Genomic DNA, 52,294 nt, shown 5'->3' on the forward strand with positions numbered 1-52,294 from the left:
GGTCTTTAGGGCTGGGGTTTTGAAGGTGAAGAAGTCTTTCTTCAAGTCCCAACACAAGCTGAGGCTGCATTGGATGAAGGGGGCATCGCTGCTGAAATCGAGGTCTTGCAGTCCCTTGGCGTGGTCCTTGGGACTAAAGGCCTTTAGTATTTGTTCACTATTGGATGCTATCTTATGTAGCTTGAGGTTGGCCATTACTAGCATTTGCTGTGTATTCTTCAAGAGGCTATGGCCTCCGCTGGGGTGGCTATGGATTTCAAGCCGTTGTCCATGTAGAAGTCGTGTTCTACAAAGTGTTTAGCTTCTGCTCTGTATTTGTCTTCTCCCTCTCAAGCAGTACGTTGGAGACCGTAGTTCGCAATAGCAGGGGAAGAGCCATTGCCAAATACATGCACCCTCACTCAGTATTTGGAATTCTGTTGGTCGTGCTGATCATCACTAAACCATAGGAAATGGAGGTAGTTGCAGTGATCTTCCTGTACGAGGAAGGAATAGAACATCTGCTGTATGTCGGCCATAACTGCTATGACTTCTTTTCTAAAGTGGATAAGCACCCCAAGGAAACTGTTTGTGAGGCCAGGTCTTGTCAAAAGGGCCTTGTTTAGAGAATGGCCTTGGAACTGTGCACTGGCGTCGAAGACTACGCATATTTGGTCTGGTTTCTGTGGATGGTACACTCCAAAGAATGGCAGGTACCAACATTCTTTGTCAGGTTCCAGGGGTGGGGCTGGCTCAACGTGTCCGTTCCTTAGCATTTTGTCCAAGAATGCCACCATATGAGCTTTCATCTCTGGCTTCCGGGTCATGATCCGTCTGAGACTGAAGAGGCGGGAGAGCGCATATTTCTGGTTGTTTGGCAGGCGTTGTCTGGGAGTGCGAAAGGGTAGTGGCACAACCCAACTACCGGTTGCATCTTGTTGAAATTCCTTATCCATGAGCTGAAGAAATCTGTTGTCTTCAACTGACAAAGCTAAGTCATTATCTTCTCTGGTAGTCTGGAATAGTGCCTCTCCCAAGACAGGTCTAACTGTTGAAAGCATGAAGTGGTCTTGGCATGGCATTAGGTGAGATGGTCTGCCATTCTTGAGAATGGAGGTAGCTAAAGCAGTGGCCTGGGTTGGGGCCTGTAGGTGATTGATACAGACTACGCCTATGATCCCCCAACCTAGTGGAGATTTGATGGCCACTGGACCGTCTACAGGGCCGCCGACTGACTCGGAGAAGAGAAAGTCATGAGTAGGATCTCAGCCTCCGGATCTAGAGCAGGGAAGTGATGAGCCAGGTGCTGTAGGTGAGGCATGCTACTTATGACCTCAGGTGTTGCGATCTGAGTGCGGTCATTTGGGACCCCATCACATTCAAATACAGGTGGTAGTGGAAACCGGGAACTTCCATCCAATGACTCTATGCAGAGTCCAGTAGCTCTCCTCCCCACCGTGCTTCTTGGTCCATGGCACGTTGATACAGTGAAGTGAAGTTCATCTTGTTGCACCGCAAAGAGTTCGAAGGATGTGGGTCTGGACAGGGTGCAGGTGATTTGAGTGTCTATCAGCACGTACATTTTCACGGCATCTTCGGGGCATCTTCAGGGTACACTTTGGCTAAGCAGATGGGAAGACACAAACGAGGGTGTGGTGAGTCAGCGCACAGTACTGTGCAGGTGACACTCATCCTTGGTTTTGGTTGCGGTTTGGCAGTCTGCTGAGGAGCCCTGTATGCTTCTGTGTTACATTGAGGCTCCTCGTCCGAAGGAGGGTTACGAGATATCTGCAGTGGTGGCCCGGAGTTCGGATGCAGCGCGGTCGGGTGCTGGTCACTATTGTATAAGTAGCATTGCATCTTGGCTGTGCAGTACTTTACACTCTGGCAGAGTCCTTCCACCTCCTTTCAAAAACTGTGGCATGGGAAATTTGGTTTTCAGTGGTGTCATTGTTTAGGTGCAGTCTGCAGCAGCTTCCTTCTCAATTCTCTCTTCTGACTATGGGAGTGCTGTTCCCACTTCAGGCTCCTTCTACGAAGCATTTGCCAATTATAGAAAAAGGACTGGCATGTTCTTTACTGTTACTAAGAAACTCAAGCAGGAGTCGCAATAGTTGGGTTTGTTTAGGGCAGGGGTGTCCAACCTTGGCAACTTTAAGACTTGTGGACTTCAACTCCCAGAATTCCTCAGCCAGCTTTGCTGGCTGAGGAATTCTGGGAGTTGAAGTCCACAAGTCTTAAAGTTGCCAAGGTTGGACACCCCTGGTTTAGGGATTGGAATGCCAGGCGGGCGGATGGATGGATGGATGGATGGATGGGTACTTCTTTTTCACATTCTCCTTGCTGACAAAAAGTTCCTTTTTACCCTGAGTGCAAGCAGACACAGGGCCCATTTGGGGGATGAAAGCAAAGTCTCCAAAGCAATTTCATGTTTCCTCTCAGGGTTTGGAATTTGGGGTGTGTGAAAATCAGGGCCCTTCCAGATTCAACTCTCGGCAGCACAACCAGCATGGCGGGTTGTGAGAGATGAACTATACTTCCTCTGCCTCAGGAGCATAAGTTTCCTCATCCTTTTGTAAATTATTGTATTTAAAATAATCACACAGTCTTTCCAAGCGAGCATTCTTCAAAGCACGACAGTGAAATTAATACAAACTAAACCTGTACACAGTAAAACAATGTTTAAACCATCCATGTTCAGTAAAAAGGGAGTTGGAGGACTTGACGAGAAATCGAAATCGAACTATCCATCTAACGTTTTCCTGGGGAAGGTTAGAAAATGTAATGATTCACCAGCTCTATAACAGCAAATGTGATTTGTTTCGTATCCTGATCCAAAATTGCTGCTTTAGCCATGGTTTAATGTGCGCACACAATCAGGTAGCCATATCCTCTACAATTAAGGGCGGGCCACAGAGAGCACTTGAAGAAATTAAATATGAAATTATCAGTGTGTTGATCATGCTGGGTCTCAAGAAAGACATTAAGTTTATGTAAATGTGGAATAGGGATGTCAAACTTGATTTCATTGAGGGCTGCATCAGGGTTGTGTTTGACCTTGGAGGGCTGGGGTGTGTGTGGCCATGACGGGCATAGCCAGGGGTGGGCATGTCCATAGTGGACATGACATGGGACTCATGTCAGGGGCAACTGTGGTGGCCAAGTGCTAAGGCAGGACTTCCCTGAGACCCTCACACACTCTTATTATAATCTCCTTCTTTCCTTCCTTTTCTTCTTTTTCGTTCCCTTTTCAATCTCCTTCTGTTAAGTTCGAAGGGTCGGGTTCATAAAGACGAGAGACTCCGGTTCAGTAACAACAGCTCTTTATTTATCTGCTAAAACCAGCTCAAAAGAATAGCAGCCGCGGCGGCTCTTTTATAGAGCTTGCCGGGGTTTTAGCGGCCAATGACATTGCTTCGAGTCTCCCGCGCTTGGTTTGGACCAATTGTGGCAGGCTCTTAGCGAGCCAATCACAACCGCCCTGGTTGTCCAATCAGGTCGCGGTTAAAATGGACCAATAGGAACGCAGGGTTTCAAGTCTGTCAATATGGAACACCTTCCCTTATTTTTCCTTCCTTGCTCTCTTCCAATCTTCCCTTCTTTTTATTTTTCTTTCCTCTTTTCCTTTCTCCTTTCCTGCCCCTTCTTGCATGCTCAAATACATGTTTTTAGTTTGTTTTGATAGCCCTCTGCCAGCAAAACTGGAGCCCGGGGGTGGTGGTGTGTGTGCACTCCGTTTTCGCTAGCAGAGGCACTGCGATCCGGTCCTTTGCTGTTTCCGGGCCAGTCCCGTGGGCCAGATCTAAGCACCCTGTAGGCTGGATCTGGCCCACAGGCCTTGAGTTTGACACCCCTCATGTAGAGAAACTTATTCTCGTGAAGTTCAGGAATGGATTTCAGATCAGTGGTGGGATTCAATTTTTTTAAACTATCGGTTCTGTGGGCGTGGCTTGGTGGGCGTGGCAGGGGAGGATACTGTAAAATCTCTAGTCAGAGGTGGTATTTGCCGGTTCTCCAAACTACTCAAAATTTCCACTACTGGTTCTCCAGAACTGGTCAGAACCTGCTGAAGACCACCTCTGATCCAGATACCTGTTCGTTGTCAATTTTTGAAATGGCAGCATGTTCTAAAAATGTGACGATGTAGCAATGTGTTTCTACGTGGCTTAGATTTAATTACAAAATGTAACTGACTTTATACTGATACTACACAGATCTTTTTTCCCCTTAATTTCTTTTTCTTCTTTTATCTTTAGTCCCTGTAATGTATGTAGGTTTTCCCCCCCTGTTTTCGAGGCACAATCACTGGTATATCTTTTTATTGTTGTTATTTATTTGTTATGATGAAGCTTAATTTTAACTGATTTAAAAGGCCTGGCCCCATCTGGAGCTCCTACATAAGCTTTCTCAGGGTATAGCAATGACATGGAAAGCTTAGTGTTGTGGAAAAAAATGAAACGGAGCAGCAGCAGGTTACAGTTAGATTGTCTGTGGGTGATAAAAGTTGAACTGAATCTACTGCATGACTGTATTTAATCTCTGTTCTTCCTTTGCAGCCCTTGGCAAATGTGCAAGAACCAGATCCATCCTTATTTCCTTTCTCAAGGTCCCTTTGATGTTTGCCTTTCTATACCTGTTTGTGTGCTCCCTTGATGTGCTGAGCTCCGCTTTCCAGCTGGCAGGAGGTGAGGTCACCCCGATACTTGCCTGCCTCTCCTCTCCTCCTCTCCAGCCTTTCCTCCCTAATGGTCCCTCAGAATGAAAGTGCTACATGTCCTTCCGTGTGGGTTCCATCCACCTCCTGTCTGTCTCTACTGCTGGTGTGGGTGCTGTTGGAGTTGGGCTGTGAAGAAAGAGGCTAAGGGTAACACTGGGATATCACTGGAAGGCTTTGTTGCAGTGGAAGAAACGCACGGAGTGAGAAACATGGAAGTTAGGAGGAGTGTAACTGCTGTAAGGAAGTATTCTTGGGTAAAAAGAAGATAGACAAGATTTATTTAGGGAATAACACGGTGATAGGAAAACATTTGTTAAGTCCATCTGCATTTTGAAACCTTAACATATTGCCCTCCATTGTGGAAACAAGGCTAGTCAGTCAGGGAAGTGGTGTTGTTGCACAGTCCAAGTCAGAAGATGAAGAGAGCTTGAACCGAGAGTAGAAGGAATGATTGAAAGCCCTGGGAGTATGAGTAGGAAGCATGTTATCATGCAAAATAAGTCTTTTGGACAAGAAAGGAGATCAAGGTGCAGAAGACACCTTGGTTAATTATTTCCCTATCAATGGGATCAGTAAGTTTATTAGGGAAGAAAGCTGGTGTGTGTAAAGTTGAATTTCAATAATTTTACTAGAGATTCATGTGACCCTTTCCCTTCCCTCCAGATGTTTTTCGGTACCTAATGGGAAGTCCATAATCTCTTCTCCAAAAGGGTAAATTTTGTTCATGAAAGGAAAATGTCATTTCTGATTAGCAAACACTTTGAGGCCAACCTCATTTGATCAGCTCTGTCACATATCAGCTAGAGTGTATTGCAATAATTCTACCATATTTTATTAATATGTCCGCTCTTTCTCCTCTCCTCAAATTTTCAGGATCTCTTTTTTTTAAGAATTTCAATTAAGCACCACAGAACTAGCGGAAATGAGAAATTGCTTATGATACTGCACACAATCCTTATACAGAGAAACCAACTTCATGTTTTCTTCATTTTAGCAAAAAGAAAGAGCTTTTAAATGGTTTTATTCATAGGCTTCCTGTAGATTTCCCCATCCCATTTCTAGAAAGAGCTCATTCTAAACTGGAATCTTTTAACTGGGGAAATAAGGCACTAGCTATACGTTCAGCCAGTAATTAACAGACTCTAACTAAAACCTGCTTTATGAGTAAGCTGGACCAGACTTGATGCCATATGTTCAGATCTGTTTTGCTAAACTCTCTGCTTTTTCCCCCCTTCCAGGGAAAGTAGCTGGAGACATTTTCAAGGACAATGCTATCCTCTCCAACCCAGTGGCAGGGCTTGTGGTAGGAGTCCTTGTTACTGTCCTTGTGCAGAGTTCCAGCACCTCCACATCCATCATCGTGAGCATGGTTTCCTCAGGGTGTGAGTAACACTGATGGACTCAAATCAGAATCTGGCTACATGAATATACAAAAGAAGTGGCTCCTCTGACCCCTTGCCCTTTCCTATTTCCTAGTTGATTGTGGCATAACTGTGTAACCTTAGTAGTTCCTCTTCTTTTGTATCAGGAGTGGGAATGTTTGACCTCCAAATGTCATTGAACTACAACTCCCAGCACTCCCAATCAGACAGCCCTAGAGTTGTATCTAGTTGTAAGAGGTTCCAGGTGTTCCTTTTGTGGTAATATTTGTATTGATAATGACATATGGGTGGGGGCTGATAATAATGTAATTGCAATTGTGGGGAATTAATACATTGACATGTCTGATGGAGATATACATAGGACCGGAGAGGAAGAGTTTGGCCAGGAGGAAAAGTGTGCCTAAACTCTCATTCTGTTTATGATGCTATGGTGGCATCTTCAAGCCAAGGTTCTCACCAGGTGCTCTTTGCCCTTTGCTCTCTAGTGCTGGAGGTAGGTTCAGCCATCCCCATCATCATGGGCTCCAATATAGGGACCTCAGTCACCAACACCATTGTGGCACTTATGCAAGCTGGCGACAGGAGCGAATTTAAGAGGCAAGTATTATTGTGTGGGAGGAGGGAGCCCAGGGACGGCAGATGGAGGCCAAGGATGTAGCCAGCTTTTGCCCTGGAGAGAAGGCCAGTTGTGTGATGGGCACAGCTGGATGAAGAGCAGGAGCAGGTTGGCCGAAGGAGAAAGTATTCATCAACTATAGGAGGATGCCAGGAGACGGTTGAGGTTGGAGGCTGCTGGGGCTACAAAGTCAGGAGTAAAGAAGAACCAGGCATGTCTTAAACCAGGAGTAATTAGTAACACAGGTAAGCAAAACAAATAGGCAGAAGTGGGGCTCAGAGACATTTCTGCAATACGGACAATTTGGATGGATGCTCAGGTAGGACTCATCCATAGGTAGGACTCATCCAGCAGTCATGCCACAACTCCGATATTTCACAACAGCAAAAGCTTCTCTGTTGTCTAACAGGGCCTTTGCGGGGGCCACGGTGCATGACTGCTTCAACTGGTTGTCGGTGCTGATTCTGCTGCCTCTGGAAGTGGCCACTGGCTATCTGCACCTCATCACCAAAGTTTCCGTGGCGACTCTCAACCTGCGCAGTGGACGGGATGCACCAGAGCTCCTGAAAGTAATCACGGAGCCCTTCACTGGCCTTATTGTCCAGGTGGGTGTGCTGTGCCAGGTGGAGGATTATGACACTGAAGATCTGGAGGGTACCAGCTTGGGAAAGGCTAATCTAAACATAACTGCGCCCTCTTGGTCTTTCTCCTGGGAGATCCTTCTCGGTTTTCTATACAAGCGGTCCTCAACTTATAACCATTTCTTTAATGAAGTTACAACAACACTGAAAAAAGCGTCATAGGACCGGTCCTTGCACAGCATTCCCATGGCCACACAATCAAAATCCAGGTGCTTGGCAAGCAGCTCTTGGCTGCCAGCAACGGTTGCAGCATCCTGGGGTCAAGCGAGGGCCATTTGCAACTTTCCCAGATGGCTTCCAACAAGTAAAATCAAAGGGGAAGCCGGTTTCACTTAACACTGCAATGAGTCACTTAGCATTTGCAAGGATTCACTTAACGACAGTGGCCAAAAGGTCGTAAAATCAGGCACGACTCATTTAATGGCCACCTTGCTTAGCAATGGAAATTATGGACCCAACTGTGGTTATAAGTTGAGGATTACCTATACAGTAACCTTTGGAGGTGGGGATAAGAGAGGTATCTTCCACTCTGGCCACAATTTAAGGTGTTTTTTTTTTGTTCCCTTCAGCTGGATAAGTCAGTGATCCCAGGGATTGCCACAGGCAATGAAAGCTTGCATAACAAAAGTCTGATTCGGGTGTGGTGTGAAGTGCCAGCTCCGCAGGTGAGAATTGTGCCAAAGGAGAGAAAAGATAGAATGGAGAGGAGGGAGGAATGGAAGAGATAACAGCAAATACCATGCAGAAGATGTTCCAGAGTCCCTGCCCTATAAAGAGGCCACTACTGAGAAGGTTTCTTTCTGATTAACACAGCATATATACTTCAGTTGGTGGAACCTCTAGGGCAGGGGTCTCCAATCTTGGCAACTTTAAGACTTGTGGACTTCGACTCCCAGCAAAGCTCTAAGGCAGGGGTGTCCAACCTTGGCAACTTTAAGACTTGTGGACTTCAATTCCCAGAATTCCTCAGCCAGCTGGCTGAGGAATTCTGGGAATTGAAGTCCACAAGTCTTAAAGTTGCCAAGGTTGGACACCCCTGCTTTAAGGGTAACCTTGTCCTAATACTACTCTTAGTTCTGGCCCTAATCTGAGACCTAGCACTTGGATAGCCAACCTAGTCATAGGTAATCTTCCAGGTATCCTAGGTGTGGGAGAATGCCAATTGCTTTGGGCCCTTTCAGAATATTGTCTTTAACATCATGCCTCTCTATAGATATGCATGAATGGAAAACATTTTGAAATGCAGTTCAGCCACTGATGAATTGAGCGTGCCTTTTCTTCTAATAAGAGTTCCATATTGGAATTGGAATATGTTAATTTTCTCTTTGGAATATGTTAATTTTCTCTATTTACACTAGTTCAGATTCCTTTTTTAAAAATCCAGTAACTAAACAGGTGGTTATGCAGTGATGAGAGGATATAGATTTTAAAAAGAAAGACGTTCATAGTTATTTATAGCTGTGCACTTCTATTGTGGGGGAGAAAAGCTTGGAGCACTTCTGAATGAGGATTGTGCACAAATTCCAAAGCCCCATTGCATAATTTGAATCTGAATATGGAGCCAATCTGTTTCCAGCTCAGTTGTGTTGTAACCCAAACTGTAAAAATTGTAAAAAAAAAACCTTTCATTTTGCAATGGTGACGTTTTCTGGAGAATGTGGATGGTCTGTTTCCCCACCAGGAAGGGTTCTTGCCAGCTCCCTCTGACCCCAAAGTATCAGCCCCCAGAAGTCCTTTTGTCAGGATTCCAGCAGTTGCCCTAACTAAATCATGAGCCTCGAGCCAAACTTCAAAACCCATAATGAATTTATTAGGAGGGAACATGCATGTAATTCACTGTCACCCTTAACCTTGGTTTCCCCCCACCCCTTTGAGTGCGTCATAATTCATATTCTCCAATTAGAGATTTGCCTGTGCAGAAACTCCGGTCGCCTAGTTACTATCTCTGCAAGTTATGAATGGAATGCACTTTTGATTCCAAACTGCTGTACTGCTCTTTCAAACTCCTTTCCCATCCCCGCTTTTCTGTTGGCAACTGTAAAACGGGCATAGAAACGTTTTATGAGTTGACACCTTTCTGATCCTGTCCCTATCTCAAGCTCAAATTGCCAAGGCAAATGGCTCACCAAGGAGTAGGTCCTCGGACAAAGGAAACGTTGAAAAGCTGAAACGTTTTTATATATTGATCCAAAAATCTCTAATAATCTCTAATGAGTCAAGCATGAATATCATGGCATGTTATTAAATGTATAATTTATCACACACACAACACTGTATATGTATGTATGTATGTATGTATGTATGTATGTATGTATGTTGTATGTATGCCTGTGTACACACACATACACACACGCATAGTGAAACAGAGAGCAGTGAAATTAGTTACAATACTCTAATGTCCTTTTGGCCACATGGCTGCCAGTAATTTTCATTAACTAGTATACCAATATTTGGTGTTCTTCCTAGATTGATATGTTCTTCCACCTCCAAGAATGTATCTGGGAAACAGCAGAGGAACAAGAGGTTGGGAAATGTCTTTTTTTTCCTGAGGGAGTTAAGGGATGTCACTGCCCTGGAACCAATGCTAAATGTGTGCTGATGGATGAAATATGAAGGTTGTTATGGAAGCTAATTGGTGTTAGGATTAATATTTTAGCAATATTTGCTCTGCAAGGATCACTTCTGAATGAACGAAAGGAATGAGATGGAAGAATTGAATGGCTAAGTATTAATGGCATTGTGAATAAGGCTGTTTTTGACTGGAAATGAGTGTGTATGGGGGGGTTTCCTCATACATCTCCCCAAACTTCCTACAAAATGTTAGGATGACCCTCTTTTTTTATAGATTTCTTCAGCAGGCACAAGAGGAAGATCCCGAAACTGTAGCTCCCTTATGCCAAACTGTCTGGAAAGTGCTGGGAACTTCAGCAGTGCCATGCCACAGAAATGTAAGCATCAGCAACTTCATGCAACAAAGCTCTGAAAGAAATGGCTACAGATGCCACAGATGCCCCTGTTCCTCCTGCCAGGCCACGAAAGTAGGAGGAGCGGGGGAAGCAGGCCTCTTGCATTGACCACTGCTCCTTTGTCTAGGCAATCACCTGTTTGTGGACTCCTCTTTGCCAGACTTGGCTGTAGGACTCATGTTGCTGGCTGGATCCCTGACTGTACTGTGCACCTGTCTTATGATGTTGGTCAAACTGTTGAACTCTGTGCTCAAAGGCCAGGTGGCCAGAGCTATCCAGAAGGTCATTAACACAGGTAGGCTGATGGACTGGTTGTCTCCCATCAGACTGGAGATTTCTTGGGTCAACAAGTTTAGATGTCGGGCCTCTGAAGGTTCTACTACAAGTTCTACTACAAGTTCTTGTAGTAGAGCCCATCTATGTGAATCCTCTCTTCTCCTTGCTGTTTCTGACATTGCACTGGTTTGGGCAGATCTTCCATCACCTTTTGGATGGGCCACCGGTTACTTTGCCATGCTTGTTGGTGCCGGGATGACGTTTGTAATGCAAAGTAGCTCTGTCTTCACGTCAGCAATCACCCCTCTCGTAGGTAAGTCCCCCAATATCTTTTCCCCCAAATCCTAGTAGCAAGCTCAAGATGGAAGGACTGTGTTGTACAAAAAAAACTCAGGATGAGATTTACTGTGGATTTTTAGCCCCCCTGCAAAAGGAGAAGAGAAGCACCAATCTGCTAATAATAATTCTTAGCCACATCTGTCCCATTCACCATGGCAGGAGGAGGTCAGCCTGGGGTTTAAAGGTATAGCTGCTCTGGGATATATGGAATAAATATGCAAAATGTTACTATCATACTTAAACAGAACATAGTGATGCAATGATGATTTGAAGGCACAGCTATCTCAGAAATTATTGAGATGCAAGGTGCTGTATCTATGTTCACATAACATATTTAGCCAGTTAAAATTTAGCAGGTGCATAAGCAACAACCACGATAAGCTTGGTGATTTTTCATGGCTTAACGTGGGTACAAATCCATCTTGCTTGGTTCAGAATATACCTCATAGAAACATGGAAGGAATAGTCCATATTAGAGGTCATCTAATCTAATCTAGCCTCCTTAGTATGTGATGCAAAGCCAGATGGTTTATTCAGTAACCTGGTTAAACGAGATGACTGAATGGGGATAATGAGGAACTGGACTCATCTTCAGGAACTCTGCTTTTGTGGAATAAAGGAGGGCTTCCTTTGCACTGCTCTTGTGTGTATTGTGGGGAAGGGAGTTGCTAACTTTTTGACCAGCTGCTCTTTTCTTTTGTGGGACAGGTCTTGGGATGATCAGCTTAGAACGTGCGTATCCCCTCACTCTCGGTTCTAACATTGGAACTACAACCACTGCTATCCTAGCAGCCCTGGCCAGCCCAGGGGATAAATTGGCCAGTGCCTTGCAGGTGAGGAGATGCCCTCTTTCTATTCTGTTGGACTAGAGATGATGGCTTATGACCATAGATTTCCCCGCCTAAGGATTTCTTTATGTGCCACTAAGGACTGCCATTCCCACCAGCTATCAAAAAAACCCAGGAGGAACCGCAATGGTAAATCAGAGAGGCATTAGAATGAAAGGGGTATTAGGTTCCTTTCCTTGCTCTCCCCACAAACCATGTGCCTGGTGGGCATTTCTTCCCAATGTTGCACCTGAAAGAACTGCTATGTTTGTGGCTTCCCTTCTCAGATTGCTCTCTGCCACTTCTTCTTCAACATCTCTGGGATTTTGCTGTGGTATCCCCTGCCTTGTACTCGCCTCCCAATCCGCATGGCCAAAGCGTTAGGTGAACAGACGGCCAAGTATCGCTGGTTTGCTGTCTTCTACCTGATTATCTGCTTCCTCTTGTTGCCGTCGTTGGTTTTCGGACTCTCCGTGGCAGGATGGCAGGTGCTGGTAGGAGTGGGATCTCCGTTCCTGATTCTTCTAGCTTGTGTGGCTGTTATCAACATCATGCAGTCACGAAGTCCAGACCGACTGCCCAGGTGGCTTCAGAGTTGGGACTTCTTGCCGTACTGGCTTCATTCTTTGCAACCCTTGGATGGGCTGATGACCAGAGCCATGGCGTGTTGCGCTGCCTATTGTTCAGGTAGCCAAGGGGAATGTAAAAAGAAGTCACCAGAGGTTAAGGTCAGAAAAGGCTTGCCGAAGCCTTCTGTTTTCTTCTTAGAGGAATGGTCTCCACCACCAAGACTCTCATCCCAGGTGAATATTCTGCCAACGCAGCCTGCTAGCCGCCTGTGATTTGTGCCAGAGCACAGCTCTGTTGTGGCCTGCAGACAGTGATGCTGAGCAGACAAGGAATGATAAAAGAAAAAGCATGACAAGAAACTGCATCAAATATTGGAGTTTGTGTTGATAGCTGCCCTCCTCACCGGAACTCTGTCATTGCCACATGTGTATTCCAGCCAATATAGATTCATGTCCCATTGGGTGCAGCTTTTCATGGGAAATATGGCTATAACTGGCATTTGGTGTTCACTGTGCCTATCATTTTGTTATGAGCATCAGTGAAGGAGTGCATGTGGACTTACGTATAGTGCAGGAGAGTTTATAGTACTTATAATGCAGCACTCTCGATTGCCCTTAGCATCTGTGTAACAGGAGCTCCATATATTCGGAAGTTATTTTGTAGCAGAACTGTAAGTCTCCCCATGTGCAACTCATTTGCAGAATTACTTATAATGGTGATTGAAAGATATTTTCCTTTTAACTTGACAACAAGGCTCTTCAAATGTCTGATGACAACTCACATCATCTCAAAATCATTATATGTGCTAATTGAAACCAGTGGGAATTGGAAGCAAAAACCATCTAGAGGTTGTTTGAACCTGTGGAACATCTACTCCATTTTATAGTATTGTCTTAATAGATTCTGGCTGTCAAATTCTTTATGAGCAAGTAAGTGATAGAAATTGGTACAATGGTGCTTTCTTAAATAATTCTAATAATAATAATAATTTTGGAATCCCTAAGCAATCAGTTGCTACATTTACTCTGCTTATATTTCTGCTTGGTAGTTACAGATCACTTCAATTTGGGTTCCAGAAAAATTCTAGAAATAGAAATGGGGAGACATTTGTTTCTGTAGCTTTTACTATATATTGTATTTTTCCGACTATAAGATGCACACACACCCCAAAAGTGGGTGGAAACGTCTCTGTGTCTTATAGAGTGAATACAGGCCTGTTTTTGGCCTCCTGAAGCCTCTGTGGGTCGCATTTTTGCCCTCCCCGGCATTGGGGATGCCAAAGATGGGCATGTTTTTGGCCTGCAAAGTGTTTCTAGATGCCGGGGAGGGCAAAAATGGGACCCACCGAGGCAAAAAACTACTTTTTTTTTCTTGTTTTCCTCCTCTAAGCTTAGGTGAATCTGATGGTCTGGTGCGTCTTATAGCCTGAAAAATACGGTAACTGTTCTCATAATTTTCATTATTCCAGTGAAAATGTAGATTGTGAAGAATGTGGTGTGTACTATTCATAAAATGTGACACAATACTCTCTTAGCTACCGCTGAAATTCAGCTGAGGTTGAACCAATAACGTGATGCAGATCAGCAACTAACAGTCCTAAGACAGAAACCATTTCCTTTGATTTTTAAGTTTTTACGAATAGAAACCCCTATGTTAACAGAGAAACCGATCACATAAGAATATACTTTGGGGAGAGGGAGTGAATCTACCCCATTAGCAGACCCCGAACCTGGTTTGAATTAGGAGTGTAGCCAGCACTTTGGTTATTTTGGTTGCTTTAAAAAAAAATTGCAAGTACTAGGAAATTTTGTAATCTTCCCTGAATCTTCTCCATGTCTCATGTTCGCATTTACTTTATGATTATGTCACCCGAACGTGCACTCTGTCATTTTTACCTTTGCTTTGGAACATAATCCCAGGACACCTTGTGTTTCTGCTTTTGTCAAGCTTGAATTTGCAGAGTTTCTTTCAGATCTGTGTCCCCTGTTGCATAATTTGAGCATCCAGGTGTGTTTCTAAGTCACTCCTTCAAAAATAAAGTTCACGCATAAGTCTGTTCTTTAAGTGAGCTAGAATATTACAGTATATAATTTTCTGTTTCTTGAATGATGAGGTCCCAGGAATAACATTACTTTTTGGAGAAGGAAGTGCCCTGGATTTTTATGGGCATAAATAGACTGTTACTCAGTGTATTAATACACTGCACTATTTGATTTGCTATCCAAACATCTTTTTTCTTTTTTTCCTAATGAGAAGATCAAGCTTTTCTTCCTGGTTAGCCACAATTCCTTAGGCATCTGAACGCAAAGGAACTGAACTTTGTGTACACTATGGGTTTTGAATGCACTGCCGTGGCCAGTATTGTGATCACCCAGCCATATTGTGAAACCCATTCCATGATTTAAAGATACTTCCTGACTTATGACTACAACTGAGCCCAAAATTTCCATCGCTAAGCAAGACGGTTGTTAAGTGAGTTTTACCCCACTTTATCACCTTTCCTGACACGGTTGTTGACAATTGTCTGGCTTCCCCGTTGATTTTGTTTGTCAGAAGGGCGCAGAAGGTGAGTGCATAACCCAGGAATGCTGCAACCATCATAAATACATGCCAGTTGCCAAGCATCCAAATTTTGATCATAATGTGATCACGGGGATGCTGCAACACTTACACCTAGCAACAGTTGTAAATGTGAAAAATGGCCATGTCACTTTTTTTTCAATGCCATCGTAACGTCAAATGGTCACTAAACGATGGTTACAAGTCAAGGATTACTTGTACTGCTGTGCAAGTGAATGGAACAATATCATTTTGGAAAAAGTGCCCCCAAAGGCAAAATCCTATCCCTTGTAATTGGGCAGCAGAATCCTTGACAGTGGTTTTTCATTAACAAGTTACTCCCACCAGTATTCAAACATACAGAGGTGTTTTATTCCAACAAGTGAACTTAAGGGAGAAGTACATTGCCCTCCCTGCCTTCAGTGAAGGTTTTTGAGCAAAGCCCTTAACATAATCGGATAATTTACCTGTCCTCCTCTCCTTTTCAGTGAAAGGGGCAGCAGAGTCCTTGAAAATTAGGAATGTAAAGCAGACATGCCTGGGCTGTCTTATATCACTTTTGCATTTCTTAGGGTGATCTTGGTGCACCCTCCTCAAAGCGTCGTATGTGCACAGATTCTGCGGCAGAGCTTCCAGCATTCTGCCCCCATAAAACCTCTGGACATGCTCTGGATAGGCCTGACCATGAAAAATACAGATGTGCAGAGACCCTTTCATGACAATGATTAATCAGGCATCCAAATTTTACAAAGAAAATAAATTAACAAGGTACTAAAAAACAGAAATGGGCGGTTGAAGATACTCCTTTTCTAGTATGGCACTTTTTGGTCTATGTCCCAATTAAGATAAAAATCTGTATAACTTTAACTATCTCTAAAGATATTTTACTCACCAGTTAAAACAAATATATCTTTTAAAAACAGGAAACCTTTAAATAACTGATAGTCATTATGGTCCTTCCTAAACATCTGAAATCAGCCCAAGGTTCCTAAGCTTTGTGGTGTTGTGAAATGATGCACATGTGCAAGCACACATATGCACATCACAAATTAAATGAATTATTTTATTGAGTTAGAATTGGGCAAGAAATAACAGTACCACTTACTTTTTAATAATTATATGTATACATAGCAAAGGTTTCCAAACTTTGCAACACGGTAACTGTGTACTCTGGGTTTGTGTGGACAAATCAAGCAAAACTGAGAGGAAAATCTTGACAGTAATTTCCACGGTGTCTGAGTAATCCTTTCCGAAAATTGTGGTTCCCTCTACAGGGCTTGCAACCCTCTTCTACACCCTGCAGTTCTGACCCACAGTTGGGAACCCCCCAAGTTAGTCCATATCTGTCATTATAGTGGTCTAGAAATAACTCCACAGAATGTTGCTGCCATGAAAAACAACCATCTTTAGTGAAACACGTCTCAAAGATTCTTCTGAGAAACGAAATAGATGATAGTATCCTGTGATCTTTACACCCTTGTTTGTTTGTGGGTTTATGCACGAAAATAGGATCCTTGCAAATTGACACCTTACACAGTCTTGTTAATTGCCTGTAGGTCTCTTCTGAGCAAACCTGGTATTTAGTATAGCATAGGAATAATTCCCTGAGATACTTCATTTGCATTGCTAATGCCCAGCCTGGATTTGAGAAAGAAACTGCATTGCTATAAATGGCTCATAAAGACCCTTGGCAAACAGTTCCTTTAAAAGGATTCAGCCGCCCACTCCTCTCAAATGCCTGTCGGTAGGCGAGCTATATTTTAAAATTCAACCTACTCCTTTATTTGGCAGTTAACACTATTTCTGTAACACGTTATGCCAGCGTCTTTTGGAAGTGAGGTTAGTGCACAGACAACTCTGGCCACTGGGCGGCAATGTGGGATAACAGGAATCTTAATTTATAGTCCTGGGAAAGCTAGCCAAGGAGTAGAGGCCAAGGGCCAGATGGCTCTGCCAAAACAGCTGAGATAGGATAGAATAGAATAGAATAGAATAGAATAGAATAGAATGGAATAGAATGGAATGGAATGGAATGGAATGGAATGGAATAGAATAGAATAGAATAGAATAGAATAGAATAGAATAGAATAGAATAGAATACTTTATTGGCCAAGTGTGATTGGACACACAAGGAATTTGTCTTGGTGTAAATACTCTCAATATACATAAAGAAAAGGTACATTCGTTAAGAATCAAGAATCATAACGCACAACACTTAATGATATTCATAGGGTACAATCAACAATCAAATCATACTAGGAAACAGTCAATATAAATCGTAAGGATACGGCAACAAAGTTACAGTCCTACAATCACAAGTGTGAGGGGATGGGTGATAAGGAGTGATGAGAAGATTAACAGTAATAGTAGTGTACATTTTGTAAATAGTTGAACAGTGTTGAGGGAATTATTTGTTTAGCAGAGTGATGGTTTTCGGGGGAAAACTGTTCTTGTGTCTGGTTGTTCTCTATAGCGTCGTTTTGAGGGAAGGAGTTGAAACAGTTTATGTCCAGGATGTGAGGGGTCTGTAAATATTTTTACAGCCCTCTTTTTGACTTGTGCAGTATACATGTCCCCAATGGAAGGCAGGTTGGTAGTATTTGTTTTTTCTGCAGTCCTAATTATCCTCTGAAGTCTGTGTCTGTCCTGTTGGGTTGCAGAACCAAACCAGACAGTTGTGGAGGTGCAGATGATAGACTCAATAATTCCTCTGTAGAACTGAATCGGCAGCTCCTTGGGCAGTTCGAGCTTTCTGAGTTGGGATGGTGGGCCTGTAAACTTGCCAGTGAGGAAGCAAAGGTGGGTTAGGGGCTGGGTAAGAACCCTACTGAAGAAAAGCAAGATAAGAAAAACAATGCAGAGAGCCGAGAAGAACCAAGGCAATAATTGATCTATTTCAGATCCTGCTAATTTGAGGTTGCCCCCCAAAGCCTTTAAAATACAGCCTTCCCTTGAGGAACTTGATGGATTAATGAAAATGATTCCACTAAGCATGTGCAGAAGTACACAGGTTTCAGGTCTAGGCAATCACAGCTTCTGAATTCAGGAGAGTTTTTTCCTCACAAAATCTAGCCATCCCCCCTTTATTCCCCCATCCCACTAGAAGCATAATGAATTCTCCTTCAAGTGGTGCTTGATGCCCGCTGACTGTATGCCACCACCATGCATGCTTTGGGGAGTGGGCAACAGCATGATTGTGGCTTGCCATTACTATCTTCCTGGAAGTCTTTATCTCAGTGGTGGGATTCGATTTTTTTTATTACTGGTTCTGTGGGCGTGGCTTGGTGGGCGTAGCAGAGGAAGGATACTGTAAAATCTCCAGTCAGAGGTGGGATTTGCTGGTTCTCCGAACTACTCAAAATTTCCACTACCGGTTCTCCGGAACTGGTCAGAACCTGCTGAATACCCACCTCTGCGTTATCTACTTCTCAAAGGAGCCTCCAACCCTGCTCTTCTCTGCAGGTCCTAATTGGGCCTAGCTGTACTTAGCTTCTGACCCCAAAGTTGGCCAGCACGGCTGACGTGCACAGAGACACCACCCTCTCAAGAACTACAACTCCTACGGTCCTCAACCAATGTGTACACTTGCTGGCTTTCCTTCCATGGATGTGAGCTTCTAACAGATTGAAGGAGAAAGACAATACTCTGAGAAGTTAATGCTTGTTTCTGTCACTAAACTAATAACATATTTCTTTTTTTAAAAAAATTAATGCTTTATTGAGTTTTTTTTCCATTTATACATAATACCAAAAGTTATTAAACAGCACTGTGACGTTATATATACATTTATCTGTCTTATCAAAACTTACAATACATAATACTTTCATACCCTCTTATTTATTATATACATTATTTTCATTTTCTATTCTCATATCTATTATCAATCCAAATAAACCATGTTTCCCATACTGCATACCACCTGAAGGCTTAATAATAAAAAAATTTTTTTAGAGTATGTGGAAATGGATAAATTAACTATGGAATTAAAAGGGAAAACAGACACAGAATACAAAGCCAGTAACATATTTCTGTTCCAGCAAAAAGTTGTATAGGTACGGAGGAAGATTAGAAAATAAAGATCTTAATTTCTTCCCCCGCCCTCCGGACTGGACAAACAAGGATTGCAAATCCCAATACACTTTCTTAGAAGGAATTTATGTTGAGACCAACGATCTGCACAGTTTTAATTTCAAAAATAGTCTGGGATAGGTGACTGAGGCAGCTGGGCACAGTCCTTCCCCCTTTTGCTGCCACTTTGCACTTACCAGGTGGGGGCATAGTAAGCAACTCATAGACTCTCCAAAGCTCATTAACATTGGTAGCAAACAGCCTCTCCCACCACCAGCCAAATTTGGCTGGGTGCCTGCAGGCCGAACAGTAACTCCGTCAGCCCCTCCCTTCCCTCCTCTACAGGGAACGCAAAGACCAGACTGGGAGAGACTCAAGCTGGAGCAGCCCAGCTGAGCTTCACATCATTTCAGCCAAAGGGAAGTATCCAAGAAGACTGGAGTTTTCTGTCTGCCCACCAATATTGTCTTGGATATTCCCAATAACCCAATCCGGAAAGTTACAGCAACAGGAAGAACGGGTGAGAGTAGCTGGAGTGAGCTGGGGAAACCATTCTATCTGCCGCCTGTCTCAAAATATTCTGGAATCCAGACAGCCTCTCCAGGATCCATCTTACTCTTCAAGGTCCGTCATGCCTTCTTGAAGACTGTGATTCTGCTGTAACATCCAACGTGATAGCTTGGATTCCGTAGTGCCACTGCAGGTTTGTGCTGTTGCCTCCTGGCTTAGAATGGTGCCTCCCGAGAAGAAGGTTGGTGGCAGGGCCATCCTTTTCTGCAGCTATCCCGACTATACAACTTGCCCTACCTAAGCAAGACTTGGGAGCTGGTGAACCTTGCACAGGCAGTCAGGGTATGGCCTGGTCAGGGGACAAAAGGGATGGAGCCACAGCAAAATGGATCTAGCAATCAGAGTGATCAGGGACCCACTATCTTTCCATACTCACCTCTGGCCACAACTCTCATCCTTGTGGCAGTACTGACTGTGGCTCTTGTGACGTTTACAGGGAATGTGCTGGTTGTATTGGCTGTGTACACTAGCCGTGCCCTTCGGGCCCCACAGAATCTCTTCCTGGTGTCTATGGCTACAGCCGATATCCTGGTAGCCACTCTCATTATCCCATTTTCCTTGGCCAATGAGATCATGGGCTACTGGTGTTTTGGGGGTCTTTGGTGCAGTTTCTACTTGTCACTGGACGTCCTGTTCTGTACCGCCTCCATCATGCATCTGTGTGCTATCAGCTTAGATCGCTACTGGGCAGTCACCCGAGCTGCCCGGTATAATTTGAAAAGGAGCCCCCAGAGGGTCAAATGTATGATTGGGACTGTCTGGGCCATTGCTGCCGTTGTATCCCTGCCACCACTGTTTAAGTCTAGACAGCAGGACCAGGTCTGCCTCCTACATGATGACACCTGGTATGTGCTGGCCTCTTGCACTGCCTCCTTCTATGCCCCTTGCCTCATCATGGTTGCAGTCTATTGCCGGATTTATCATGTGGCCAAACACAGGAACTCTGTGGTCATTGCAGCACGGCGGGTGTCCTACCCCAACCTCATCCCCGTGGCCAAGTACAATCCCTGCAGACGGAGCACCCAGCCTCCTGGGGAAACGCAGAAGATGGGAATGGAGTCCGGCCAGCTTCCTTGTCCCCAGCCTGGCTTGCCACGGCTCTCTCGCCAATGGAGGGTAGATGACGGTGGCAACAGCAGTGCTCGGCCACCAAGGACCCCAAGGCTTTCTTGGTCACTTCCCTCCAGTCTCCATCAGCGCAGAAGCAGGGATATGTCCCTCTCCACCAATCGGCTGATGCAGGCCCGGGAGCGCAGATTCACCTTTGTCCTTTCTTTTATCATTGGAGCTTTTGTCCTCTGTTGGTTCCCATTCTTCTTTACCTACAGCCTGGAATCTGTGCTTGGAGAAGGCTGCTGCATCTCCGAGCCCCTCTTCAAATTCTTCTTCTGGATTGGGTACTGCAACAGCAGCTTCAACCCCATCATCTATACGGTCTTTAACCGGGACTTTCGCAGAGCTTTCCAGCAACTCCTGTCCCCTGCCCACTTACTCCTGTGCCGAAAATGAGGACTCTAGATGGTGGTTGGGCCCCGAGAGAGGCCCGATGGACAGGGGGCTGGCTACAGAACATTCCCCCTGGGGCCCCACAGAAGGTAACTAGTGGAGGTTGGGGAGCTGAGTATTTCTTCGGCTGCTTTTTAATGAAGACTTCCCCGAAACCCCAGACATGCATGTAGCTTGAAGGGCAGAAGCACCACAAGAAGCAAGATTTCTGTGACTTACTGGCAGGCAGTTGGTTGGCGAGAGTCAGTTTCACACTCCTGCCTTTTTCTCTAGCTTGATGAGGTCGCCTGATCTGTTGTCCAGCAAGCTAATTAACTGAGGTAGTGGGAGCAGAGGGTGGCTGAGGTAAAATTATTGATGTGCTATAATGGCTACTATGGCAGCTTTGACTCCCCATGCAAATTTGGGTCATTGTTGTAATAAAACAGGCAAATGTATGTTCTTGGTTTTGCTAACCCTAACCCTTGGTTTAGGGGTGCCAGTTATATTGAACCACCTCAGTGTTTGTGCTCCATCCTTCATCCTAAAATGGAAAGCCTGCTCCAAAACCAGCTCTAACTCAGAGAAGCTTTGGAAGGAACATTCATTTATCCCAGCTGCTCTGTGGGAAGGGGAAACAGAAACAGATTCTATTAAAGGGGATTCAGCAGGCTGACTATTTTGGTACTAGAACTAAAAATGTACAGCTGCGTATTTTTCTGTCTCACGTATATTGTCCCTTGTCAAAACAAGGGTGGTGGCATTTGGAGGAATTGGGGGCTTATTAAAATCATAGGAAGATCCATCTGGTGGTCTGGTACTGTATCAGAAACACTGGCCAGCTAGGGGGTCTTGAAGGAAAAACTCACAAAGAGAATGCGATATAGTCGCAATGATAACCTCATGTTTGATTTCATTGCATAATTGTAGCAAGAAGCCTTCTGCCTCTGAACATTATTTCCTTGTTATTTTGGGTTTGAGCAACTTGAGGTTTGGCTGATGTCCTCCACAGAAAGAGCAAACAGGAAAGGAGCGAAGTCATGGACGTCCTAAGATAACTTTTCCTAATCCCCAGAGTCCTCTGTACCACAGCTCCCATATATTTAGCCATTGGTCTCACTGATTGAGGATTTTGAGGGCTGATGGGGTATCAAGATGGGAAGAACTTTTCCAAGGACAGTACATGACTTGACCAAGGGACCGACTTATCCCAGGGATGCCCTGGGATTGCAGAAAGATGGATAGACCAAGAGGGAGAGGGAGAATATTTCCTGCAGATGATGGTGGTTTACTTAGTGATGTGAAGCTGCCGGTTTCAGAGTCCGCAAGCTAGCCTGCCTGCTAGTTCAGGGGAAGCTGAGCTAAACAAGGGACATATTGCAAAGCTTACTCAATCATCTGGCTTGAGGAAATATTACTCTGATCCTGCTTCTGGGCAGGTGCCAGGCATAGGTCTTGGCAAAGAGGTTCCTGTCAATCATAGCAAAGGTGTCTTTCATATTGCCTCCAGCAATTAAGCTTTTCCTGTTGTTCCAGTTTGTTCAGATTAGTTTCTCAAGCTGAAGCTGGTGCCACAGCCAAGTACCTGCCATCTCTTAGGCACTTTGTCCCTACAATCAAATCTTTTTTGATGTCCCATATGTTTAGCAGGGTAATTCATGCCATTGCCTGAATCACAACTGAGGGACAAGTCCAGGTTCTGGGCTCCTGCCTGATATTCCAACCTTAACTTTAACAGGCATTCAAGGTATTATTTACTTCCTGGTACTGTAAGGGAGTGGGGGTGGACAGCGGAGCAATGCAAGTTCTGTTTGCCAGGAACTTAGTTTATGTCTTGGAGACTCTTTAAGGACAGAAAAAGGGGCAACAGTTGTAACCCAAGACCAATTCACAGAATATACTTTGCAATCACCGAACTGCTTTTTTAATATGCTTCCCTGTGCAAAATGGCTTTTCTATCCGCCTGTCCCCTGTGACTGGATAATAGTCTGTGGGCATAGCTTTAAGCCCCCAATAGGCCTAAATGAAGACTACTGCCTTGTCCTATTGTGATAAATAGTTATCAATGAGGGTAATTTGAAATCTCTCTTCCTGTAAGCATTACTGATTATGTTGCTAAGGAGACGAATCCAACAATAAAACTACAAACAAGGCAAGCATTTCTACCAGCTAATAAAGTGACATCTGGTAGCTGATTCTTCCCAGAAAACAGAACAAACCAAGGATGGAGTAAATTAGGCAGGTATCCACGGAGATAGTTTAACACCATATTACTCACTCCCGTTCCAGACACCTAGAAAGGCAGCTGGTGTATAACTATTATCTCTCAGAGTATGGGTAAACTATGTTCTCATGTACAGATTGACCACTGAGATAAGCTGGAAGGAAAAAGAATCTGAAGGAAAGAATGATGGTTCTTCTAACATATCAATGAACTTGATACTAAGAGTTACCTTTTCTTTATAAAGCATGTTACCTGTCACGCTTCAAATGCACTCCAGCATCCAGCTTGGAGGTCTACACTGCTTGTTCTTTCTACCCAGAAGTGGATTAAAAGGTTTCCACCTCTCACATTTCATTTTCATCTTCCTGGGATGCAGTCTCTGTATCAACAATCCCTTCCACTAATTCTACAGGGTTGACATTTTGCACTCTTCCATGATGTTTTGTTTCATCCTTATAAAGGGTTGGTCTAATTTTGTTTTGTGTTTTTGTTCTGTATTTTTGTTTTTGTTTTTAATGGAGCAACTTTGGCATTCGATAAACATGGTGGACAGTCCTTTCCAGGCAGCCTGGACAGGTCCAGAAAGCATCTTCTACAGAGTATTGCTCTGCACTACGCTGGGATTGAATGCAAGGAGGTACAGAGGTGAAGGTAGAATCATTAAAGGGTGTAGACTTCCATCCAAAACCACTATGTGGTGGGTCAGTTTAGCAAATTTGTGTGTTTTTTGTAACAGAATGGCCTTTGCAGCACTGATGAGGTGGAATACACCAATGCTCCAGATCATCTCCACTTATTATCTTTTGAAACTCTGTGTGTGTTATGTAGTCCTGCTACCACACCTTCTGTGAAACGGTAAATTCCTGGATTGTCTGTACTCTATTTTCAATGGGATGAGGGTTGTTTTTGTTTTTTTAATAGGCAAATTATACCTGCCTACATTCTGTGATTTAAGTATAAATTAAACAAAAAGGCTGCATTTCATCTGATTTCCACATGGTCCTTGGGATTGTTCAGAATTTGGACAAACATTGAATATCTGGATGGTGCGGATTGCAGTAAATAAAGTTGTATCCTAGATAGTAGGATAGAGCTTGAGTGGGTTGCATTAAAACATTTGTGGCAATGGCCCTTCCTCATTCTGACATCTCTGAGTTGCAGCCAGCCAGCTGGTATGGGAGAAAATAGGGCTGGAAATGAATTTTGATATCTAAAGGGGGAGATGGGGCCCTGGGGAACTGTATTAAAATTATGGTGCAAGTAAGTAAAAAGAACAGTATGTTCTCAGGATGTTTCCCGATCCAGTTGTTATTTTATATCCCTCCGTATTCTTCAGTTCCCCTATAAAAGTATCACCTTGGGGCAGGGAGTCCTGAGTTTGACAATTGGGCCAAGATGGGAGATGGGGAATCCAGCTTTTTGCAGTTTTGATCTTGGTCCTAAGACTAGTCAGGCAGTCATTTAAAATATGAAATTTGGGTGTCTGTATGTTGGGGGGGGGGAGATATTTACTCTTCCTTTTCAAGCACATTTTCTCTCTTTTCTGTTGATGGGCTATTATCGCTCTAACCCTTTTTAATTTCCACCAAATGGAAGATTAAGAAGTTAGACGATGATGCTTTGTAGCTACTTCGCGCTGTTTGTATTGGTGCTATCGGGCCAGGTTTCAAGCAACGTCCCATTCCAGGAAGCTGCTGGTAAGGCAGCTGTTGGAAGGGCATAAGGTAAGAGGTGGTGAAGTGGCACACAGATGGTGAAAGGCAGTCCAGAATTCCTATGAGGGAAGACCTTGCAGCTTTCTGAACGAGTCCGATGACAAGGGACTTCTCACACAACATTTCCACCAGGGCGATGTAGCTGAAGTTGACAAGGCTGTGATGTATGTGTGGAAAGATGGCAATGCAAAGGGGCATGAGAAGATTAAGTGACAGAGTAGGAAAAGTCTCCTCAAGAGGCAGAGTGGAATGCAGTTTGGATCTGAAAGGACCAGGCTGGCCAACCCCTCTTGGCTCAGACATGCAGAGGCAAGAGGCTGAATAATTTCCCCAGCTTTGGGGCTGAAAATAGAAAAACACGAAACACTGACCCTCAACCTATCTAAAAACAGCTGTTGGCGCCAAGGGAGCTGGATTCCACAAGCCAGAGGACCTAGTTCCAAGCTCCAGCCCTCCCTTTAGTTTCCAAATTTTGTGCGGTTGTTTGTCTGAGCTGCTGGTCTTCAGAAGGAGATTGTACTGAACAACCACGGAGTGCAAGTTGGGCTGAGGCTGGGCTTGGATGATGGACTCCTCTCTCTTTCAGTTATATCGCAGAGGAGCTCAGCCAGCCAACCTTAGTAACATTTCTTATACTTTAGAATATTCATACATATGCACATCCTCAGGCTGCATTCATTCCACACAGTTAACTTGATCACTGAAATAACCGAACCGGATTCATGTGAACCTACCCAAGGTGATCATTAACTAAGCTGAATATATTTAGCAACGTTAAAAGATTTCACCTGGGAAAGCATATTATGTGAAGGCAGTTGTGATGTTTAAGGATGACTGGGGAAAAAAAGCAATTGCATTCCTTTTAACTCTCCATGTGACTGAAAAGGGAATGAAAAGAAAAATAGGAATAAAGATATTTGCTATAGCAGCTCCTTTTTTTTTTTTTGGCAGAGTTGTTCTATGACCTTCCCTGTCTGCCAGCAGCAGGAAGAGAAAGTTAATTCTCTGTTAACCCTTTCTTTTCTATTTCTATAATATAGCTAGGATTGTACAGATTAAACAATCCCAAGGATGTTTTGGAGTAAAATACAGGTGGTCCTCAACTTATGTCCACAATTGAGCCCCAAATATATGTTGTTAAGTGAGATTTGTTAAGTGAGTTTTGCCCCATTTTACTTTTCTCACCACATTTGTTGAGTGAATCATTGCAGTTCTTAAATTAGTAGCACAATTGTTAAGTGAATCTGGTTTCCCCATTGAGTTTGCTTGCCAGAAGGTCGCCATAGGGGATCCCATTATTTCAGGACACTGCAACCGTCATAAATGTGAGTCAGTTGTCAAGCTTTGGAATATAAATCATGTGAGCATGGGGAGGCAGCAGTGGTCATAAGTGTGAAAAACGGGCAGATGTCATTTTTTTTCAGTGATGTTGTAATTTCGAACGGTCACTAATTGAGGACTACATGTAAATTCCTTCTAAACCCAACACCAAGTGGATTTAGCTATTTACACAGTAAACTAGCCCTTATTTGACCCAGTTAAGGTTGTTGTGCGAAGAGTCATGGTATCAGTTCACATGAAGCATAAACTTTGTTCAGAGTGCATTTATCAGGGTAACAGTTGGATTCATGGGTTTGTCCTACCTGGAAAATCCTATCTATTTTGATTTTTGATACTATTATATATACAAAAGTTTGGATCTGATATTGTTGGCACCATATGATGCAAACATGTGAATCTGAGGCCTGGATCATCTTGCAGTTCCATAATCCACATATTTATAGATAACCATAACTGAAACAAAGACCATAGCCAACTGCATACAACAACCAAATGCAACTGTAGTTCCAAATGTTCTGGGCACAACTCAGAACAAACCTAAGTCTTCACACTATTTTACATGAGATCTCTGTTGAATCAGCAGCAAACCATAAATCACCACATGCATCTATACCCGTTGACCTACTACAGTTGTAGATGTGCCACTTTCTGCTACTTCTACAATGTTCAATGTGGATCTAAGCTATGAATTTTCTTGATCAATGAATGCTGACAAATTTGATTTATTATTTGCTTATCATTTCGGGAGAATTCAATGTAAAAATCTTATAAAATCAGGAGAATCTCTGTTTGCTTTCCTGGGTACAGCTTTCCAATTATTCACTTATTTTGTTCCCACCAATTATTAACATATACATCGTGTAATAGTGTAGGAGATGACCCAACTGAACCAGAGGGAATGGTCAAACTCATCATTAGTCATGAGTCCATTCACACCAACAAGAGATCTAAGTCCAGCCCACCTTGAATTTCATTGACTATTATCTACAATCAGTTTGCTTGTACTGTTAGTAGTTCAGATTAATGTCGAGAGCTTAAGCTTGCAATAAATCTTTATACCCATTTGAAATGCCCGGATCTTATGAATTTCCTGGCGCTTGACAGTACAAATAATTCTCACTTACCATCTACTTTGTTCAGGGATTGTTGTGGTAGTACTGAAAATATAGCTTTATGACCTTTGCAGCATCCCTCAGTCAAGTGATTGTAATTACAACCATTATGCATTATATTGTCCCCCCGCCGCAGAGTGAACAGATTGGAAAGGAAGGGATTACAAGAGAATAAACAACCACACAATGAGAATAAGAAGAGCTGTTTGCACAGTAAACTTGAGGCTCCCAGCCCCAAGCATGCTCGGCCTGACAGTGCCACTACACGGCTTTCAATATGCATTCCCCACTGTATGCCTGCTTACTCTTTTGCAACCCTTTCCTCTCCAATGAATGTAAATACAAACAGAAATACCCTCCTTGGTAATTATTCCAGAGCTGAGGTGAGCATTCCAAAAGGTAGAGGAGTGAGGAAAAAGAAAGCAGTCACGTGATTTCCTATTGAGCAATTGCTTCACTTAGTGATGGAAAACACCTGTAGAGATGGATTGATCTTGAAGATAATGTAATCCAAACATCTAATTTATACAGTAATTTACCTAGTTATCTTGCACAGGCATTTGACTGGCAGGTAATAAGATTCTAATAAGCTTATTGATGGATCACACACAGCATGATTAATGGATATCATTATACTAAATCCATTAAGTTCTTTCTAAGACACTGGAGCATAGGATCATTGGGAGTAGAATTGGTCTATACCCCCAGTTTCCCTATGAGTTCCTCTTTCTGCAGACAAATGCTTGCATACTTGACCTCTAATCTTGCTCTGAATATCTCCAAACAAGGAGAGCCTAGTGCCATTCACGTCTGCCCGTTCAAAAGTCATACAGTATGAAGTTTCTTCTGGTGTTTGGCTAGATTGTTGTCTTGTCCACAGACTATGCCCTTGCACCTCTGAAAATATGTCCTCTTTGAACATAGCTTTCTAAGTTTTTGAGAACTATGCTCCCAACTAATCCTTAGATAGGCTGCCTCTAGACCAATGGTATTTAGATTTTTTTTCCTTTAAAAATAAGCATTCCAGAATTACTTATACATTTGCTAAATTCTTTGTCCAAGCCATAAGGTCTGGCTGTGTTGATCCCTAATAACGGAACTAAGTAATTTACTTAATTTATCAGATTTTTCTGCATTCTTACATTGCATTTGGTTGTTTTAACTTTTGCGACTGTAATAAAATGTTCATTCTTTCGTTTTCTTGCCATTTATTTCCATGATGTCATCTTTTCCTGCTCTCTGGACAGAGAACCAACCACGTTCTTTGTCACAGCTCTCAGTTACTTGAAAACAACTAGCTCATAAACCCTACATGGTCTTTGCCAAGCATAAGACTTAGTTTTATGTCATGAGATAAGCAAAAAGCCTGCTTTTGAGGAGTTTCTCATCTGGGCCAGAGCAGATTTGCCCTCCATCCTTTTGATTTTCCTTACAGAATTAATGTTAGACGTGGGGTGCCCTCTGCTGTTTCAGAGTCTATGGAGATTAATAACCTCTGTTGGGTGGAAAAATATTTCTTCCCTCCCCACCCTCCAAAAACATTTTGCTGAACTTGGTCACTCAAAACACAAAGTAGATTCATAATTTTGGTATTTCTGTGTGAAAATGTTCTTCTGCTGAGAGTTCAGCGTTCAGTATTCAAGGGCTTCATTTAGCTGAACTCCATCTTTTGTGGTTCTGTCCATTGGAGGGAAAACCTACCTTTTCAGTCTCTCCTCAAGAATGACACCAAAGAGAGGCCTGTTGCTGAGATGTATTTAACATGGAGAACAAATGTTGTGCAGGCAGCCAACCTCCTGGCATTTATAGCCTTCCTAGCAGAGAGGAGGGAGCAGTCGAACTCAAGCAGTGGGCCTTCCATTGTCTCAGTAAAGATTTTTTTCAGACTACAACATTGAGTCTGAACATTTGGTGCAGGATGGTTTATTATCCCAAAAAATAACCCACACAACTGGTATCCTCCGGTTCTGTAATGTTCTGCATCTAGCCTAGGGAGCTAAGAGAGAAAAAGATGTTCAAGCTCATGGGGAATTTCAATTTCACTGGCTTTCTACTCTCTGGCTTGCTAATGCATGTTGCTCTGAATCCAGCTGAGGTAACGAGCGACGTTGGTGTAAACCCCAGGTTTGCTCCTTTGGGCACAGCCTGTGCTCCAGCTGACAATGCCACGGATGGTGGCCTTGCCTTGCTCTTCACACACCAGGGGCCCGCCCGAATCTCCCTAAAACACAGAAGGGGAGAAAGATAGATCAGCAAAAGGCAGCATCAAAGGTACTGCCTCTTCCACTTTTCTTAATGAAATTGGCAACGCAGTCCCTTTACTTCCTGAGAATAAACTACCATTTTGTGGCAGCTAGCTGTGTGGGTTTGGGTTGCAGTAAATTTGTTTTGAAAACAGACTCCTCACAGGGCTGGCCTGAACCCTCTCCTCTCTACGAAATTGCTGCAGTGCTTGTTCTTAAGCGAGATCTTTTCTTATGTCCTCAGAAAACTGTAAAAGGGTGCCTGATTTCAGTGAAGCGAAATCCCAAAACAGCAGGGATGCAGTAATCCCCATACCTGCCACAGAGAGGAAGGAGTCAATCTATTTTCTAAAGCGCCTGTAGGCCAGACAAGGAATAATGGATGGAAACTGAACAAGGAGAGATTTAACTGCCATCTGTCAGAAATGGTGTAGGGTCTCCCACTTGGGCGGGAGGTTGGACTAGATGACCTACAAGGTCCCTTCCAACTCTGATTATCTGTAACTCTGTACCTCTTCATTTCTACAAGATAAATCAAATAAGTTTATTAAAAATTGGGAGAAATAATTGATAAAACAGAATAATATGAAGGAACATTGGTGCATATGCTTCAGCAAATGAAATATTAGGTCCATTCATACTTTTAGAATAGAATAGAATAACAGAGTTGGAAGGGACCTTGGAGGTCTTCTAGTCCAACCCCCTGCCTAGGCAGGAAACCCTACACCACTTCAGACAAATGGTTATCCAATCTCTTCTTAAAAACATCCAGTGTTGGAGAGTTTACAACTTATGGAGGCAAGTTGTTCCACTGATTAATTATTCTAACTGTCAGGAAATTTCTCCTTAGTTCTAAGTTGCTTCTCTCCTTGATAGGGTACACACACACATTCTTCCAATAATATAAGATCATCCTTTCTGCTACAGAGTGTCCAAACCTCTTAATAAACACAGAAGTTACAAATGTGGAAATATAATTTAATAATAAACTTTGTTATTATTAGCAACTTGGTTAAATAATAATATTAAGCCAAAAAAGTGCTACTACGAGTAAACATAACCAAACCATATGCACGAATGTTCCTTCATATTTCACATCTTTAGAATGGGAAAGACAATAACTAGTCTTTTTAAAGCATCAGTTGGATTCCTTAAACCTGAAAAATATGTTTTTTATTTTTCTTATTAATGTAGAACTACCCTACTTTTTAAATGGCACTTAAAACTGAGAACATAAATTTGTCCCCTCATTTTACATTTAATAAAATGTAAGGGGGGAATTAAATACACGGGGACTAATCATATGAACTTATATATCAATTCTAAATCTATTAAATTTTAAAAATTATTTATTTATTTGTTCAATATTTATGGCCACCAATTTTATTCTCTCCTTACTTTTGGAAATATTTGAATTAGGTAATGAAGGAGAATACTGACAATCAGTGGCAAACTGAATATCTTGCCAATTTATATTTTGGAGAGAAATGAAATATATGTGGACAGCATCATCAGATGTAAAGTTTTGAATGTTAAAAGCAGAGTTTTCCAAACCTTTTCAGGTCATGGAACCTGTTAGTTAAATGGAATCACTGATCAAGAAGTAAAGCACTAGTGTATAAAATGAGCGATAAAATGTAAAATAAATTATTGTAAATGCAAAACTAGCATAGCCAATGTACAAAAAATAAATCTTGAATTTCACAATTATTTGGGAAGTGTATATTTTAACCAAACACATCAATACTTCGGACATTTTTCTTGTTACTATACAAAGATGTTCAAAATGCTGTCTTCTTCTTCTCAGGGCATTCAAAATATAAGAACTCTTGACTGAGTTTGATTGCCTTCACACTTGAATCATCTTCCCTCTATTTCTTTGCTCTGGGCTCCACAGTCAACCGAACTCTACATGAGTTAGGGGCATCAGACATTTCACAATTCCACAGGGCTTCACCAGGAACACCAATCCTATCCATTGGAAAAGCCCAAAGCATTCAGAAATAATTTTGATTCTTAAAGCCTTTAGGAGCAGGCCATCCTAACTGGTACAGAAAGGTGTAGCAATCCATCCAAACTATACTATGAAATGATAGGATCACAACAATGAATCATGCATATCTTTCCAACCACTAGTTTCCTATACAATCACTCAGAAGCAAAAACTTGATGGATGGATCACCTGGCCTACTCAGTCTCTTAGCTTTCTGATTTACTAAGAATCTGTATCATAGTAGACATGAAGACCTGAACCAGTAAAGTCTCAAAAAAACAAAAAACCCAAAGCTGAAAATTTCCAGAGATCATCAGGGAAGCCATTGGACAACATGGGTGACATATCAACAGGTTCCCCATTGTGTCTGAGCCAGCACAAAACAATACTGAAACCAATGTCAAACACATCAGTTTACTGGGGGAATTATTCACTAAAGCACTCATGACCCCACAGTTTAATTGCTTGGTATACTAGGAGAGATACCTGGTTTTTAACCAATGGTAAATTCACAGATCTTCTCATCTGATAAGTAAAGACAATGCTTCCTACCAGTTGATGGCATTTAGAAAGGGAAACTAACACAAAGCTAGAGGGGTAAGCCAATAGCTTATCCTACCCTGCATTCCTAAAAATGTGAAAAAAATCAGAATGCCTGTGCTGTCCCAGCCAGTCTATGGGAATTGGATAGTTACTTAAGAATTATGAGCTGTCCCCTTAAGGGGTAAATGTAGTTAAAGGTATCCTGGGAAATGTAGTTCATGTCACGTGGCCACATCTGTAATCCTGATTGGTCACTAAATTGATCCTCGAGGGGTTGGGGGAGGTTTTTCTCATTCTTGCCTGAATTCACTAACTCGTGGCAGCTTCTTTTTATTGCTATGAGATGGGTTAGGAGATAACCATATTTTACTACAAGGCAGATATACAAAAGATTGGTCATTAAAGAAGAACTTCATCACAAACGTGCGTTATGAGGATACCTGATAAACCAATAAATGTACTTTGTTATGGACGTCTTGTTGAGTTATCTATCTGCATCTGTACAGTTTACAAATCCACCTCTGTACAGGATACAGAAAAATGCCAGTACCCAGTAAGAAGACATCCAGCATAAGATTCAGCAATGAGGAGAGCAGATTTTTATGCCTCTAGAGTTTTCTGCCAGTTTAGAGATAGGTGAATAGCACTTCAATTGACTACGGGAAAAGACCCATTTTTCACTTCTCTCCAACATGTATGTTTACTGTATAATTTTGTTGATATGGTGGGATTTAGCTGGGAACTTCAAAAGGAAGAATAACATTGGAGAGAAGTGCCAGGTAGCCTATTGGCCCTACAGAGTGCTATAGAAAGACTGTCTTAGGTTACAATAGAATACATTTTTTTTCTTCTTCAAATCTATTTTATTCTATTCTCACCACCTCAGACTATGAGATGGGCAGCATATGAATTTAATAAATAAGTAAAAATAATAAATAGAATAGAATAGAATACTTTATTGGCCAAGTGTGATTGGATACACAAGGAATTTGTCTTGGTGTAAATACATACATTCTGGGTGCAAGCTGAGATTGAGCTGAGAATGCAAAGTTTGAACAAGGGGCTCCAAATGTGTGGCTCTATGGGAAGTTCACAAAAAACACCTTCCTGGCCCCCTTGACAGGTTCTGCCCCCAAAGGCTAGACTTCCAGAAGGCTCCTCTGCAAGCTGCCTTTACTTCAAATTGGTTTACCTGACATGCATCAATCCTTCCTTCCAGGTAACCTGCACATAGCATGTGTTGGGTAATCTGGGACCCATGTACCTCTGGGGAATGGCACTGCTCATGGGGAATGATGGGCACATCTGCCTCCTGCAGATATATAGAGAATTTGTCAGCTCCTAAAGAGGAAGATAAAGAAAGAAGCACATTGACACAAATGGGGCCTAGCTCCAGTTTTTGTCAGGACCTCTCACACATCTTGGTAGCATTTATTCAGTTTTGATACTGGACTCACACACCTGCGTTCTACAAAGTTGTCCCCCTGGATCAGCGCATTTTCTTCTAGCTTGGCTGCAATGAGCTCAAAAATGGAAATCTTCTCTTTTACTATTTGCAGCCCTGTGGGCCGTTTTGCCAGCCACCAGACTAGCTCCCTTAGCCTGAATTCAGAGCTCTCTGGTAGGTTTCATAAGGAATATTTTAGCAGGTTCAGTCTTAATTCTCTAGTCAGGTTTTTCCTTCGCACATTCTGTAAAAATGACCTGTTTGACATTCCTTGCTTCTTTAAACAGGATGCACTAAAGTCCTCTCTCGCCATACCTTCCAGCTTCTGGGCTCAAATGAACCATTATTCTCTCTGAAACACCCACATACACAGAAGCTCTATACTCATGGATGAAGCTACTAAGGAAAACACCTGTGTGCAAATTTGCAGTATGCCATCATCACAGTTTTCAATTTAAATCTATCTAGGTTTGCAAATTGCTCAGACAGCATGAAAACTGAAACAAGGAGACTGGGAAGAGATAGATGCTATTCTTTTTTTCTTTCTATAGACAACACGGACAAGGGGAATTTTGTTACTCCAGGACCTGCTGTAATTGAGAGAAGGTGGGGCATTGACTGAAGGATGATTTTTGCTTTTTTTTCTACTGGTTGAGAAGAAAGAGAACTGGTTAGCTTTTGGTATTCTCAGCCTGTTCTCAGAATTCTGAAGTCTCCAGGAGTGAAAACAATCAAAACAAAACAAAACGTGTGAAAACACTCGGAGGAGACTGAAAACTGCACTGCACAGAAGTTCTCTTAGACCCAGAGAGTGCTGGGTATCAGGGGGGAAAAATTATCCCCTTTGAGTCAGCTTGGCCCTATCAACTTCATTTATCATATGGCCATTGCAAAAACTTATGACTGCTGACAGCCTCAAACCATCGCTCTTGTAAGGAAAAATTTAGTTTAGCTCTGCAGGAAATGTTTTTACTAACCAGACAGCAAATGAAATTACTGCTGCTTTTTAAAGCACCTTTCTTCGACATCGTGTTCTCTAGATGTGTCGATCTAGTATTCCTACACTTGTTAACCAGCAAAATTGGACTTGTTTTCTAGGGAGTATCAAAGTGGAAAGCTGTTTTAAGGACATTGTGTGCTAGACCTGAAAGCAAATATCTCAGCAGAAGACCAGCAAGTTTCAATGAGTCATTGTACCGGTATAGTTTAAGATAGGAAAAACCATTCTGTAAATTGCATTCTGAAAGCACTACCTTGTTCTGCTTCCATAAAAGTAATGGCTACATGCCTTGACTAATATTAAATCAAAAGCAAGTTGCATCTGGATGCCAATTACTGGAAAACACAAGCATGAGAAGGCTATGGCCCTTGTGTTATACCATACGCATTGTATCTGGCTCTGCATCTGGGAACACAATATTGGGTTACATAGGCTCATCAAGCAAATAATAAATGGTGGGAGACAAAATGAGAAAACATATTTTTCCCCTAACAAAGTTCTGGATGAAGCTTGATATAGAATGATGGTCAGCCAATCAGGTCACCCTGAAGTCTGGCTTATATTTATCTGTTATCTGTTTAGCATTGCCTCCTTACCTTCATACATATGTCCCCATCCTGCAATCTGGCAATGTCCATTGTTGTCATCTGTCTCCAAGGAACCAGGCAAACATATAGGTGAAATGGAGTTGGAAAATCCAATACAATGTCCTGGGGACTTTTCCTCCAGTTGCACCAGAGCTGGGGATATCGGGCCAAAACTGAATTAGGGCTCAAATATGAAGATTTTAGGAAGCAGGCAGACTGAATGAAAGAATAAAAAGGCTGGTATATTGCTCCGAATGGAGTATTGCTGTAAGCATGGAGACTTAGACCAAAATAAGATTCCTCCAGCAGGAAGCATATGATGAGTTCTACCAAAATCCAGCATTATTTTTTATTACAGCATGCTATAGCTACAGGGCATGGATTAGGATCCAACAATAAAACTGTGCCATTCTACATAATGATTATCACTTTGTTCAGACCCAGCTACCATGGTCAATCTAATTCCATCAATTCCTCACCCATCCACTAGGACAGGGATCTCCAAACTTGGCAACTTTAAGACTTGTGGACTTCAACTCCCAGAATTCCCCAGCCAGCCTCGCTGGGGAATTCTGGGAGTTGGTCCACAAGTCTTAAAGTCGCCAAGTTTGAGGATCCCTGCACTAGGTGGTTGAATTGCTTCTGAAAGCTGCTTGCCCTTGATGGAAACTGAGATACGTAATGAACACCCTGTGGACAATCTAAGATGAAATAGGCTAAGTCTGAGAGACATTGGAAATTAAGAAATGTTTGTTTATCAAGGTGGAGAGAATGGATGGAATAGATAGTTGTAACCCTTGAGGGCTGAATTTAAAAGAAGAGGTCCTCACCAATGTCATGCTCCTTAGTTACTTGTGAATAATTCTCATGCAGTTGATACTTCTGTACCTGGAACTTCACAGTGCCGTCAGTGCTGGTGTTGTAGAAGATCTGGCCAAGCACCACTGAAATTCTAGACACATCTGGCCTACAGCACAAAATGTATGATCAGCAGAACTTTTCGAGGTGAGAACTAGATTCTCTAAAGGAACCTTTAACAATGCATGACGTGTTAATTAGAAACCCCATGATTCCGACATCTTGAGGGCAACGTGTTATGGAAAACTTCTCTGGAGCAGAAGCAGCCAGTCCTTTGAGGGAGGGGGAAATCAGCAGGGCCAAAGCTAAAAAGTGGGGCAGATATTCCCTTTAATCTTTCCACCCAATGTAGCAGACTATCAAGAAAGGAAAATATCACTAATGCCAGAGATGTCAAATCAATGCTTCAAAGCCTTTTGAATTAGACTAATGGCCTCATCTACTTAGGCCAAGGGGCAGGGACACTCAGCTACTTTTGTTTACACAACAGTAATCCAAAGCTTAGATAATTGTCATATGTTAAATGCTGGGGTTGTCCTTCCAGTTGATCAGGAACTTGCAGCTGAGGTGGAATGTGGTAGCTAGGTTGTGAATAGGGCACCTAACTGTGCAGAGCTGTGCTGGAATTATACTACAGCTAAACTAAGTTCCTGGCCGCCTGTTAGCTATTGAATCAGGTAGATTCTAAACAACTTGGAATTAGGACAACTTGTGGCAGTCTATCTTTGCTATTATACTACAGGTCACCAAGATCATCAGTAAGATCCTGCTGAAATTCCAAAGTTCCCAACAGGTGAGTAATAGTCACAACATGGAAAAAGACACTGAGACTTACCTGAATTCTAGGCAATGTGCAGCAGTCAGGATCCAGCAGGAATCAATGAGGCTTCCTCCACAGAATTGCTCTCCAATGTACAGAGCAGCCAGATAAGGATGGGCACCAGGCAGTGCCACCATACCTCCTACGATACGGCTGCGTGAGGAAATGACTTTTGTATAGCGTAGTCCACAAACTGGAGCTGAGCTAGTGGCAGACGGGGGTTTGCTATACACAGGGCTGGTGGTCCACTCTTCCAGAGGTGCTCCTGTCACTTTTGTTATCAGTTCACCTGTGTGAAAAACCACTTGACTCATTCACTTCTGGGGTTCTGCTTACACTCAGCTCTTTCAGAGGGAACAATTTGCCTTACCAGCACTTTGGGGGTGACAGCGGGTAATGTTACAGTACTCCCACGTGATTCGTCTGTCTTGTAGCAAGAAACACCACGGCTGGGTGTCGTTATCTGGATTTCTGCCCAAAGAAAATGTTTAGGATTTTTTAGATTTGACTAACATTCCTTTACAATATAGCATTCCCTTTCTTACAATTTCAATTTTCTTTAATCTGTTCTACTGTTTAGGAGCAGTTGGGCTTTCTACATCCCTGGATACTTTGCTTCTTCAACCCCTTATATTTGTTTATTTATTTTATTTTAATATTTTAAAATCAAATGTATCGGCTGCCTATCCTTCCACCCGGTAATTCTGGGTAGCTTACAATATATTGTCTTTCTTTGATTCTCATTAAATGGATCTACTTTCCCCATTTGTACCTCTAACTACCACATAAACCATGGCCCATCAATGTCCTTTTTTTTCTGGTGCTCCAATGAGGTTACCTTCAATTGGTCTCCATTTCATGGGTGAGACTCCCTTAGGTCATCCTTAGCTAATCTAGAAGAAGTATTTCCCTCCTTATTCTGACTTCTTTCAAGGAATGGATGGCCTCAAAGTATGTACGCTCTGTTTTGCTTAATTACCCTTAGAGGGCAGTGAAGTGGATGCAGTGACTTGAAACAGACCCAACAGAAGATTGGCAGTGGGGCAATATTATTTTATGACAACTCAAGGGTAGGCGGATAATCCTTCAACTCAACCAGTGGGGAAAGGCGCACCCTAAAACTTGGTCTCACCTGCAGAAGGCGTGTTCTCCTAGGCCCAGGCTTACTGCATTCCCGAGTTGGATGGAATACTCCATAAGCAGGAGCGGGGAGTCCCAGGGTAGGCAAGCTGCCCCTGAGGAGCTACTCTGAGCCATGCCTCGGTATAGGTATCCATTCCCATTGTAGCAGATTTCAGTGTGATCTAGGGCACAGAGAGGCCAGAGAGATGGATTGTAAAATGCTGAAGAAAAATGTGAGGAATCTAATTCCTTACCATGATTTCAGAATGCTCTTCGTCTTCTGGGTCACATATAGGGAGCAGCTGAAAATATTTTGTTACTTGAGAGAGAAGCCACCTACAAGGAGGGCTCAAATAAGTCAAGATGACAGCTAAGATTGCGATCTTGGTTTTCTTAATAACTCCCTCCCCACAATGTCCCTGGCTTGAAGTGATAGCCCACATATAGAGTCTGACTGCACCTCTGTATGGTTTGCCAGTTGCACCGTGGCAGATAGGAAAGCACTCCAGAGGGTTAATGTCATTGCCCAGAAGATCACTGGTTGTCTTCTCCCCTCTTTGGAAGAGCTTTATAGCTCCTGCTGCCTTAAGAAAGTTCAAAACATTCTCAAAAATCCATCTGATCCCGGGAACCCTTTTTCTGAACTATTACCATCTGGCAGACCGTACAGAGTAATAAAAACAAGGACAAATAGGCTGAAAAACAGCTTGTATCCCAGGGCAGTAGCTCTTTTGAATTCTGCTGTATAGTGCAGTGTTGGTGTGGTGTCGGGGGTTTCTGGTTCAATGTGTGAAGGGTGAAGGATGTGTGTTTGTGTTTATTTTCATGGTCATGGTCATGGTCATGATGTGCACTGAAGATGGTGTTTGATTTCATTGTAGAGGTGCAATGACAATAAAGTAAACTAAACTAAACTGGCAGTTAAATCAGCAAATAGGTACTATCTGATCAGGAATATAGAACAAATGCCTCTGTTTTCTTCCTTCCCGACATTTTTTATGACCAACTGCCAGCTTTCTCCCCTTGAGGCAATCCTTCTGCTGTCTGCCAGTAGTGCTGGGGCTTGATTTTGTGTTCTTTGAAACAACTTTACAGCAAATGCTGGGCCAGAGGAATAAAGTTGACCCTTGTTTAGAAAGTTTCTATCACATAGATTGGCCTAATCAGTTCTGCCCCCTCTTCTTTTACATTTAATGGACACAGCATGCTTTTGTAACTCAAAACCCACAAACTCAAAGTTTCTTTGACTTTATCATACATCCCGCAGTGGGAGCCCAACTGTGCATAACATCAGCCTAGGAAACTATAAAATATAATTGCATTGACTGGATACAGAATCCAAAACCAAAACCAGAAATATAACATTTTTATTTTTTCTCAGTGGACTCATCTTTGTTGTTTTCTTTTCTTTTATGCTGGCATATGACATACCTGCCCATTTTTTTTGCCCTTTCTCTAGCACAGCTTTAGTGCTGTGAAGATGAATATATGAAAAATAAGACTGTAAACATACCTACGTCACACAGTGGTCCAGAAAATTTTTCAGGGCAGCTGCAGACCAAGTTCTGACCCAGCTGGACGCACTGACCTCCATTCAGACAGGGGTTGCTTCTGCATGCTGTGAGTCCCAATAGAGAAAGATACAAAAGAAATTGTCCTGCCAGCTCAAACAATGGGAGGCTCACATTTGGTAGCTTGTGTTGATTTAGCACTTGGATCTCCAACAAGCCTCCCCCCCCACCCCACCCCGACTTCTTTGAGGCCTCCCAAGGCCTGATTTGGTTTCTTTTATTTCATTACTTTTTTATATATTAAAATAATAAAACATTATTTTAAAAAATTGGGGGAAACTAGCATTATGGAGAAAGGTAACACTCTGTACTTCCAATATGTATTTGGCCCACCTAGACATTCAGAGGCTTTCTTACAAAATTATTTAAGGGATGGCTTTCTCTCATGCTGCCCACTTGCCCAGGAAAACAAAAAACAAAAAACGAAATTCAACTGAGGTGGTATAGAACCCCTAGGGGAGCTGTTTCGCTAATTTACAGCTCAATATATATATTGTGTTTTTCCTGGAAGCGCAGAGTCCATTTCTTTGGATCAACCAAATGTCTGTTAGTTACAACAGGAATTCATTGATCAGCTTATTGCCCGAGGTGACATCATGGGCTAAGAGAGAGAGGGGGAGAGGGAGGGAGGGAGAGAGGCTAGCTCAAAGTCACCTAGGTGGCTTTGTGCCGAAGGTGAGACCAGAACACCCGGTCTCCTAGTTTGTAGCCTGGAGCCTTAACCACTAGACCAAACTGGCTCTCACAATTCAATATATTGTATAAACCAAGAAAATCAGTTTATCCAATAATGTTGTGCAAACATGATCTATAATTAGTATTACTGTAATACTGGAGGCCTAAGTACACATTGCACACAAATGCATATATAGCCAAATTACAGTTGTCTTTTAACCTGTGTTGCGGCTGTGAAAAGAGTGCAGATTCCATGCTTGGAGTATTATGAAGGGATTCAAACCTAACAGCTGCCAGTACCCTCAAGGAAATATATAGTGAGACCACACTTGGAATGCAGTCCCCACCCCTTCAGAGTTGTATCGTGGAACTAGAAAAGGTACAAAATTGGGCAATCAAAATAACTAGGAGGCTGGAGCACCTCCCTCCTGAGGAAGGATTCAGCTAGCAGGGGCTCTTTAGCTTGGAATGAAAGAGAATAAGGAGCAAAGGTGGTACACTAAGTAAATCCATGCCTGGCGGAGATCATATTGTGAGAGGAAAGGTTATCACCCTCTCTTGTTAAAGTTATTCAGAAATGACAGGTGGAAAAAATTTTATATAGCACAGTTAAGCTTTCCGGAATTTACTGCCAACAATGGGATTCAACAGCTTTGTGGAACATCAGGTTCTAAATGGCTGCTATCATTGGTGGCTGTTTACTACCTTCCGAATCATAGGCAACAGGATGCCTTAAATACAGGTCCTAGGAACTAAAAGTGGAATCCAGGCTGGCGAACATCTCAAATGCACCCAGGTGGCTACTGTCTGGCACAGTATGCTGTCCTAGAAGGAAATATAGCCTGATCCAGCAGGAGTTCTTTTTTATGAATTCCTCATTAATGAATTAAAGAAAAAGGGTTTTTCAAGAAGAGGATGAGAAGTGTTGGGAGATACTGAAAGGAGTAAGAATATTCTCACACAAACATCTCCAGATCAATGAAACCCAAAATATTTTTTCTTTGAAAAAACCCAGTACCCTCTGGATATTTTTTGAAAGACACACACACATGATAAAGCAATGACTTCTATTATAATAGTATATAACTGTACTTTTCAGTCGTTGCATCTCTAAGACAGGAGGACTTCAACCCCTAGAATTGGTGGCTGAGTAATACTGAGAGTTGAAGTCCGCCTGTCTTAAAGTTGCCAAGGTTGAGAAACACTGATATACACAGTCCACCTTCCCTTAAGTTCTCACAACAGACTCATACAAATGATATATTATGTCATATCCTCATGTATGAGGTTTTACACGACTTCTTGCATGCAGAGTATATCTCTAAGTGGAATTTTCAGTTAACCACAAGGAAGGACATTGTGAACAGTTTCACCCATTTGGGCCTCATCAGATATACGGAGAATAACATCTGGCTACTCATGTCTGATGAGTTCCAATAATAGACAAAATTGACTATAGTGCCTTCTAGTGTAATGGTGCCATCTGACTTGATACATTAAAAAGGTAAATTTCCTCAAATCAAGCTTGGTTTCTGGGACTAATTTTATCTTGAAATTTGATCTTTTTTCAACTTCCCAATAACCATAGGTTGCTTACTGGTCTTCCACTCAAATAATAACTAGGTCTAGTCCTATTTAACTTTTTGAGATCAGTCAGTTAGATGCTACCAGCTCTATTAACACTATTATTTTTGGTATTGCCTACTATTTGAATCTCAGGGAAAAAATAATTCTTACTATATTAGAGTCTTTAAGCGATCCTACTTTGTTTGAAGGTGAAGCTTGTACTTTGGGCAACATGCAATGGAGAGATTTCTCCCCTTTATTTCAACATAATTGGTTTATAGCTCGCATCTGCCATTTCTGACCTTTTCCATGTATTGTCTTGCAGGAAATCTTCTTTCTGTTACAGTGGCACTCCTTCAGTCCAGTAGAGGGAAAATATTGCAGCCATGTTTCCTTCTTGCCAACATGCAACCCTCTTTGTGATCCAAAGCAGCCTTCTGTGAAGTCAAGCCACAGGGTGAGACTGGACTCAGCTGATACTAATCTTCAGCAACGCTGCCTGATCATCAGAGAGGTTTACAAAAACACTCCATCCCTCCTTACCCTACAATTCAGAGGAAGCCTAAAGCCTCATTAGAATATGGAAGACTTTAAAAGTTGTCTGGCTTCTTAAAACCCCATTAATATATCATATAATTCTTCCTCTTTTCTTTTGGACACTCTATGCTGCCAGGAAGAAAAAAAATATGACACTATGAAAACCACGAGCTCCTTCTAAGAGGGAGTTATGGCGTGTCAGTCAATTAATTTGAAACGCCATAGGCTCCTGTAGAGTCTAGCAAGGAAAAGCATGATCTTATGTTGACCTCGGTTGTGCAAAGACCTACTGTATACACCTGACAGGAAGGGGACAGGCCTATAGCTCCAGAATCATACCTTTCTCACAGCGTTTCCCATGGAAACCAGCTGTGCAGGTGCAGTGGAATCCAGTCTTCCTAGCTTCGCAGGCACCCCCATTCTGGCAGGGGTTAGGATCACAGTACCCTGAAAAGACATGATGATATAGACTATCACCCCTGGATAGATACAGCTGATATTGGACTGTATCCAAACTACAATAAAGCATGGGCGTAAAATCTGACACAGTGGATTGCAGCCATATCAGAAATATGGTTTCATGTAAGATACATTCACCGGGAATGCTGCCCCTGGAAAAAAAAATCCTTTGGGCCATAATATGCAGGCTTTAAAATAAATAAATAAACACCACTGACTCACCTGTTGGCCTTTCCTCTTTCTGACAAAGTTTCCATTGTTGGTCTCGGTCATAGTTTGCTGTGGTGGCGCACCTGATAAGGAAAAGTCTCGTCTCAGGCCAGGTGTGCAGGGAAGATGGACCAATGCCACAATTGGCACATTGTGACTTCTTTTTTTCTGTTTCATTTTTCAAGGTCATTCAAGCCTCAAAATGTCCTCTTCTCTGCTCCCTGCATGCTCATTATTCCTGTGAGCAATCTATACTTTTCTGGCCAATCAATACTTACCAGTGCTGAGATTTAAGAAAGTCGCCAGGGAGACAGGAGTAGTGCATTTTGCGTTGGTAACGGAAAGGGAAATGGCAGGATTCCTCACTGGTTGATGCCACTGCAAAGCAAAGGGGGATGATGGGTCTATTCCTTGTGCAAAATGGCTGCCCTGTAGCTCTCCTACTTCAACTAGTGAACTGGCAGGGATATCCAGCTTCCCTTCATATCTATGGACCCTTTGATTATAACAGAAGACAACAGGTTTTTTTTTAATGAAATTACTACAGGTAGTCCTCAGCTTATGACCACAATTGAGCCCCAAAATTTTTGTTGCTAAGTGAAACATTTGTTAAGTGAATTTTGTCTCATTTTATGACTTTTTGTGCCGCAGTTGATAAGCGAACCATTGCAGATGTCAACTTAATAATATGATTGTTAAGTGAATCTGGTTCCCCCCCGTTGATTTTCCTTGTCAGAAGGTCGCAAAAGGGTATCCCATGACCCTGGGACACTGCAACCGTCATAAATACGAGTCAGTTGCCAAGCATCCAGATTTTGATCACGTTATGTTTATGGGATACGGGAACATTGCAAAAGTGTGAAAAATGGTCATAAGTCACCTTTTTCAGTGCAGATTGTCCTCAACTTACAACAGTTCATTTAGTGACCATTCAAAGTCACTAAATGAACTGTTGTAAGTCGAGGACAATCTGTATTTCATAGAATTAAGGCTCCATTGAACCTAATTGTTGAAAGGGCATCGCATTTTCTCAACAACAGATCTCCTAAGGCCTCCACATCAAAATTGAATTAAGGGCCAGCAGCAAACATCATGGAGGAAAGGATGGCTGTGAACCACCCTTTGCCCACGTATCTTCATGTATGCCTATTTATTCTCCATCACTGGCTGCCCATCCTGATGCAACCCAATTAGTGCAATCGACACATATAACAGATGCGTGGCAATTGGGGTGGGGGTGGAGACCTCAATTTAGTAGAAATTCCCCCCCAAATTATAGGATAAAAATTAGTAAAAGAGCAAATCCAAGCAGCCAATGAGAAATGAGTTTGTTGGACGACCACTTTTGAGAATGACTCCCAGAAAGAGCAGAAAACATGAATTTGTAGACTGCTGGAAGCAAATACGATCATGATCAAAATCAAGTGAGGTACTAATACCACTCTATAAAGCCTTAGTAAGACCACACCTAGAGTACTGCATCCAGTTTTGGTCACCACATTATGAAAAAGATGCTGAGACTCTAGAAAAAGTGCAGAGAAGAGCAATCAGGATGATTAGGGGACTGGAGACTAAAACATATGAAGAACAGTTACAGGAACTGGGCTTGGCTAGTCTAGTAAAGAGAAGGACCAGGGGAGACATGATAGCAGTCTTCCAATATCTGAGGGGCTGCCACAGAGAGGAAGGGGTCAAGCTATTTTCTAAAGCGCCTGTAGGCCAGACAAGGAATAATGGATGGAAAGTGAACAAGGAGAGATTTAACCTGGAAATAAGGAGAAACTTTCTGACAGTGAGAACAATCAACCAATGGAACAGCTTGGTTTTGGAAGTTGTGGGAGCACCATCACTTGAGACCTTCAAGAAGAGATTGGACTGCCATTTGTCAGAAATGGTGTAGGGTCTCCCACTTGGGCGGGGGGTTGGACTAGATGACTTATAAAGTCCCTTCCAACTCTGATTATCTATTATCTGTTACTTGGAGTCTAGAACCCTCACTTAAACTGTATCATTCATTTGCTCTTTAAAAAAATATTTTGATCATTTATTACCTCCCCCTCCCAATCCCAATTCCTGCCAATTATTTCACAAGTTCAGATGGATGGATGGATGGATGGATGGATGGATGGATGGATAAATATAAATGACAGAGAGACACAGAGACAATACCAGCAGATTATTCTTTTCCCAGCAGCAACCTTTTACCTTTTTATACCCCCCATCCCTCCTTTATCTATACATAGTGATCCTTCTTCTCCCATTTTCAAAAATACCCCCACTTGGTCTGTGCTTCTAAGAAACCATAAACAGTCAGTTCTTTCAAAAACACAGGCAACAATCCTGTAATGAGGCTTCCACTCCCTTACATCTTTCCCTGGGGAAAGATTATTGCATTCCTAAAGTGCTAATGTGGTGGTAGTGGTGGTGGGGAGATAGTAGTAGCAATCTAGCCTTATTCCTCATACTTTGGGCTACTACTGGTATATCAGCCATTGCTGGTTCCTGCCCCCTCCCCTTGCCACATTTCTTCTATTCCTATTAAATGTGGCCTAGCCACAACTCTTGCTTTAGAAGTCCTGGTTTCCAAGCAACTCTAATGGGGAGATGATAGAGGCAAGATCCAATTTCTTGGTGTTGTAGTGGTCCAATAGAGAAAGATGAGGTGCACTCCTCAAGAAAACTTTTGGGAGGAAACTCCCATTTTTAGCAGGGGTGGGATTGTACCAGTTCGCACCTATTCGCTAGAACCGGTTGTTAACATTCTAAGCAGTTTGGAGAACCGGTTGTTAGAAGAAATTACTGGCCTAATCCTGTAAGGCAGGCAGGAAGGAAACATTCTGGTGTTGCTTACAGAAACTGCCTCTCTGTTAACCTTATTACATTCTTGGCATGACTAGACTTCCAGTCTCAGGAACGTCTCTGGAGTTTTTTCCCCTCCTTTGCTGGTACTTTGTTTGTGTGGAATGACCATTCAAAGTTACAATGGCACTGAAAAAAGTGACATGACCCTTTTTCACACTTACAATTGTTGCAGCATCCCCACAGTCACGAGAGGCCAGGCGAGGAGATGCATGCCTCGATGTGATATTGAGTTGGCTACACCCAGTCAATAACATGACCACCAAGCCATGTCCACCCAGTTACATGACTGCCAAGCCACGCCCACCACCTAAGCCACGCCCACAGAACTGATTGTTAAAATTTTTGAATCCCACCCCTGATTTTTAGGCTGAGCTGAAGGGAGTCAGAAGTTCCAAGCTTGAACTTAATACGTAGGATTGATCTTTTTCTTTAATTGACACAAGAATATCTCTTTCTCTCCCTCTCCTCCCTCCCTCCCTCCCTCTCCTCCCTCCCTCCCTCCCTCCCTCTCTCTCTCCCTCCCTCCCTCTCCAATCATGTTCAACTTTCAAACCCCTTATGGACTAGGATAGCTATACTCACCTTCATCTTTCACCTTGTGGGGCTTACCACTTACACCCTGCCAAAAAAGCAAATGGCTGTGTCACAGCAACCTTACAAAAGTTGATTTACATTCTCTGCAAAGCAACTTTCCATTCTTTCCAGGATAACAAAACACCCTTGAAAGATGCTAAGAAGCTTACCCTGAACTAGGAAAGGAACAAAGAGATCAATCCGTGGTTTCAGTAAAATCTATCCTAAAAAACTTTCCACTTTATTTGTAAGAAAAGCAGTATAAAGTATTTACACATTTTCTATCCTGCCCCTTTCTACAAACTATTGGCTTTTTAGTAAACGTTCCACATTATTTGACATTTTTCTTTAGTATTTCTTCTAACTTGCAAGTAATCCTCATTTATCAACTACCAGGTTCGGCAACTGTTGAAAATTATGACAGCGCTGAAAAGTATGCTTACAATTGGTCCTTGTATTTACAATTATTGCAGTGTCCCCCGTGGTCACATAATCACAAATAGGGTGTTTTACAACACATATTTATGACAGTCATAGCATCCCACAGTCATGATTGTCATTTGTGATCTTCCCAGCTGGCTTCCAGCAAGCCAAGTCAATGGGTAAACCAGCAATTTTCCCATAAAAAAAATGACATAAGGGATCATTTTATCATGCTTGAGGGACTTGTAAAAAAACATACAAATTTTGAATTCAGATACATACAGTGATACATATGAAGAATTCCAAAGAATAAAATTTAACTAGAAGCAGAATATTTTTGTTGAGATTAATGGTCAGCCAACTTTAAAAAAGCCATGGAAGATTATTTTTATATATGATCGTTGCTGTGAGACCACTGTATGTGTAAAACTGGACAGATTCTGAAGTCTTCCTCAAATGGAGGAATGGTTGGTGAAGATGATGGAATTAGCAGAGATGGCAAAACTAACTCATTTGCTTAGAGAAAGATCAACTCCTGTATTTATTAGTGCCTGGAAATCCCTAATGGACTTTTTATTGAAAGAATAAAAAAATTGAACTGATGATTTATGGATATGTTGATTAGAAAGGTAGAATATGTAAAGAAGAAAACTTCAATGTAACCATAGAGAGAGTAAAATATACATGTACTTATCAATGTAATACGTTGAGCATGATCATAGGAGGTTTTATTTAATGACTGTGTCACTTAGCAATGGAGGTGCAGGTCCCAATTGCAGTCAGTAAGTGAAAACTACCTATATTTTACAAATTATTTGTAGCACCCTTTTATTTTAAGACAAGCAAGCAACCTACCTAAAAACTTCAAACGGGTTCAGAATGCAGCAACTCAAACAGCAATGGTTTTATACATGTAACATTTCTGTTGTTTGGAATGCACTGACTTACTGGATGCAATTCAAGGTGCTGGTCATCACCTTTAAAGTCCAGGTTATCCAGCCAGGTTATATGTGGGATCACTTTTCCCTAAGGACATCTATCTTGCCTAACTGATCAGAGTGGGCATTCTGCTAGCTAGTCCCTTCCACTAAACATCTGATGAAAGCTAAGAAGCCTTTTCCATGGCAGCCCCTGTCCTATGAATACTCTTCTCCCAGAAGTTCAGCAAACCTCCACCCTCTTAGCCTTCCATAAAACTTTGAAGATCTGGCTTTTCCCCAAAGTGCTGGCAATAAGAGTACATAACTTGTCATAAGGTTTTCAGTGTTTTTAACATGCTTAGTTTTATAGTTGTTTATAGTTTTATTACGGTTTTTATGTTGTTCGAAGCCACCCAGAGGGGATTATAAAATGAACAGCGATATAAAAATTTAAAATAAATCAATATTGTCCACTTACAAAAATCTTACAACTGTCTGTAATTTAATGTAGTAAGTGAATATATGGAAGGTTGTAACAGCTGTCTCTGTAAGCTGTTTTTACAGCTGCCTTCTGTAATACAGACATGTACAATTTCCACCCTTGTCAGTTAGAGAAAGCTGCTATGTGTAGCAGGGAAGTGGAATCCAGCAGATAATGTCATTGCCAGAAACTACACATTTCCCATTCTTGATAGACAAGACCTCTTTTCTTTCTCCAGCTGAGGACAAGAACTTCATCAGAAGAGAGCTGGAAAGAAGCAAACAGGACCACAGCAAAATAACTTATGGCTTAATATGATGGCATGGAGGAATGGCCTTGGGAGATGCAGGATCCCATTCCTTCTGCTGAATCTGCAAAAAGAATGGAAACATGCAATAATCCCAGAAAAGATGCTTCCTATTTTCTTGGACTATAAAGGCAAGTGGGGATGGGATGTATTTTCAGATTTGCAAGATTCTACTAACATAACTTTACAATAAAGAAAAGAACTACTACTCCCGAGTATGCTTGTTGTCTGGACTACCTCACAGGGTCGACCCCTACACTGAGAAGAAACAGAACCACCACTGAAACAGAATCACCACCCCACCACTCATACATATAATGCATAAGCATGTGCATGAACATTGAACTGAGCAGTCTGCTTGTTTAATTCCATCCCATATATAACACATGTGAAGACTAATGGCCTTTTTGCCGCAGGAGTCCTTTTTCTGCTACTTTTCAAATTGCACAACCAAATCACTTCTGATGAAGGGGGAAAAAACCACACACACATGCATTTATGTCTCTTAAAAAGCTCACAAAAGAGTAAAGCAACATTGTGCAGGAGGAAATAGCCTTGTGAAAGTTTTCCAATTCTTATTTGGAATTTAGGATGCGTGTGGGTGGTTTTATTTTGGAGGAGAAGTCACCATTTTAAAAGTCAACATGAAAGCTCCCATGGGAACAATTAAGAGCAATGCTACTTGACCTCTGGAGTCCAATGTATAAATGCAAATGTTTAAAAATCTTCCATCCCTCAAGAAAATGGTGTTTCCATGAAGAGGGGATAGGAATGTGCTGTTAGCTGTCCCTGGCGATATGGCAACCAATCCACACAGCTTCCACACATTTTTTAAACAGGATCCCTAACAGTAATAAACATATATAAGGATGGTCCACACAATAGATTACTTGAGCGCTGAGGAAACCAATTGTTTTCAATAATGGATATTTTTCTCCCACAAGACAAATGAATAACAATGAAGCATATTTCATGTCACAAAACAATACACAGAAAAAAGCCTCCTGAGACTCACAAATCCCAGCCAAGTCTCAAGAATAGATCTGAAGTATTCTGATCTGATGCCTATAAGCTGGGGTAGGAAACAGCTCTGCATCACATTCTTCTTCATGATTCTAGACCATGCCTAACTCATTTTCCATTTTGTCTCCCCATTATATTTCTCCATATAGACAAATACCTTATATGTGAAGGTTGAGAGTTGGGCGTAAATAGTAATAGAACGAAACAAATATGAAATTTGATGTTCTGGAATCTCACCAAGAATAGCTCCCCTGGATTCAAAATCACAAATAGCAGGAGAAGTAGCAATTGAGCTGTCATGCTGGTGTCCAGGGACAGATGAAATAGAAAGGTTTTGTTGACTGCTTTAGACAGAACAAACAGTTCCTGATCGATATATCTGAAAGCAAAGGTCTTTGGTTTAGGTTTACTCAGCAGGATGGAGATTGCACCATGGGGATAAACACCGAATCGTAAAAGGCGACTAGGACCCAAATAAAAAAAGATTTAGTATACGTCTCCAATGGAACCGTGCGTATTATTTATGTGTCCCAGGCACTCTTCTATCAGCAGAAAATTGGCAAGAATTCCATATTGTGGGGATCCCAGCTACACCTGTATAAAAGATGCAGAGAGGCTTTGAAGCTGTATGTTTTCAGCAGTGGAAGCTTTCTTCTAGCATTAGCACTGATGGTGTTACCTTGTTTGGGTAATGAAATGACTGCCAGAAAATAAACAAGCTCAGAAAGCACCAAGGACCCCTCATTTCAACCTTGAGCTACAAATATTCTACTTCCATTAGGAGCTTTTTTCCCCTGACATTTCAGTTATTGAAGAGGCCTGCTGGTCCAGGTTCTGATAATGAAAGATGTTGCTCACCTCTCCCTCCCGTGTTACTGCATCTCCCCATAAACCACCCATAGGCTCCTCCTCTATGGCTATTAAAAGCTCAATGGAAGGAAATGAGGAGTCCACATGGGAGCAAAGTCTTTTTGTCAAAGCCCGGGTCCAAATCACACTCTCTTCTGCTCCCTCCCTCCCAGAATATGTCCATGATTAAGATGCTGAGAGTTTGGCTTGCAGATCAATACAATGTGTTGTTTAGCTCTTATTTTCCAAAGGTTATGCCTCCCTCCCTCAAAAAAAAAACAGTCCCAGTTTCTCCTCAGGTTAAATTGCCAGGAGTGCCTTTACAAAGCATTCTGAGGACAAGAAAAGACATTCTCAATACTTTCAACAGCTACCAAATTGGTATTAGATTTTTAGCTACCAGTCAAATTTCACATACCTCTTTTGTACAAAAATAAGCAGCAGCCATGTGGGATCTGACAGATTTCGGATACAAATGATGGTGCTGCAGTCAGAGAATAAAGATTCTAGCTGATAAGGGTTTTCTCTCAAACAACATAAGTGTGTTTCTTACAATAACAGCTTCCTCATGAGGGCCTTGGTTTCCATTATGGTTGGGATATTCAGCCTCACCTAATATACCATAAGTATTTATAGCCACGAACATGTGAGCAAGTTCTTGTGTTTGTCCTGACCATAATGAGACATTTTCTGATCATGATTTTGACTTCTTGGAGGCCTTCCTTTTTGATTGAAAGACAATCTGGATAGAATGGTATTGTATGCGAGTTTCAAAATTAGCCAGTCCAGTCAGTTTATTAGGTTTGTAAATGTTCATTAGGCTCATTAGGTTTGTAAATGTTCTTCATTCATGAATCTAATTTTATGCTGCAATTTTGCACATCTTTTATAGGAAGTAAGTTCCAAATGAATTGACGGGACTTTTCATTCTGTGTAGCCATGTATTGGAACATACCTATATACAAATGTGTCTATTGCATAACTGACATAATTCATGTCGCATGCAAGAGAGCAGTATCCTGCCTTGAGCAAACAGACTGGAAACTTCATAGAGGAACAGCTGTAGCATCTGCTTCATTGGATGTGCCTCATGGACTGCTTTCTACAAACAGAATATGTGCCAGTGTGCATTTAATTTAGTTGTGCTTTTCCATGGCCGAAGCATATGCTGTGAAGGTATTCATTCTTATTGTATTTTTTAATTTATTGAACTGATTGACTATGTTTGAGTGGGGCAATCTGGTCTAGTGATTAAAGCACCAGGCTAGAAACCAGGACACCATGAGTTCTAGTCCTGCCATATAAAAGCCAGCAAGGTGATTTTGGGTCAGTCATTTTCCCTTAGCCCAACTCACCTCACGGGGTTCTTATTGTTGTGGGGGAAATGGGAAGAGGAAGGTGTGCATTCAAATGCTTAAAGAGCTTTTAGAAGTTGCAGTTGGATGCAGAGTGCAGCAGTGCAGGCAGTTCTTTTTTTTTTAAAACAAATTTTATTAATTTTAAAAAACAATACGCAAACAAACAAAACGTAGAATAATAACATAGGACATCTTTTCTAAAAAAACAAAAAACAAATAAAACATCTTATTTAAAGACAGGATAATTCCAAATTATCACATTTCCATACCAGCACAGTTTAATATGTATATTCATCTTATCTGTTCAACTTCATATCTTTTCCCAACTTCTCTTTATTTCTCCCTTTCATTCTATTCAATTATATTTCTTTTGCCTTAAATTGTATATATTCATTATATCCATCTGTCTTATTTAAAATTTCATTATTCTCTTCCAACATTCTTTTAACGTTTTGATAAACAAACAAAACACAAAACATA

At 42.1% G+C, this 52,294-nt stretch overlaps 3 protein-coding genes across 6 annotated transcripts; 2 read left to right on the forward strand and 1 right to left on the reverse strand.

The window, feature by feature from the left end:
- Positions 1-2,488: 2,488 nt before the first annotated feature.
- SLC34A1 (solute carrier family 34 member 1) lies at positions 2,489-12,729 on the forward strand. The gene is made up of 11 exons (XM_087953927.1): positions 2,489-2,498; positions 4,536-4,664; positions 5,935-6,078; positions 6,564-6,675; positions 7,104-7,299; positions 7,905-8,000; positions 10,181-10,283; positions 10,429-10,596; positions 10,774-10,890; positions 11,625-11,749; positions 12,031-12,729. The coding sequence occupies exons 1-11, from the start codon at positions 2,489-2,491 to the stop codon at positions 12,583-12,585; spliced, it is 1,755 nt and encodes a 584-aa protein (XP_087810053.1). The 3' UTR covers positions 12,586-12,729.
- A 6,549-nt stretch (positions 12,730-19,278) lies between these two features.
- LOC113415807 (alpha-2Da adrenergic receptor-like) lies at positions 19,279-23,688 on the forward strand. Its single transcript, XM_026673374.2, has one exon. It carries the CDS (start codon positions 19,820-19,822, stop codon positions 21,017-21,019), a length of 1,200 nt encoding a protein of 399 aa, XP_026529159.1. The 5' UTR covers positions 19,279-19,819; the 3' UTR covers positions 21,020-23,688.
- A 5,606-nt stretch (positions 23,689-29,294) lies between these two features.
- On the reverse strand, positions 29,295-49,934 carry F12 (coagulation factor XII). 4 transcript variants are annotated; one of them, XM_087955063.1, is made up of 15 exons: positions 49,845-49,934; positions 48,613-48,648; positions 46,463-46,499; positions 43,297-43,396; positions 43,031-43,101; positions 42,689-42,796; positions 42,115-42,249; positions 39,514-39,618; positions 38,011-38,182; positions 37,249-37,349; positions 36,894-37,167; positions 36,031-36,167; positions 35,210-35,353; positions 33,359-33,507; positions 29,295-29,608 (listed from the first exon to the last, which is right to left on the reverse strand). In XM_087955063.1, the coding sequence occupies exons 1-15, from the start codon at positions 49,905-49,907 to the stop codon at positions 29,453-29,455; spliced, it is 1,788 nt and encodes a 595-aa protein (XP_087811189.1). In that variant the 5' UTR covers positions 49,908-49,934; the 3' UTR covers positions 29,295-29,452. The 4 variants fall into 4 exon arrangements, 3 of the variants coding, with proteins under 3 accessions (XP_087811189.1, XP_026529160.2, XP_026529161.2); XR_015747566.1 differs by lacking the exon at positions 48,613-48,648 and having other exon boundaries at positions 33,359-33,478; XM_026673375.2 differs by lacking the exon at positions 48,613-48,648.
- Between the last annotated feature and the right edge of the window lie 2,360 nt (positions 49,935-52,294).

Source organism: Notechis scutatus, chromosome 2 (genome assembly GCF_049901735.1).
Source record: "Notechis scutatus isolate UNSWTSFEM ecotype Mainland chromosome 2, rNotScu1.2, whole genome shotgun sequence".
Classification (NCBI taxonomy): domain Eukaryota; kingdom Metazoa; phylum Chordata; class Lepidosauria; order Squamata; family Elapidae; genus Notechis; species Notechis scutatus.

Bases quoted from the DNA above. Each gene is read 5' to 3' on its own strand.
- SLC34A1 (XM_087953927.1), top strand. The intron at 7,300-7,904 runs GTGGGTGTGCTG...TGTTCCCTTCAG, and splicing joins TCACTGGCCTTATTGTCCAG to CTGGATAAGTCAGTGATCCC. The intron at 10,891-11,624 runs GTAAGTCCCCCA...TTTGTGGGACAG, and splicing joins AGCAATCACCCCTCTCGTAG to GTCTTGGGATGATCAGCTTA.
- LOC113415807 (XM_026673374.2), top strand. From the start codon at position 19,820: ATGGAGCCACAGCAAAATGGATCTAGCAATCAGAGTGATCAGGGACCC.
- F12 (XM_087955063.1), bottom strand. From the start codon at position 49,907: ATGACAGCTCAATTGCTACTTCTCCTGCTATTTGTGATTTTGAATCCA. The intron at 39,619-42,114 runs GTCAGAAATGGC...TGGGACTCACAG, and splicing joins CAAGACAATACATGGAAAAG to CATGCAGAAGCAACCCCTGT. The intron at 29,609-33,358 runs GTAAACCAATTT...TCTGTGTTTTAG, and splicing joins GAAGGATTGATGCATGTCAG to GGAGATTCGGGCGGGCCCCT.